Source organism: Astyanax mexicanus, chromosome 19 (genome assembly GCF_023375975.1).
Source record: "Astyanax mexicanus isolate ESR-SI-001 chromosome 19, AstMex3_surface, whole genome shotgun sequence".
In the NCBI taxonomy this organism is placed as follows: Eukaryota; Metazoa; Chordata; class Actinopteri; order Characiformes; family Acestrorhamphidae; genus Astyanax; species Astyanax mexicanus.
The window spans coordinates 20541550-20613638 of NC_064426.1; the positions used below are offsets into that span (position 1 = coordinate 20541550).

Genomic DNA, 72089 nt, shown 5'->3' on the forward strand with positions numbered 1-72089 from the left:
ATACAAGACATTTACATTTACATTTAGGGTATTTAGCTGGACTTCCTCATCCAGAGCGACTTACAAAAGTTCTTGGTTGTTCCCCAAGCTGGTATTAGCTTAGACCACTAATAGAACTTTTTAAAAAGATGAGTCTTCATTTTTCATCTTCATGTTTAGAGGCATTGGAAGTGTGACAATCGTGGGTAATATTTGAATGTTTTCAGGGCTAAAGTGCACAATATTCTTATAATTACCTATTATTTAATAAAAGATCAAATGTCCTTATGTTTAATTTTATTTTTTATGGGGTGTCCTATTATTTTATTATTTCTGTATATACTGACTAAAATGGACATTTCCAATTGCAGTGTTGTGCGTAAACGAGTTCAAAAGAACGCGTTCATTGAACACGCTCATTTTTTCGTGAAGGTTGAACTGAACGCAACACATTTTTTAATAAAGAACTTGAACGTGAATTAGTTCACATTATGTGTCATGAACGGCAGACATCCCTGTAAATGAACGTTGGCTAGAGAGCGCGGAGGGCGAGAGAGAGAGAGAGAGAGAGACACGGAGACAGACACCGATTCTCCTTATGAACATTTTCATCACATGGTAAGAAACCCACAATTGCCGTGTCATGAGCAAATGTCTACAATGAGCAGTTTCAAAGAACGTATAGTGATTTCTAGATTGTAGTGTGAAAAAAAGTATTTATTTGGATATCTCACGAAAAAAGTAAAATGAACTGAACTTTGAACTAGTTCAGAATTAAAATTGTGAACTTTGAACGTGAACTGTTCACTTTGAGCATGTATGAACTGAACTTGAACTAGTTCAGAAAAGCTGAGAACTGGCACAACACTGTCCAATTGTAACAAACAATTAGTTGCTTATTAACCTAAAAGAGGCTGATTACAATTGCAATTACTTAATTAATTCTCTAATAAACAGTATATTTTACAATTATTGATATAATAGTTACAATCCAATGCATGGATACACAGACATACACACACACATATAATAATAATAATAATAATAATAATAATAATAATAATAATAATAATAATAGTCTAATTGTCTAAACAGACTTAGGTTTATAAACTGAAAATATACTGTTAATAAACTGTTTTAAACTGTTTCGTGTGAATTGTTTCTATTTCAGCTTGTTCAGATGACTGAGTCGTAACGTGAGGACTTTTATTTTGAAGGCTGCTGTTTGCGTAGCTAAAAGTCCTGATGTGGAAGCCGGTGTGGTAACTTAGCAGGTGAAAGCTTCGAGCGCTAAAACAACACAAATAAAACAGGTTAATTGGATACATTAAATTATTTTTAAAATAGATTATTCGGTTAAACGCGTTAGGACTTTTCAAATCTCTACTGCAGTGTTAACATTAACTGTTGTACCGTTAGCTTAGCTAACCTAGCTTAGCTGGCCAGATAGCTGTTATATTCAGAAGGTAGTTAATTAGCTAGCGGTTAATTATATGTAACGTTATACGTTATGTAGCTAAAGTGTAATGATGCTGTAACGTGTTAATAGGTGTTTAGGTGATTTTTCTACAATTCTGTAACGCAGCTGGTTGTTTCACTAAGCTAAACTAGTGAGCTAAACTAACGTTAGCCTACCTCGCTCTGCTGCAGTGTGTAACCATGGACACGGACTCGTCCCTCCTGAACAGTGAGCTGGAACAGCAGCGGCATGAAGAGCTTTACCAGCAGCTCTTACTGCAGGTAAACACTTTAACAGCGGTCAATGTATTTAAAACCTCACCACACCTCCTGCAGGAGTGACCAAAATACACCCAACCTGGACTGGGTTACATCAGTTTTGCGTAATTACCTTCCTAAGTTTGTGTGTAAAGTCTCTGCTAAGTTCTTAGTTAACAACACTAGCTACTTAACGTTATTTCCAAACTGTCCTTTTACTAAACTTTCCTTTCACCGGTGTAATGTCGATTTCTGCTTCTTTGTTTAACCTTACTACCTCAGTGTATATTTAAATATCTCATTCTATCGTTTTTCATTCATTTTAAAATGTTCTGTTGTGGTCTCTAGTAAAAAAAAGTGCTCCGGTGTTTCTGTATGTGTGTTCCTGCTTTATTTTACTAGGTTAGTGGTCTTTAACCTTTTCCTGATCGACTCTTTTTTCTGAACTTTTTCTTTTACTAGCTACTGCAGATAATGGGGTTTGAAGAACAGTTTCATTTGCAGCATCATGCATATACAACTCGGAGAGACTAATTGTATTTCACAAAGAACAAGAAAAAGTGTATGTATGGGGAAGGAGACCTTTAACTGTAAAAAAGCATGTACCCAGTAGAAGTCCCAATAGATGTAATCGTTAGTAAGTTATATGTGAATAGCATAAATCACTGTATCATATTAAAGTTATGGCAATGAGAGGTCATCACAAACTGCTTTTGTATTTTGTTTAAATAATAATTATTGTGTTTGTTATTATTAATTTCCATTTAAATTTTGTGCAAAGACAGTGAGTTTTATATACATCCTCATATATTAAAAACAGAAAGAAATAATAAATAAAAAGTCTAGGTCAGCTCATGCGCAGTGCTTTTAGAAAAGCACGTATTGACGGGCAGCATAACTTAACACAACACCGACTGCACCACACATCAATATTGTGTTTTTATAATTTATGATAATAAATGTATGAACGACCTTCATTTGTGGCAGTGTGGTTAAAAGGTGCCTCTGTTAAATTGCGGGATGTTAAGGAGGCACTAAACCTTATTTTTTTATTAATAGCTGAAAATTTTCCCAGTCAGTGCTCTTTTATTGCACTTACAAAAAAAAATAAACAAACAAAAATGTATACTAAATAATCACTTTAGTTGGGAATGGGCTTAAACAAGTAGAATATAGCTACCACTTGTTTAGACTGCAGGGCACTCTATCCTAAGTCAGTAACAGGGTCTCTTAAGCTGTATTTCCTCAGCAAATTTAATGTAATTCCAACAGAACCCATTCTTCAGCCTCTCTCATCTCCAAGCAAACATTTATTAGTTAAAGTTAAATCTTATGTCATCAAAAGTCAAAAGTAACCTATATATCTCAACACCTGACAGTAAAAGTGATGTTTTTTATCCTGCTTAAAGGTCCAAAGACCCATATAATGTTTTTTATTAGTTTAGTTACAGCTTACAGCTGCTCAGGGTGTAAATATTCAGTAGCAAGTCTCCCAAAAAGCATGTTAGCTTTGAGAACATCTTAACACAGAGGGAGTGTTCAGTGTGAAGCTCAATCGACCATCTGAGAATCATCTTAGTGCCATGAACGTTACGGATAGTACATCTGTTTGTGTGTTATTTGTTTAGTTAGATTGTGTTTGTAATTGTAACTTGAGTATTAATTTGTCTCATTAATATAGAGAGCCACCACGGTTCGGCTCTCCCTCACGCACAAATTACAGAAATCATTCGCTCGAATTACAAAAATCGTGAGCACGAATTAAAGAAATTGTGAGCACAAATGAAAGAAATCATAAGCACGAATTGCAAATCGTTCACTCGAATTAAAGAAAATGTGAGCACGAACTGCTATATCGTTCACTCGATTTAATTTTTTTTTTTTATCCACGGCCCCTCCTGGGCTCTGTAGAAACTAGACGCCGAGGTATAACTTTAACTTTTATAGCTTGTTAAAGCGCCTTGCCTTATGTACTGCTGTGGGAAAAACTGACAAGGCAAATAGTTAACTAATAGTGTGTAAAAATACTGTCATATAAAATAGAATGACCAGTAAGTTGTATAATATCAACATGTTTTTAAAAAAATCCAGACATTTAGCTCTTAATTATTTGTAGAAGGACTGTGTGAACTTGTGTGCTTTTACTTTCGAATAAAAGACAGAAAAACTTGTGAACGTTCTGAGCTTCTAAAGTAACCCCTGACAAGAATTGGAAGTCCAGTGTGTTCCAGTTTTGAAAATAAATACATAAATGTTAAATATAACAATTATTGACCCAACAATATAAACCATTGCTAGGCATTGTTGTTGACTGCTTTAATATATGTAACACATTGGCTGTAGGTCAGTGTGTAAAGTTATCTTGTGCACTGGAAAAATGTTTACACATGGTGTGTAAGCGTGGGTGTGTGAACTGTCTTTACCTGTTCCCAGCACTGACGTGAGGAAGGCGTGATCACGTGTGTAGCTCAAGGAACTAATGAATGTCATCAATCAGCATCATTCATCTGTGTAACATCACTTGAGTTTTCAGGATACAGCAGGTTTTCTACGTTTTTTTGCACTTAAATGCACTTTTGTTTTCGTTGGCACAAGTAAACTAAAGACATGCAAATACAGATGTAAAACTAAAGCCATTTAATTTATGAACTCTGGAAAACAGATTGGCAATGCTGTTTTTAAAAAATCCCTTGTTGCTTCATTTGTGTGAATTGTCTGAGCCCTACATACCCTGTATATAATAAGCCTTCTCTTAACTTTCAACTACTGTAAGTTACAACAGTCTCATGAACCCCAAAAGAGAATCCTTTTGGACTTCAAGATATTAATGGCTGTTTTTTTTGCCATTCAGAGGTGAGTATTATCGGCCTGTAGGCTGCATGTTTATCGTGTGAAAACAAGCTGCTTGGGATGAACGGCTAACTAGCTAATATCGCCCCTGACTTGCTGGAACATTAGCTTGTTTTAACATGGTAAACGGGAAGACTACAGTCCGATATATTCACCTCTGAACAGCAAAAAAGCTAACTAGCACTTATCACGGTTAGCGGGTAATGCTAATGCTGCTCAGGGGTTAGCAGCTAGCTTCAGTCCGATATAGAGTGTGGGCAAAAGCGTAATTGTGTGTTGCATGCTGAGTAGCGTCCAACATGTTTGAGAACACACAGCCAAAACAAATGAACCGTGCGAAGCTAAACAAAGAAGTGTTACCTTGAGAAAATTGCAGGAATTAATGGGCTTGAACTTGGCCTTTTGCTTAGTGTGGTGTATTACAAGTTATAAGTAACTAACGTAGCTTTTATTTATACGTTATAAGTAACTAACCTAGCTTTAATTTATAAGTTACAAATAACTAGCCAACCTAGCTTTAATTTATAAGGTATAACTAGCCAACCTAGCTTTAATTTATAAGGTATAACTAGCCAACCTAGCTTTAATTTATAAGTTATGACTCGCTAACCTAGCTTTAATTTATAAGGTATAACTAGCCAACCTAGCTTTAATTTATAAGTTATGACTCGCTAACCTAGCTTTAATTTATAAGTTATGACTCACTAACCTAGCTTTAATTTATAAGTTATGACTTGCTAACCTAGCTTTAATTTTGTAAGTTATGACTCGCTAGATTATAAGTTATAACTAGCTAACCTAGCTTTAATTTTTGAGCTCTGACTAGGTAAATTTATAAATTATTACTAGCTAACCTAGCTTAAATTTATATGTTATAACTAGGTAACCTAGACAAAACACTACTGAAATGTTTCTGGTGATTAGTGCAAAACATTAAGGCTATTATTTCTGTGTTTTATTATTCTATTTCACTTAGACCACACTGGTTAATGTTGTTTAATGTTGTTGCCCTGTGATCCTCCTGTGTTGCTTCCAAGCTGGGAAGCTAAAAAACACTGTCTATTTGCAATACGTTTCCCCCTACAGTCATGAGAGCAATTGTGGCACTTGATAACACAGCAAGCATTCACTTTAAGTAAACAAAAACAAACCGTGCCACCAGCCTGTCTCTGCCGTAGTATCCCTGTTCTAAAATCCCACAATGCACTGTGTTGTTCATGTCTGCTGACTTCATGATCCTATTCTTTATACTTGCCTCTGAACGGCAAAAGAGCTAGCGCTTAGCGTGGTTAGCAGGTAATGCTAATACTGCTACAGTCTCTGTGCTGGAGAACTAAAATAGCAGTAGCAAGTCTATTTATGTTGCTTAATAAAAACAGTAGTACATCACCAGGCTCTGTAAAAAGAGTGAATGATAGAAAGAAGTGAGTTCCAAACCTATAAAATTATTAATTTGTGTTAATTACAGATTTATTCGTTAAATGTTTTCAGATAATTCACATGCATCCGTTGTGTTAAACTGTGTAAACTGATCTGGTTACTCTAGATTGGTTTATTATTAACAGCTGAAAAGTTGTACATTTTGCTCACAGAACTTGTTTGCAATATGCAATTATATTGTTTTCCTGTTTATATTCTTCTCATTATTATTATTATTATTATTATTAATAATTAGTATTATACAGTATTTTTGCTGGATTTTTGCTACGTGACTCAACACATTTCAGCTCGTTCAGTCTTATTTTGAGGGGTGTGCTTCAATATAGCTTTTTGATTGGCTGCTAGGTAACAATCAAATTGGCTTTATCCTCCATTCCTCCTGTTTACTCCTATAATTAGTCCTGCAGAAGGAGTAAAGTTTCATTTGTCCCACAGCCAAACTGATATTTATATGTTTATTGATTTCTCATCCCTTGTTCCTCACATTTCAGGAAATGCACTTTTCTGGTTTCATTTAAAGTTGTATACAAGGCAAACTAACCAATAACTTTATTTTAGTATTGTTGACTTCACACAGAACTTTATATTTACTGGTACTATATTTTTACTATAGAAGAAAGTTAAAAGAATCTTTATTTCCTCATGTAATTCATTGGTGAAAACATGTAGCTGGCATGACACTTTCTCACACCTACATTCTTTAAGACAAACAATGCAGTAGTGTGAGTCTGACAGTGTTTGCTTTTTTTGTCTGTCTCTCTTTTGGTTTGTAGACCATGGGAAAAATCCAGAATGAAGGTCCTCCCTCCAAAGTCATCCGCCCACAGCCAGGTTAGTGTTGAAATAGCACATCTGTGAAAGTTATCTAAACCCAGAAGCTTTTCAAACTTCTCACTTTTATTGTTTCAAATGAGGCTTTTTTAAAAACATGATTCTGTTTATATTAAAGAGATTCTGATCTGTTGCTTGATCTTCTTTGTTGGACGTTCTTTAGATAAATATTCCTGCAAGATGAGAAGTTAGTTCTGGAGTTGTTGGTCTCTGAGCTGACATTTTCCAGCATGTTTCTAAAGTAATCTCTGTCGTTATCTCCGTCATATATGCAGGCCGGAACTATGCATGTGGTCAAAGGTGTTAGAAGTATTCACATTCATTACTAAGGTTTAAAATACTTCTGTAGAAGCTGAAGTATTAGCTTTTTGCTCAAGTAAACGTGTGAAAATACTTGTTTCAAAACTGCTTAAAGTATAAACGTAATAGGTCACACTTTTTTATAGTTGACAGTGCCGATTACTCCGACTAAGCCCCAGTCTCTACCCAATTAGATTTGATTTGCTATTCGATTCCATTCAATATTAATTCATTTTGTAATATTTCAGTTACAATTTCAATGTCAGGAAATACCTTGAAAATATTGAATCTATTATTATTGAAAATGTTTGGATTGATGTCTTTGATTTACTTATGTATGTTATGTAATGTAATTGTAGCTGCATTTAAGGTGGAACAGAATGTTTGGGATTATGCTAAACGCAAGTAGGATTTAAATTGACGAAAAATGAGTTGTTTAATTACTCTAGCAGGCTATAATAACATAACAGAGTAAGAGAAGAAATAAAAATCGGTATTAACATTAACTTCTCTATACCTATAGTATAGAGATATACCTATACTATGTTTTGAAAATGCTAGACAAGTGCATTAATGTGGAATAATGTAAAAATTTCCAAGTTGAGAAATATTTCTGTTCTTATTTTTGGCTTATTTGTTTTGTTCGACCAGATGTGTTGGCTCTAATTTGAGTACAGCAATAATTTAAGTCAGTTTGTACAGAGTGACAGTGCATGTATCGCATGTTAATGAGTTTTCCCCTTTCACCTACTTTCAAGCAGAATGAAAGAGTGTGCAAGTTCCCTGTTTGAGAGTTTTTCACGGAGCTAGTGATGAATTAATAAAGGAAGTATTATGCAATCAGTCTGTTTAAACAGTAGAGAACAGGATTAAAGGGGTTTAGATTTATAGCAGCTCATCTGGATATTAGTTAAGGACAGAGCTGAGGCCTTTTCATGCTAAGTAATTTTTTAAAACATAAAAACAGATGCTATTTTTAACGTAGTGGAACCTTAACACACAATCTGATGCACTTTTTGCCTTGAGTGCAGGGCTAGAAATTCCAGAGTTCTCATAAATGTCTACTGTTTTTTTTTTCTGATCCCTGTCAGTAACATAGTCATAATTTTAAAACAATAAATAAAACATTGTTTTAAAATAGTATTCTGTCTTCAAGGGTGTTTTCACAACGGCACTGTTTGGTTAGTTCCCACCCTTGGTGCGGTTCGTTTCAGCAGGTGTGAAAACAGTAATCGCACTCGGGTGCCTACCAAAACCACTGCAAAATAACCAAAACCCACAAGAGGAAGCGGTCTTAGTCCGATTCCAAACTGACTCTGGAGTGATTAGTTTGTGGTAAGAAATCTTACCACGTTTCAAACCAACTATCAAATATCCTCCTTGTGTTTGAGCTTAACGGCTGTTCATTTGCAGTTTAACCTGATTTCTTACCCACATACTCCCTCACAGCTCTCGCCGTTCACGCCTTCGCAACTAAATTAAAACCTATTTTTTATAGCTCAGCTGTAATTTTACTACATTTGATATTAAAACAGCCTTACCCTGCACAAATATATGGCTTGTCCGGAACACAGGACCTTTCTGTGTTTACTTTCTAGCTCCGCCCCAGGCAGCACTGACCAATAAGCGTAGGTAGGAAACATGCTCATACTGTTTGTTGTGACGCATTTTGTTGCTCTTGCAATTTTCCTTTTGTGTAACCAAACCAAGGGGGAAAATAATGCTGAAATGATATGATATATTGTGCAGCCTTAACCTGAATACCATAGCAGCTGCCTAGCAACCACATAGCAACACCATAACATCCATCTGGGGTACCGTAGCATCCAATTACGAACACCAGCTGTACACAAAAACCCTTCTGTTTTTGTCCAGGCCATCTTTTTTATGATTCTGTTAAAGCACAATTTAAAAGCAATATCTTTCATTAATTGATATTTTAGTTTATTTTTTAGTTATTACTTTTGCAGGTTTTAAGTTATTTCAGTTACCATTTTGGATATCAACAATTTTGGCTTTGTGTATACCAGTTATACCTAGATCTTTAAAAAAAAATGAACAGAAAAGGCTCAGAGTGGTCCAGCGGGCTAAGCAATGCTGCAATGTTTAGGAGATCGCCGGTTCAAATCCTGTTTATGTAGCTTTCCATCAGCTACCGTAGCCCTGAGAGAGCAAAATTGGCCTTGTTCTCGCTGGGTGGGTAAATGGTGCTCTCTCCCCACATCACTACAAAGGGACAAGGCAGCTGTGAGCTGATGTACTGGAACCGAGTCGCTGCGCTTTCCTCCGAGTGCTCTGGGATGCTACTCAGTAATAATGCATTAGCAGCAGTTAAAAAAGAGGCACTGGCTGACTTTACATGTGTCGGAGGAGACATGTCCTAGTATTGACCCTCCTGGTGTTGGGGCATCATTAGTGACAGGCGCAGCCCTAATGAGTGGATTGGGTAATTGGCCGTGTAAATTGGGCAGAAAATGGGGAAAAAAGAGAGAATTTTAAAATAAAATTATAATAAAAAATTAACAGAAAAGTTCATAAAAGTTTACTAAAAGCTTTGAATAATAACCATTTATTAAATGTATTTTCTTCAGTATCAAGTTACCATAGGATGAAAAGCATATTTAAGAAGATTTTTTTTCTTTACACACTTTTGTAAATCAAGCTTCTGTTTGTTTTATGCTGTTTATCATTTCTTCCCTCTTTCCAGGCATGTGTTTGAAGACCTCCTCTCAGAAAGATCAGCAGAAAGTCTTCGTAAATATCTGTCAGTCTTGGGACGTCCCTCCCCCTCCCGAACTCTCCCAGGATGCATTGGTGGAGCTCTTAGAGTCGGATGACCCCACAGGATACAAAGTACCTATGAGCCTTGGTGAAGCCCACATTGAAATGGACAACAGTGAGCTTTCTTTCTATTTTTTGCATCATTAACAAGCTCAGAGTAGCTCCACACTTCATTGGTAGAATTCTGAGGGCTCTGATATGTAAAACGTTTACATTAAAATATTTTCTCTCATAAATTGTGATAAAACATTTGTTTACAGGGGGTAAAATGACCGAAATTACGTTTTTACACAGGAAAGTAAAATTGATTTTGCAGGGCTCCACAATCCAGCAGGAATTTGGGGAAACTTTTAGGGGATCATAGCATATCCGTGCAGGCAGAACGTCAAATGTGAGAGGGTTACGTTACCAGCTAAGGAAATCACAGGAATGGAGACTTGGAATGAAAAAGTTTAGCTAGATTTATGCTTCTTTAGGCCAGCACAGTGTTTTTACTGATCCGTCTTTTTTTTTTTTTTTTGACATTTTTGGGCATTTCTATATGTCATGTTTTTTTTTATCTCTTTTGACAGGTCTCAACAGCTGCACTGTCTATGATGTTGTGATTAATGAGGAATTCTTCCAGAAATGCCAGGTATGTTGTGTGTGGTAGTTAGATTTGAAACCAGCAGGTCTTTCCATGCACTATACAGCAATCAAGCATAACATTATAACCACTTCCTTGATGCTACACCCATTATCCTTGTTATATATACAGCTCTGGAAAAAAAATAAGAAACCACTTAAAATGTATGAGTTTCTTTAATTTTACCAAATTAAAACCTGAAGTACATCCAGTAATATGCTTTGGATAAATATTTGTTTTTTAATCAGTTAAAAAAGTGCTGTTATTTTTGTTCTTAATAAAGCACCACAACCAGGCTCACTGTTTATTTTTTCCAGCAAGATCCAAAAGATGGAGCCTCTCATGATGACAGTAGGAGAGAACTATGGTTTCAAGCATTTAATAAAAGAGCTCAAGACCCGTTACAACATCCCGTCTCAAAAAACAAATCATGGTTATAATGAAGATTCATTGTTATTATGAAGTTAATAAAGGTGAGGATATACAGAATACCCTGCCTCTTTATTTTTTTCCCCAACCGTACCGAAAACGTACCAAAAAGGTATCGAAAACGCACCGCACCGTGGGGTTTATACCGATGTGTGAAGCAAATTGTGAATTTTCTGTATCGTTTCACCCCAACTAATCAGAATGGTCTTGTGAGGTACAGACCACTGAAGAACAGGGTGAAAGAAGGGTAAAACCTGTGTTTATTGGAATGATTGTGTTCCATCTAATGCTTTTGGGGCAAGTTGGGGAATTGGGGGTGATCAAATCCTGACCTCACGATCTTGTTGCAGAAATCATATCAAATCCTCACAGCAGCGCTTCAAAATCTTGGACAGTCACTTTTTATTTTAAATCCTTTTGGTTTTGGAAGAAGACCACAAAAGAAGAGTGTGTTGAGACACTCCATACAGTGTATTGTCCATGATCTGATGCATTTTTTTTATTTCTACAGAAAGACACTTTGTTCCAGCAGTTTTTGGTTGCTGTGTCTCTAGAAGGTCTGGAGAACAAGTACAGCTTGGAGCTGAGCCGAGGTGAGCCAGTGTGTACTGAGGTTTGTGCTTGCAAGAGAACAACACCTTTGATATCCTCATAAATCAGCAGTAATTTATTATTCTGTGTTTCTGCCCTCTACTGTGTGTGTCTAATCTAGTGTGGGCTGCTCTAGCCGTTAAGGACCAGGACGGACACGGGAGTGCTGAACATAAACTTCCCCGCAGGGGTTTTTATTGGCTTCCAACAATAGCGCCGAGGCACGAAAAAATAGAAAAGAAAAAAACGGGCTGCATGCGCCGGCTTGGTGGGGCGGCGGTCCCGAGATAGAGCGTCTCTCTCTCTCTTTCTCTTTCTGCGGGCTTTTTTTCTCGCTCTCCCACCTCCTCCATACTCGGCAGTCCACGCGGCTGTCAGGGTCCTAAGAGAGCTCAGAGAGAAGCACAAAAGCGGGAGGAAACAGAGACAGGGATTAGCGTTTTGTCCTGACGGCAGGCAGCCACAAGTGTCTGCTGCCGGTATTTATGGAGCTCCCCTCGGCCCGTCATTGGCCGGTTTCAGCGTGGTCTTTAGGAGCCGCCAGCCGTGCCTGGTTAGGCGGCCCGCCCTCGCCCCACGTGTTTTTGTGGCGCTGTCTTCAGATTGGTGCTGATGGTTTTCAGTACCCTGGAGAGCGGCTGCGTGTGAGGGTGTCAGCGGCGTTGTAGTGCGTTGGCCGGGCCTCGCCCCGCCACAGTGCCCCCCCTCAGCTGGCACCAGAATGCGGAGTCCGCACCGGACGTCCTCACAGGTCTCCTGTAGAGGGCATCCGCATCGCCGTGCGCCGAGCCGGGCCGGTGCCGGACCTGAAACGAGAACTCTTGGAGGGCGAGAAACCAGCGAGTAACACGGGCATTAGTGTCTCTGTGTCTGGAAATCCATTGGAGTGGTGCGTGATCAGTAATCAAAGTGAATGTCCTACCCGTCAGAAAAAAACGTAGCTCCTCCACTGCCCATTTGATCGCCAGGGCTTCTCGTTCCAAGGCGGCATACCGTTTCTCGGCTGGTAGGAGTTTCCGGCTCAGGTAGAGGATGGGGTGTTCTTCGCCACCGAAGTCCTGTACCAGGATGGCCCCCAGTCCCGTCTCAGACGCGTCTGTGTGGAGGATGAACGGGCGGTCGAAGTCGCGCCTCAAGAATCGAACCGGGATACTGCGTTCAGCCGCCGAAAGTCGTTGCAGAACCGCCAGGACCCATCGGGTTTGGGGACTAACACTATGGGGCTGGACCAAGGGCTGGAGGACGGTTCTACGACCCCCAGGCGGAGCATTTTCTCGACCTCGTCTTCCACCGCTTTCCTCCGCGCCTCCGGGAGCCGATAGGGCTGCTGCCGGACCACCGTGCCTGGGTTGGTGGGAATGTGGTGGTGTATTATTTGGGTCCGCCCAGGGAGCTCAGAGAATACAGCTTGGTGTTTGTCCACGCTCTCTCGTAGCTCTTGTCGCTGCGCTGGGGTTAGCTCCTCCCCCAAGCGGACCTCCTGTCTGGCTCGGATCTCCGGCACCTGAGCAAAGGCAGAGAGAGGGGGTTTGGGTTCAACCCATTTTTTCAGCAGATTGACATGATATACCTGAGTGGTCTTCCTCCTTCCCGGCTGTGCGATCCGGTAATTCACCTCGTTTAGCCTTTCGGTGACAGTGTACGGGCCCTGCCAGCTGGCGAGGAATTTACAGGTTGTGGTGGGGATCAACACCATGACGCGGTCCCCCACTTGGAGTTCCCTCAGGAGGGCGGGGCGGTTGTATACGCGCTGTTGAGCGCGCTGGGCCTCCTCCATGTGCTCCTTAATTCGTGTTTGCATGGTTTGAACATATTCTATGACTGACCTGAACGGGGAAGGCTGCGTCTCCCAGGCTTCTTTTACCACGTCAAGGAGTCCGCGCGGCTTCCGCGCATAGAGGAGTTCAAAGGGGGTGAAACCCGTGGACGCTTGGGGTACCTCCCGCACGGCGAAGAGAGCATGGGGAAGAAGGAGGTCCCAGTCACGTACGATTCGCTTGAGCATCCTTTTCAGCGTTTGATTAAATCTCTCCACCAGCCCGTCTGTTTGGGGGTGCCACACAGAAGTGGTGAGGTGTTGTACTTGTAACATCCGGCAGAGGTCAGTCATTAGCTTCGAGACGAAAGGGGTTCCCTGATCCGTGAGGATTTCCCTAGGAATGCCCACGCGACTGATTAGGAGGACCAACTCACGCGCCACCGCCTTTGATGTGGCTTTGCGTAGGGGAACCGCGTCAGGGAACCTGGTAGCATAGTCCATGGTGACCAAGATGTATTCATGTCCCCGGGCGGACTTGGGGAGGGGTCCCACGATATCCATCCCCAGCCGTTGGTACGGGGTTTTAATGATCGGGAGAGGAATGAGGGGAGCAGGTGGGGGCTTGCGGGGGCTGGTGATTTGGCAGGTCGAGCACCTACTACAGTGGTTCTTCACTTCGGCTCGAATAGACGGCCAGTAGAACCGCTGTTGAATTCTGGCCAAGGTGTTTTCGGCGGCCAGGTGTCCTCCCAGTGGGTGCTGGTGGGCCAGCTGCATGACGGCGTCGATTCGGCTACGCGGCAGGAGTAGCTGTTCGACCCTTTCACCATTTATCTCGGTCACGCGGTACAGGAGGTGGTCTTTCACCATGAAGAAGGGAGTCTGGGCAGGCGCAGGACCCCGCGGCTCTCCGTTCACCTCTTGCACATTTTCCCAAGCGTGCCGGAGCCGATCATCCTCGTGTTGTTCCCGGGCGAATCCGCCCTCCTTCTGCACCTGTTGATAGAGAGAGAACACAGGATTAGAATTTTTTTCTCTCTCACCTTCGGAACTTTTTCCGCTGCTCGCCGAGCCTCCGCTGGCGACTAGAGCGGGCTGGGGCCGTGGTCGGCGGCGCCTCCGCGGCTTCTGGGGCGGCGCGCGCCGCGCCGACCCCCGGAGCTCTTCCTCGAACTCGGGGTAGTCACGTCCCAATAGGAGGGGCACCGGCAAGTCGGCCACGAGGCCGATCGTGAGTGGCCAGTCTTTGTACTGGTTCCCGACCCGCACCCGGGCCGTGGGGACGTTGCGCACGTCGCCGTGGACACAGGACACCTCCACCGTCTCATCTCGGGGAAGAACCCAGGGTATCGCGGAGGGTCGGCCGAGCGTAATGGTACTCCCGGAGTCCAGCACGGCGGTGATGTCGCGCCCATTTAGAAGTAGCCTCCGCGAGTGGGCCGGTCCGTGGGTTTGACCGTGGACGCTACACCCCGCGAGCCACACTTTAGGTCCTCTCCAGGAAGGGAGCGGAGAAAGTGGTCCATCGCAATTCTCTCGGTTATGGCTTCTGAGCCGAGCTGTTCGGGTTGGAGCCAGCGCTTGGCGACCCTGAGGAGCTGCGTCATCTGTGGGCGGGGAGGCTGCGATGAGCGATACGACCAGCGATGGAACTCGGCCGTGGCCGCGGCTGGTCCGAGCCCCACGCGAGCGAGAATCTCCGCTTTCAGCGTCTCATAGTCCATGGTCTGGTCTGGAGGAAGGGAATAATAAGCTAACTGAGCCTCCCCTGTGAGGAAGGGAGCGATTATTGTGGCCCACTCCTCCCTTTCCCATACTTCTCTTTCCGCCACGCATTCGAACGTGTACAGGAATGCCTCTACGTCGTGCCCCTGGGACAGCTTCGTGAGGAGGTGATGGGCGCTGCGTCGCGGATCCGGTAGCGCGGCGGCCTGTGCGGTTTGGCGAGACGCCACCAGGTCGTTGGTCAGCTCACGCAACCCCCTGGCGAGCTCCTGCGTTACGTCCTGCTGCCTGAGGCTCGTCTCCAGGAGGTGTTGCAGGACTTGATCCATGGCACCGGAGAGAGAGAGAGATAGAAAGAAAAAAAAAATTGTTATAAAAATTAATACATTTTTTTTTTGCTGTCCAGTTCTGGTCACTCCGGTCCAGTATCCCGCATTCTCCACCAGTGTGGGCTGCTCTAGCCGTTAAGGACCAGGACGGACACGGGAGTGCTGAACATAAACTTCCCCGCAGGGGTTTTTATTGGCTTCCAACAATAGCGCCAAGGCACGAAAAAATAGAAAAGAAAAAACCGGGCTGCATGCGCCGGCTTGGTGGGGCGGCGGTCCCGAGATAGAGCGTCTCTCTCTCTTTCTCTTTCTGCGGGCTTTTTTTTCTCGCTCTCCCACCTCCTCCACACTCGGCAGTCCACGCGGCTGTCAGGGTCCTAAGAGAGCTCAGAGAGAAGCACAAAAGCGGGAGGAAACAGAGACAGGGATTAGCGTTTTGTCCTGACGGCAGGCAGCCACAAGTGTCTGCTGCCGGTATTTATGGAGCTCCCCTCGGCCCGTCATTGGCCGGTTTCAGCGTGGTCTTTAGGAGCCGCCAGCCGTGCCTGGTTAGGCGGCCCACCCTCGCCCCACGTGTTTTTGTGGCGCTGTCTTCAGATCGGTGCTGATGGTTTTCAGTACCCTGGAGAGCGGCTGCGTGTGAGGGTGTCAGCGGCGTTGTAGTGCGTTGGCCGGGCCTCGCCCCGCCACACTAGACTTTTGATAGATTTGTACGGTCACATAATAATAGTTTTGCTTCCACCTTGTATTAGTTTATTAGTGAGAAAACAAATCTTGTTTTGCTCTGTTAGGTAATGTACCACAACAGGAGTAGGATAATAAATTTAAACTACAACCCCTAATTTGGGGTAAAAAGAAAATTAGTTTCCTCACTAATACACTAATACATAATGGAAGCAAAAGTATTATTATTTGAAGGTACAAATCCATCAAAAGTCTACATCAGAGACTGTAAATAAGATGGATGCTGTGTGGCCTTTCCCATTCATTCAAAGAAAATGAAGCCAAAATCTTTCGCCATGTTGGCGATCCTGAAACCCGAGTCTGCGCAGTAGAGACCAGAGGAGGAAGAAAGACTGTGGAGAGACAGCCTACTCATTTAAATAACCCCGCCCCTGAGGGCTTCCTCCACAGAGCTCACACAGTCTATGGTCCCACCCATACAGTCATTGGTCCCGCCCCGGCTAGGTGTAACCGAGCCCTTTTACAATAATCACACCTTTTTGAATAGAGCTGAATAACATTTAAAAAAAAGAATTCTGTGGGGGTAAAAAAAAATTAACAATGTAAGCAGAGGTTACACTAGCTGTTGCTTTTAAATAATGGCGGTAGAATTACAGTATATTGGAAAAAAACGTGATTAAAAGTTGTCAGGTTTGCCATTGAAACCTATGGGGATGGGTGAGGTTACACAGCTTTCTGCAACCGAACAGCAGGGGGCGCCCGACCTGTGATGGCTTAAACAATGCAGGACCCGTGACATCACCAGCCCTGCCCCCATCCGCATGCTGTCTCACGACAGAGATCCAGACAGACTGAGTCAGCACTTTAGAGTCAGCCAAGCACGAAGAAACAGCTAAACAACTATAATCAAGCATTTAAATGGCCTTTTAAATACCTCATTATCCTCACAAACTCAGTCATATTCTTAGTTTTTCGGGAGTTAAGGTAAGGTTTTGGCTCCCTTAAATTATTCTAAGGGCAGAGCGTCAAGTAGCTTTATGAATCACATAATTAAACATATTAGGGTTTTCCTTAAGATAACAATCAAGGCAAAAATTGTTAAGGGCGATCTTAAGGGAGACAATTTCCTTTAAGGTGTTTTATGTAGGGCTGGACCCGAATATTCGGGTATTCGGATATTCGTTCGTTGAGTAGGTATTCGGTTTTTAATTTTGGTATTCGGATATTCGTTTTTTTTTCTACTTTCCAGAGCTCCACCTCACTCTAACCACTTCTGTTCTCGCGGGTCCCGTCAGAATATCTTGCGTGCGGGACAGAACTGAACTGTTATTGGCTGGAGCGGGAGTTTAATCCAGACGACAGTGTTGGGAGTAATGGCGTTAAAATAAACGGCGTTACTAACGCCGTTACTTTTTTCAGTAAGGAGTAATCTAACTAATTACTCTGACTGTAACTATAACGCCGTTACCATTTTCGACACTCCGTTACTGCACGTTACTTTAGCAGCTGAATGAACTTTTTTTAAACTTTGCGCATACAGACAAAGAGCCCTATCATACACCCCACGCAAGGCGTGTAGCGTGGCGCTTTGCCACCCGTCAACAGTCTATTTTTAGGCCTTGCACGCGTCCTTAAAATAGCGTTGGACTTTGGAATATATTAACACCGATGGGCGTGGTGGTCTGGAAATGATGTGTGTTGAGGTAAATTTCTGGCGTGTTTCTATCTTGGCGGCGGAAAAAAGCTTAGCGCGATTGCTCACCCTGCGCTCCAAAATACTCCATACCATCACATCTTTACCACATAAAAATAAACCACACCCAGAGCCTTCAGCAATCAACTATGAAAAAATATATATACTTAAAAATCTGCACTGTAACTATAAATTATTATTAGTTATATTTATTTCTGTCAGTTATAAGGATTTATATTTATGTTTAGTACACAGACTAAATAACTGTAACTAGGCATTCTGCTGTTTAAAAATTTCAACAGATGCTTATTCTCACTCAAATGCTGGAGTTTTGAAATGGAAAATTAAAAGAGAAAATAACTTTGACTGAACATAAATTTATTTTAGTTAACTTTGCTATTATTTAACTGAATTTCACTTTTATATCTGAAAAATAAAGCACATTGTCAATCTGGCGCGTGGTGCTGCCCGTCAATTACATAAAACTTAAAACATTTGAAATACACAGAAATATAAAGCTATATGTTAGCATTCGTTTCTTATCACCAGGGCAAATTTATTAAAATATTAAATATATTAATTCATGAATTAAAATCTCGTCCAGCACTCTGAAATGTCAGGCACGCAAAGTGGTGCTTGGCGCAGCGGCGCGGCATTGCGCGCAGAATAACCTCTGTCTTCTAAAAAAAGTTTTTATAAATAAGATCTGACAAGTATACTAAAATTAATGTTATTAAACTTACTAAAGCCAACAAATGTACTGTTAATTAAAATCAGGCAAAATGCGCTGCGCCTCTCTCTCTCTCTCTCTTTCGCAGCGGGAGATGAATTCAGCGCGAGGCTATAAATAATTTACAACTCAGTTCAGTTAAATAAAAATAAGTAAGGACCTGTAAGTTAATCAAATATTGTCAAATATAAAGGATAGGTTGAGGTTTTGGTGAGCTGTTTTCATGATTTGAAACTGAAACTAACCGAAACTTTTATTATTCTGCGCAAAAAGCCTGTGATTGTTTTAAATGAGTTTTTTAATGGATTTAAATGAGTTTTTTTAACGGATTGTTGTTTTTGTCCATTCTTTTGTTTTGTTTATATATACATTTATTTCTTTGAGTGTGGTTTGGTTTGTTTAATTTTTATCCCCAGACGCGTATTTGTTTTTTCCGTTTTTTTTTCAGTATTACATGTCTTAGTAATTTTCTTTGGTCCTGTGGAGTTTTTCGTTTCTTATTTTTTTTATTCGTTAGACTATATTTTTGTCAACATTTTGGGTTTATTTTTGTTTGTTATTTTTCTAATAATAATAGTAATTACATCATTTATTTTCTTTATTTATTCTTACGCAGCAGATAAGACGCGGTGTGCGGCAGCAGAAATTCCGGGATGAAAACACAAAGAAATCTGGGCTAAAAACACAGAAAAAATATGGGGTGAAAAACAAAAATCCGGGATAAAAACACCAAAAATCCGGGGTGAATATGTCTTAAGGGGGCCGTGATTTTCTTTTTTTTTTTTTACCTCTTTTTTTACCTCTTTTTTTAAAAACGAATATTCGAATATTCGCTTCGAATCAGTGCCGAATATCCGGAGCTCAAAAAACGCTATTCGGGCCAGCCCTAGTTTTATGCAACACAGACCTCCAACACAATACAAAAAAAATGTTGGTACTGTAAAGCGGTACGGTATTCATTCTCACAACACGTAAAAATGATCTGTAATCCTCAGCTATAATCTGAGGATTGCCTATTTAATACCCAGTAATGCTGATTGTCATCAGCAGCAGGAGTCAGAGAGAGCACAATTGGCCTTGCTCTCCCTGGGTGGGTGTTAGTGCTACATGACCCTTCAAACTGAGATTTTTTAGAGGCACACTACAAACTAGGACTGTGCGATATGGATCAAAAACTATATCTTGATATTTTTTTCTGAATTGCGATATACAAAATATATCTCTATATTGTTTTTATCCCATAAGGTAATATCAAAAAGACACTTTTGAGACAAGCCTACATGTTCCAAATTTTATATTGGTACTTTTATAATTCAGTGCCGTATCCTGTAAATTAGAGTAGCCTCAACAACTGAAAGTCATGTCAAATTATACTAATTATAAACATATAATATATATATATATATATATATATATATATATATATATATATATATATATATATATATATATATACATATATTAAACAATTCCTCAAATTAAATCTTTTTTCCACTTAAAGTAGCCTAAAAACAAGGGATATATAAAAAAAATTACATTGTGCTTTTGGAAAAAGGGCATCTAAAGTGCTAAAGAAAAAGTCAATAAAAAGTGCAGTTTGAGTTTTCTGTAATTCTGGGCTAAAACAGTGTCAGGTCTATTCTCATACACATGTGAATGAGCTGATTGGTCAGTTCAGGTTAGAGTGGGTTTGTCTGCTCTAAAGATCAGTGTTTAGTTCAGTGGTGATGCTTCAGAACATGAGACATGCTGCTGTTTGGCTGAAAAGTCGGGTTCTGCCTTCACTGTGTGTTTTTATAGAGAAAGCGTCTGAATGAGCTTCGTATCTCTCCTCTGTGTGCGCCACACTTTATTTAGAACGCAGGCGACTGGTCTTTCAGTTTCCTGCACTGCGAGACCTCCGTCAACGGCTAGTAAAGTTCAAAATAAACCCTGTCGAAATGAACTAGTTATCAATAGTGGTCCAGGTCTGCCTATTACTGACCCCAGCTCTACAAAATACCTTATTCTGCTGCTCATCTGACTCGCTGAATCCAAACCATCTTAAAATGAGCTGTAACGTTAGGTTTCTCTGCTGCCTGCTCTCTCTCTCTCTCTCTCTCTCTCTCTCTCTCTCTCTCTCCATGCTCTCTCTCTCTCTCTCTCTCTCTCCATGCTCTCGCTGCCTGACTGCGGTGGGGGAGGGGTAGTGTGTTTAGTGAGGGCTAAGAATAGCTGGCAAAGCGGCACACACAACCAAAAACAACTCTATTTTTCTTGGTCAAATTACAATAACCTCTAGCTGCATTATTACATTGTAGTTTATTGTGTAGTTTCAATGCTACAAAAATGCATTAAAAAAGCTAGTAGTTTGTCTCGCTAGCTAGCAGGCGAGGCACCTTTCCTGTTCCACCTTAAACAGTGCAGGAGATGGCAGAGGCTGCAGAATTTAAAGTGGAACACAAATATAAAATAATATGAATCTAATTTCAGCTCCCCATCACAGAGAAATTAAAATTAGACAATAATTATTCATTGCTGCCCCCCATCTGAAGACATACAATAAACTAAAATTAACTTAACTAAGTTAAATACATAGAACACAATGTGCTCAGTCTGGATATGGTTACAGAACCATTACTGATGCTCTCAGACTTTTTAATATGGCATATGTGGCAAGTCTGACAGACCCTGATGCAGCAAATTGTGCTGTTAATGCCTCCTCCAGAAAGTCCTGCAGGACAGTGTTTGGATACATGGTTTGCACAACGAAGCGCTTGCACAAGCACACAAGCAAGTCCTCCTACTGTGAATGGCACAAAAGCCAAAATCTATTTTCCAGAATAAAAATAGATGTGGCCTAGTCAAAGTCCTCTGAGATGCATCTGCAGGATTTATTTACCTCTGGTGGATCTCCAGTAATAGAAGGAATTCTGTTGCAGTTGTTGATGGTAATAGCACCACTGCAAGTTAAGTTATGGGACAATTGCTTCACATGAGTGATTTAAAAAAAAAAGGTTGTGCTATTTTGTGTTCTTCTGGTCTTATTCACAATTTGACAAAAGAAAATAACATAGCTGGATACAAGATGAGATACATTCCATAAATTCTTGATTAGAAAAAAAATGTTTTTGTTATATACATACATACAGTGCCTTTCAAAAATATTGGCAAAAAATGGGGCGAAAGGTTGGAGGGGCTGAATATTTTTGCAAGGCACTGTATGTATGTATGTATGTAAATATATATATATATATATATATTATTTTAAAACATAGTTTAAAATATCCAATAAATTTCATTCCACTTCTCAATTGTGTCCCACTTGTTTTTGATTCTTCACAAAAAAAATACAATTTAATATCTTTATGTTCTAGCCTGAAATGTGGCAAGTTTGAAAAAGTTGAAAAGGGGGTCAAATGCTTTTGCAAGACACTGTATATATAGGCTATAGGCATTCTAGCTGTCAACTTTTTGAGGTAATCTGATGTGATTTCACACCATGCTTCCTGAAGCACAACATGGATTGGCTTGACGCAGTCTTCCTCTATAAAATGCAGTCAAGCTGCTCCCACAACAGCTCAATAGGGTCACTCCAATAGCCACTCACTTACAATCAGAATTCCGGCTCCTTAGTTCTTAAATATTGCTGACACAAATTGGAGGTGTGTTTGGGGTCTTTATCCTGTTGTAGGATGAAACTGGCCCCAATCAGGCGCTGTCCACAGGGTGTGGCATGGCTTTGCAACATCTTGTGGTAGCCGTCTTTTTTTTTAAGATCCCTTTTCCACTCTGTATAAATCTCCTATTCTCCACTCATGTATAAACCCCCAAAGCCTCCCCAGACCATCACGCTACCACCACCATGCTTGACAGATGGCATTAAGCGGTGGTCATGCATCTTTTCATTGGTCCTGCACCTCACATCTTCTTGCACAGTTGTGCATCGGGGCCTCCCAATCCTTTTTCTGTCCTTGTTAAAGCCAGTTTGTGTCACTTTTCGAAGGGAGTAGTTAACGGCGTGGTAGGAGATTTTTTTCAATTTCTTGACAGTATCTTGCATTGAGTAGCCTTCCTTCCTTAACACAACAATGGACCGAGTGGTCTCTAAAACAATTATATATATATATATATATATATATATATATATATATATATATATATATATATATATATATATATATATAATATATATATAATATATATATCAGTTTTATGTTGTGCCCCCTCTTAAAGTCTGTTAACCTGGAAAAATGTCTTTGCAAAACATGGTTAACTACCAGCAACTCAGACATCTGTGGGAGAATCTGACATACCACAAAACACGTCTGACATCTGTTTCTAATCAGGAGGGACATTTCACAATTTTTTTTTTTGTGTAGCAGTGAAAGCACCCTATCAGTTCCCCATTACAGAGGAAATAAGGACAGTAATACAAATTAATTGCTGCACTACATGCCCTGAAGTTAACTAGTTAATCAGCAGCTAGGTTGCAGAACTTTTATAAAGGGAATTAGGAGAAGTATTTGTATGCTTTTGTGGCAGAACCTAGTGTTTTGTCTGAGATACAGGGGTTGGACAATGAAACTGAAACACCTGTCATTTTAGTGTGGGAGGTTGCATGGCTAGATTGGACCAGCCTGTTGGTGGCAGGCGTAAACACGAGGTAACCGCATGGACTCAACATAGTTGGACATGTGCTTTTAAGCAGCGGCAGACAGCCTGTCCAAAGCTGTGCACTTCAGTTCCACACAGTTTTGCGCAGATATTTCCAGTTGCAGCCGGAATCATGCTTTTAATCCCAGGAAAAACGCTTGTATTTGCCTTTTAAAATGACTTTTAAATGCTTGATTATTGTTGTTTTGCTGTTTTGAGTGCTTGGCTAAAGCACTGACTCAGCTCTCAGTCTGTCTGGATCTCTATTGTGAGACAGCTCGCGGGAGGGGGAAGGGGCTGGTTCTGACCCGGGTCCTGCATAGTGTAATATCGTGCTATATATCACTGAAAATGAAAGCAAAAACAATGCCATGTCAAATGTATCCAATCCTGATCATGTCCACACTTTGATTTGGTTCCTGTACTATATTTACCATGTCGATAGAGATGTAAATTTAAATGTTCAAATATTCTACAATGCCCATCTCGCACAGATCCTGGGATATTCCTCTCCCATGGGTCTTAGGTCCCCATGGGACCAAATCTTACCACGGGTCTTGGGTCAAGAGGTCACAGGTGGTACTGATAGGGTAATTACAGGATGTGCAACCACACTTTGTTCCCTGATTGCCATCTGTTCTGAAGGGGGGTTGAAACTTGTATTTAAACTAAGTCCTGGGTCTCGACGCGATTGCACCAAATAAAGAAGCTTCCCCTAAACTCTGCTCTCCTGAATCGTCTCTTCTCTGCACAAGAAAGAAACTGTACAACAATAGAAGGGTTTGACCAATGACTGTAGAGTACATGGACAGTGGAACGTTTCTTAAAAATTATGCATCTACAGGTCTAGCACCTATGTTATATTCAAAAAACAGCTAACAGCTTTTTTTTTTTTTTTGTACCTTGTTTTAAACTTAAGAAGGTGAAGTTACACTTAAGAATCAAGAATGAAGTGATTGAAAGTCCTGATTTCTAGGACTTTCCGTTACACCCTTTCTGATTATAACATGGAGTAGCTGAGTTGTAGTGCAGCATACATGAACTGTGCCTTTACTGTTGAAACTTTATACTTTCTGGGCAAAGTGGGCAAAATCCACTTGGTTTCTGTTCTGTACGCTCAGTGAAGGCAGGTTGAGATGTTTGTATTTGGAGAAGGGGGAGGTGCTACCAAAAGAACAAGCGAGCCTGGCTCCGCCTCTGCTTTTTGATATACAGTATCTGCCAATTTAACCGCAAAATGGTGGACATTTTAGACAGAAAGGAATGGAACCATGGTATCCATGTTTTCTACAGACATTGGGGAACATTTGACAAATAGATAAAGCAATGGTACAGGTTTAATGTGGAAAAGGGGGTTATTTAGAGTTGTTAATTATTGTTTTATTGAAGATGTCTGGTTTACAATAACAAATTAATTCTTGTCTTTCTTTCTTTTAGACGTAAAAATATTGAAAAACAGAAAGTTCATGGGTTCTTTGACGGAGCAGAACGTTCGCACCAAGAGCAAACCAATCATTCAGGAGATCTCAAAGTACGTCTCTCACGCACACACACAAACATGCACACATACACCAATATACTCGGTATATACATATATACCGTAGCTTGCAAACGTATTTATATCCATTGAAACTTTTTACATTTTGTCACCTTACAACCACAAACCTAAATGTGTTTTATTGAGATTTTAAGTGATAGGCCAACACAAAGTAGAACATAATAGTGAAGTGTATTGAAAATTATGCATGTTGCAATATGCAATAAAAACCTGAAAAGTGTGACATGCAAAGGTATTCCTAAATACAGTCCAGTGCATTCAATTGCCCCCAAAAGTTAACTAATTAGTTAATAGAGTGCAGCTGCATGTAATTTAGTCTCAGTATAAATACAGTTGTTCTACCAAGGAACTCCCCAGACAGGTCAGATATAAAGTTTAAGGCAAGGTTAGTTTCTAAAAACATATCCCAAGTTTTGAGCATCCCGATGAGCACTGTCCAATTCATTATTTAAAAACAGAAAAATGATTCTACAGCTGCAAACCTTTTAATTCATGGCCATTCACCCAAACTGACAGATCAAACAAGGAGAGCACTTGTCAGAGAAGTAGCCAAGAGGCCAATGGTCACTCTGGAGGAGCCGCAGAAATCTAAAGCTCAGGTGGGAGAATTTATCGAAAAGACAACTAGAAGTAGAGCACTTCACTAATCTGGCCTTTATGGAAGAGTAGCTGGAAATTAAGCATTGTTGAAAGAAAGACATAAGAAATATCTGTGTCAAGATATGAAAATTGCTGTTCACAGACGCTCAAAGGCTTGCAGCTCTAATTGCAGCGAAAGGTAGCTCTACTACGTATTGATATATGGAATACTTTTGCACCTCACACTTTTCAGATTTTTATTTGATTAAACTTTTTTAAACATGTTTTATTTTTGTTGTTTCCCTTATTTGAAAGTGTGTGGGATGATATGGTTGGAGCTGTCAGCACTCCACCTCACACTCCACATTAGGAACCTCTACAACTAACAATCATAATTTTATGATTAACATGTTTTTGGAGGTTGCTGTATTATATTGAATCCATTGGGGCAGATCAGGGCTTGGTGCTACTTTGTGTTGGTCTTTCACTAAAAATTTGTTGTAAAGTGATAAAATGTGAAAAAGTTTCATTCTAAGTTCAATGCTATTAGAATAGAAGCTAAAAAAAACTACCAGGAACAATAAATCGTAAAAAAAATTAGCCTTGAAAGTTTGTGGGATAATAAAACCTCCACTGCAAAATCTGCAGGACACCATTAGGAACCTCTACAAATTGGCATGTTAAATTGCAAATGCATTACACACTACTTCTGTATGTGTAGCTCAATAAATATTGCTCATATCATTGTACTGTATTTTTCGGACTATACGGCACACCTAAAATCCTTTAATTTTCCCAAAAATAGTCAGTGTACCTTATAATCTGGTGCACCTTATGTGTAAATTCTACTGATCAGGTTGTAGTAAAGCTACTCCAATGAATTACAGAGTATAAGGGAGTACACGCTGCTAACTGTGACTGAGTAGTGCTGCTTACCGGGGCTGGCTATGCTCCTAACTGGGGCTGGTTAGCACAGCTTACCGGTGCTGGCTAGCACTGCTAACCGCAGCTGGCTATGCTGCTAACCGGGGCTGGCTAGCACTGCTAACCGCAGCTGGCTATGCCGCTAACCGGGGCTAGCACTCACCATTGGACAAAATACTGGAATTCTGGAAAAAAGTCTGTGTAGTCCATCACTCGTTTGACTCGCACGAAAGAAATTGTTTTACAGTTTTGTTACAGGAAACATGGCGACACTCTTGCTCACTTCGATGTAGGCATGTTTTGTTCATTGCGCCTTATATTCCAGTGCATCTTATGTACGAAGATAGACCCGAAAATAGACATTTATTAATAGTGCGCCTTATAATCCGATGTGTTTTATAATCCGATACATTTTTTTTTATCATTTATTGTTCCTGGTAAAGCTTCCAATCCACTTTCTCCTAGGTGCAAATGTTTTTTTTTTGTTGTTGTTTTTTATGATTAGCTGTCATGTCTTATTCAATTACAGCTGCCACTCCATTCTGTTTTCTCTAGATAAAGTTTAATACACTATAATGATACATCCATTAGAAGTGTGTAGTTACCTAATTGCTGTGCGTGTTGGATCAAGGAAGATCCTCAGACTTCTCAGTGCTGTGGATCTTGATGGCAGGCAGCCCACTTCCCAGTCTACAGCATGTTTTTGGAGGTTGCTGTATTTAATCGAATCCAATTGGGCAGGTCAGGGCTTGGTTTAGCTTTTTCAGGTACTTTCAGGTAAATGCACCTGGCTAAAGGAACATGTCACTTTTCCATGGAATAATGAAAAACATAGTTGTCTGTCAAAATGTCAAAGAGAAAAAGAAATGTAACTCTTACTTTTTCCTTCACTGTAAGCAAGTTAATGCTGAGTGACAGCTCTAATGCCAATTTCAGTAAAGGTCATGAATGAATGGATAAAGTTACACTTATTCAGGACCTTTCTGGACACGGTGGTTTTACACAACCATTTACAGTCAGGACTCTTCCACACACACAAACACACGCTAACTTACTACATGCCATTAATCTTGGCACTGAATACGAAACCTCCACATACAGATTCGTTAGTTTTCTCCACCAAGACAAAAGCATAAAAATCCCTCCATAAAAGTCTGGCCCAACACTTTTACAGTCTTTGGCGACATTGACGTTGTATTGAGGTTAGAAGTCATGATGCTCTGCGTGCATTTAATCCTACCTAGTGCAGCCGTCTGCCAATGGTGGTGGCACTAACATGATGACTTATGGAGAGCAATAATCGTCAGACTGTTCATTGGTTCTCCCTCTCGGTGCATTGTGTAGTTCTCACATTTCCCTCAGATCTTTTATGTCTCTGGTGTGTGCCTTTTTCTGTCCACTGCTGCCAACAGCGTGCTATGAAAGTATCTGCATGTTGAATTCATCATCTCACTTCCCAAAATTATACATCAAACATCCAGCTTGGATTTTTATTTTCAAACTCTTCTCTAAGGTGTACTTCGCTTGCAAAGGATGCTACCAATACAACAACTTCAGAGTCTGAATGGGAAGCAAGCACAACAGAATTGATACTCATATATAATTTTTTAGGAAGAGTAATAAGACCCATCCTTGCTTACATTACATGCACAGTCTAAAATAAACCTTGCATGTCTCATAATTTCAAACCTAACCTGTTGGCTGATTCTTTCTGGGTGCAATCATTTTTTTGTTGTGGATGTTGAGTATATATTAATATTTTTTTGTTTGGAGTTTAAAAGTTTGTGATTGTATTTATGCTTGTGATTTTTCTGTCTGTACTTGCTTTTTGCTTGCTTTCTGCAGCCAACGCATGGTCAAATAAGCAAATTAATTAATCCACTTGTACTACATGAATGGTGTCATAGCGTCAAAGCATTTAGAGTAACAACTAAAAAATAAACTGAAATGACTGTATTTATATAATTCTGTTACATGTTACAGCAGGAATTCTGGAACGTTGAGATTGCTGTTGAAAATGTTGTAATAAATGACATCAGATATATTTGTATGAGGCTTCATCTATTGGCCCTGCACTCCTTGTTTTCGTTTGGCACCAGAACAGCCTTATCAAATTTCTAGGTTCTTCTTTACTTTGTCAGTCATCCTGATAATATTTGATATTATTTCCTTCTACCAGCCTGTCTGGGCAATTTCCCAGTGAGAGATTAAGCATAGTCTTGAACTAAAGGGCATTTTGAAAGGAAATTTTCTATTTAAAGGAAAATATAGTCTATGATTAGGCTTAATCCCTGTCTGGGAAAACTGACTTTATGTCTTCATCTTTATAATCAGTTTACAAGTGTCTGAATCGTTCAGTTACTCTCTCCTGCCGTTTCAGGCAGTGCGCTAATCACTGTGAATGTTTGCTTTCTTAACAGACAGTCCCAGTCACAGCCGTCTGAAGCCAAAAGGTGAGTTTACTTTACAACGCTTGTGATCTGTGTCGTTTGCAGATGTAAGTGAACCTGAAAACGTTTATGGCACACACACATTGTTTATGGCTCTGATTCATCTGAAAGGAAGTCATGATGACAGCTGCTGGCAAACTTTCCTCTTTTACTTGTACTTTAACTAGAGTTGAGCAATCGAAATGCACTCAGTTAAACTAATGTGTTAGTCAATAGGATGACAAACAGTTGTGAGTGGACCTTTGTTTTTTTTTAAAGAACAGGGATTTATCAAAGTCTGCTCTTCACAACACATGTTTGTGGAAGTGTATCGTGGCACAAACAAATGAGATTTCAGAGGACCACTGGAAAAGAGTTGTTTATGCTTATTAGGCTGAGAAATACAAAGTATACAAGTACAAAACTCTCTAAAGAGTTTAAACTCCATCAATCTACAGTCAGACAGATTGTGTACAAATGGAAGAAATGTTCCAAGACCATGGTTCCCCTTCCCAGAAGTGCGCGACCAAAAAGATCACTCCTAGAGCAAGGTGTGTAACAGTCAGCAAGGTCTCAAAGAACCTTGGTGTAACTTCTAAGCAACTGAAGGCCTCTCTCACATTGGCTAATGTTAATGTTCCTGAGTCCACCATCAGAAGAACACCGAACAATTGTTTGCATGGCAAGGTTGCAAGGAGAAAGCTACTGAAAAGAACATTGCTATTGGAAGAATGTTTGTGGACTAATGAGTCCAAAATAGAACTTTTTGATTTAAATGAAAAGTGTGTTTATTTATTTATTTTTTCCTTTATTCTTGGGTTTACCTGCTTTGAGATCAACTGTTCTGCAATTGGGTTCAACAACCCTCTGGGCTGAAGAGCTACTAGTCTGTAGACTGCACTCAGATAGACTGAGTTTTTTTTAATGAACGTGAGATATATATATATATATATATATATATATATATATATATATATATATATATATATATATATATATATATATATATATATATATTTTAATGACACAGTTTACTCAACCTACTAGTCTGTAGCACCCCATCCCATTACACTTTTTTATTATTTTTTTTTTTTTACACATTTTCCAAAACAGATGTTTTTTTGTGAACCGCCACGTAATGGCTTGGAAAATATCTGGCCCACGGCCGAAATTAATTGCTTGCGAACCCTGGTGTATGGTATCCTATACCCTGCATGCATGTTATGTAGCTGCTTATTTTTAGGCTGAATTTAATTTTAAATATTACTACCCCGAATCAAAAAATCTGAAAAAGCCTTTTTTTTTTTTAACGTTTCCTTGGACTTTGATTGCAGACAGAAAGAACCCAATACATTTCATGTTTCATCTGGTCAACTTTATTTAATTTGTTAATATACAGTACCAGTCAAAAAATTGGACACACCTCTTTTATTTTATTTTCAAGTGTTTTCTTTCTTTTTATGATTTTCTTACTTTGTAGATAAAATATTGAAGACTGTATTAAAGCTGTACAGGAACACATGCAGAATTATTTTGTAAAGTGTTAAACAAACCAAAAATATGTTTTATACTTTAGATTCTGCTTAGTTGCCATATTTAGCTTAGAGGACAGATCTGCACACTTACTGGAATAGTTTTCTTAGCGTCTTGAATTCCTAGAGGTGCTGAACAATAGTTGCTGTTTTTTCCATCATGCATCCCAAATCACTATCTCAGATGATCAGGTTTAGATCAGGGGATTTTGGAGACCAAACACTTTTTTGCTTAGTACGTAATTTCATATGTGTACCTTAATTGTTTTTATGTATTTAATATTAATGTATAATGTAGAAAATAAAAAAAAAGAAATTAAGAAAAACATTGACTAAGGGGATGATAAGAGAGGAGGGAGAAGTGTGGGGCTGCCACTGCTTTAAAAAGATTTAGAGGACGTTTTAGAGGAAACACTGCAACATGACTTAAAATTAGTAATTGTTTAGTATAAATCAATTTTTTTCCCACTTTTTTGGCAGAACAGTAAATTTATCTGCAATCTTTCTGCTGCAACATATTTTCGGTTGACAAATGTTTTCGATTGTCAAATATTGACAAATAATGTCTTTTTTTCTTTTAAATAATCATTCTTTAGTTATAAAATAACTGTGGGAAACGTTAGTTCATTCAATTGTGATATTGATTTAAAGCCACATCTCCAGCACTGCTACAAACCACTACTCTATGATTTAAGGTTTTCATTCTTCTTAGGATTAATCAGGTTCCTTTCTTTCTTTCCAGACCAGAGTTCTGCCTATGGGTAGAGCCCCCAATTGGACCTCCAGAGTTTCTGATAGCTGAGATCCAGCTGCCTGGAGTTGTAAGTGAAAGCAGATGTGTCTGAAAACCTGTTCATAGCATGTGACATAGACTTAATATTAAAAAAATTGCGGATACCCCTTTAAATGAATGCATTCAGCTACTTGAAGTTGCTCGTATTGTTGACACACATCTGCAAATGCACAAAAGCAGTCTGTCTAAGACTTGTTGATTGAAAATACTAAAATAGAATAGGACTCTCTGGAGCGCCTCAACACCCGAACTATAAAACTATTGGCACAATGCTTAAAGCCCACCAGCACTGAGATGTGAAGCAATTAAAGGAAGTGTATTCTTTGGAATGATTGTGTTCTGTCCAATACTTTTGGAAGGAATTAGAGGAGGATGTGGGGATGTGGTCTACATGTCTCTCTCTCTCTCAATCTCTCTCTTTTTTTCCCTCTGCTTGTCTCTTTATTTATCCTTTTCTCTCTGCTTGGCTCTCTCTTTTCTTCTCTCTTTTATCTCTCTCCAGTTCTCTCTCTCTCTCTACTCATCTCTTTCTCTCTACTTTTCCTGCTTTCTCTTTACTTCTTTCTCTCTATTTCTCTGTCTACTTATCTTTCTCTCTATTTCTGTCTCTCTACTTGTCACTCTCTTTTTGTTTCTATTTCTCTTTATATACGTCTCTCTTTTTCTATCTACTTGTCCCGCTTTTTCTCTACTTGTATTTCTCTCTACTCCTCATTCTATTTCTCTCTTTCTCTATACATGTTTCTATGTCTCGCTTTCTTTTTTTCTCTCTGCTTGTCTCTACTTATTTTCTCTTTCTCTCTCTCTCTCTCTCTCTCTCTCTCTCTCCCTCTCTCTCTGTGTACCACCACCACTTCTCTCTTTCTTTCTCTCTACACGTCCCAATTTCTCTTTACTTCTCTTTGGTTCTTTACTTTACTCTTTATTTCTGTCTACTTGAAATAGAGAGTATATGTCTCTCTATATCTCTCTCTCTTTTATTCTCTCTTTAGTTGTCTCTCTCTTTCTCTATTTTTCTCTCTGCTTGTCTCTTTATTTTTCTTTTTTCCTCTGCTCGTCTCTCTCTTTTTTTTCTCTCCTTATTTCTTTTCTCTCTACTTGTCTCTCTCTATTTCTCTCCCCTTCTCTCTTTTTTTTTTACTTGTCTCTCTTTCTCTTTACTTCTTTCTCTCTGTTTCTCTGTCTACATATCTTTCTCTCTACGTCTTTCTGCTTCTGTCTCTCTACTTGTCACTATCTCTCTTTCTATTTCTCTCTCTATACTTCTTTTTTCTGGCTCCTTGTCCCTCTATTTCTCTACATTTCTGTCTATTTTTTATTTCTCTTTTTCTCTGTACCAGTCTGTCTCCCCTTTATCAATCTCTACTTTCTCTCTCTCTCTCTCTTTCTCTCTCTCTCCAGAACTTTAACTACTATTTCCAAATTTAAGAACTATTACTATTAACGAATTTAAGATAACAGTGAAATAAGAAATGAATAGCACTGGATTAGGTTTTAGACTTCCTTTTTACAGTTTTCCAGCTGTTTATAAACTTTTTTTCAATGTTATTAGCAAGCTTTTACAAGAAAGAATGACTAAGTAGATGTATTTTGTCCATATAGTGTACCTGTTGTGTTTTTGAGGGTGTTACTGAAGTCTGAGTCTCTCTCTCTCTCTCTCTCTCTCTCAGTCTTCTGCTCGCTCTCTCCTGCTGGATCTGGGAGAGGACAGACTGGTGTTGAACGCACGGCCGTCTCTCTTTCAGCTGGATATTTTCTTTCCTTTCCTTGTTAACCAAGAGAGCAGTGCTGCCCAGTACAACACCAACAGCCAGGTATTGATCAGAACACATTCTCCTCATAATCCATCATCTGCTGAAATGGAGCAGTTATGTCCTGCAATCACAGATTTCCTCTGTATGTTTGTCATTCTGACACACAAACAGCTGTAGAAGTGTGGGTGCTGAGTTGGCTTCAGCACTTCCAGACTTGATTTACGGTACCAGTCAAACGTTTGGACAGACATAAATTCAGTGTTTTTTCATTAGTTTACAATGTTCTGATTTGTAGATTATTACTTAAGTCACTCAAACTATGAAAAACACATATTAATTATTTTATGAACAAAAAATGTTAAACAAATCAGAATATTTTTTTATATTTTACATTCTTCAAATTAGGCACCTCTTGCTTAAATAGAGACAGTTTTGCACATCTTGGCTTGTTTCAGCTTTATGAGGTAGAGTCTAGGGTGGGTATCATCACTAATTTGCCAGTTCAAGTCGATTCCGATTCACAAGGTCCCGATTCGATTCAAAATAGATTAATTTAGGTAAATTTCAGTTACAATAAAAATTGTAGTTTAAATATGAAATGTAATTATACAAGGAACACTCAAACTTTCATTATTAAAATGTTGCTTAATCAATTGCGACAGTCTGCTTTACATCTCTATAAAGGTTTGAAATGGTCACTTTACTTAAATGTTTACATTTGGGTAAAACATAATCCAGAACATTAATGAGGCTTTGGAAGCCATCATTTTCAGTAACGCTGTATAAACATATATACTGACATTTTAGTTACATAAAACCAAAACATAACATGCTTTATAAATGTCTTATTTATTTGTGAATCAAGAAAGTGCGAGGATGGTCTTGCGAGATAAAACATGAGACGTTAAAACCTTATGAAAAATGTTGTTTCTAAAGATCGATTTGGGTTTATATGAACCGATATTGGATCATTCAAATGAAGATCGATTTGAATTGAAGAATTTATTTTTTAAATACACCCCTAGTAGAGTCACCTGGAATAGCTTTCAGTTAACAGCTGTTCTGAACTTGTCAAGAATTAATTACTAGAATTTCTTGCCTCTTAATGTGTTTGAGAGCATCATTTGTAAAGTTGTGAAGAGGTAGAGTTACAGGTATACAGTGAATAGCTCTATTTGAGTAATGTTCTAATCCGTATAATAACAAGAACTACTCAACTAAAAAAAAATTTACTTTAAGAAATGAAGGTCAGTCAATCTGAAACATTTCAAGAATTAAAGAATTGAAAATATTCTTAAATGCAGTTGTTGCAAGGGCCATCAAAAGCGTTAAGATGAAACTGCCCCCCCCCCCCTCGATAAGAGCCATCTAAATGCTACAGAGTATTTTGGTTTGTTTAACACGTTTAAGTTACTACAGGATTTTATGTTCCTTCATTGTCTGGATGAAGTTAGTATTGATTTACATAAAAAAATAAAGGCATTGAATGAGAAGGTATGTCCAAAAGGTTCACTGGTAGTGTATAAACTTTTTTTATTCTTATGTTTAAGCATTTAACATCATATATGCTTTTGAAAAAGCACTGTGCAAAGGTTTAGTGCACCTACACACATTTTTTGAAATATATTCTCTCAGCAGTAGGAGAGTTTAAACTGTAAAACAGATACAGAAAAACATAAATACAGTAAAAAAAATTGGTGAGATCTTATAAGCTAGTTTAAAGCACAAACTAGCTTTGTTCCATGTTCCTCCAGGATGTTCCCAGCCAGTGCCCAAGTCGGTGTGTTCAATTTCATTTCCAGCTCACCCAATTTAGTGTTGTTTTAGCATAGTTAAACACTGATTATGATATGTTGAAGACTGTAAATAAAAAATATATTTGTAAAGGAGAGCTTTGGGGATGTTTTTATGAAGACACTGATGAAAAACAACTGGCAAATTTGCAAAAAGTAATTTTGCGTGACCATGACAAGATGCTACCTTAAAGTGGCAGTGCGTATTATTTTGTTTCTAAACTAAAAGCAGAAGCATTTCTGAGTGGAGAAGGGATGAAATATTGTGTTAAATGGTACCAGTGTGCTGGAAAACCATCCCTGATGCCTAATATATTCATTCTAAAATCTGGGGTGTCGGGTCGCTTTTAACGGAAGTTCTTCTGGCCACGTCATGCGTCTTTACGTACTTACATCACATCTACAGCCTCTAAAAGAGAATCTGGCTCAGCTTTACTGAAAGTGAGTGGCTGGTGGAGCAATGGAGACTTCTGAAGGGGAGCTTAGACCTCAGTAGCTCATTTACTCATAGTAAAACCAAAATTTGTAGTTGTAGTGACGTTTCTGGCTGAGCGCTCTCTCTCTCTCTCTTTCTCTCTCTCTCTCTGACTGAACATAACCTGAAATCAGATTCATCTGCTCTGAAAAGAGAGTGCATCACGCCCGCCGGTTTAAAATAATTCTTCAGCATGCTCAGTGCAATCACCCATTCTCACCAGAGAGGGCCCTAGAACCCTGTGCTCAGGAGATGCTCTTTTTTCTTTTTTGTTTCATACAATTTAACTATCAACCAAACTCCCTAAAACACATGATGGATCATTTGGCTGTGAGATATTGCCCCTAGAGGTCAATGTGTGACTGAATTCCCTAGCAGGCTCCAGACACACCATGATCCTGAGAAAAAAAGGAAGATCAATAGATGAATGAATGAATCACTAGTTACTATTGCTGATGATATTGCTACATCCCTGTTTATAGTCTAATTTACATGTGGGCTCTTCCAAGGAAGTTTAAATGAGGAATAAACACTTACACTGTCTCTTCCTTCTGCTTCTTACAGGTCCTTACCGTAACCATGCCTGTGGTGTCTTCATAAACCTACTGAAAAGATATTTATTACCAATAAAACCTTCATATTTTGTACCATGACCACTCTGTGTGCACTTTTTCCCCCCAAATAGATTAGAAGTGCTTCAAAGAAAGCCACACAGGATGAACAATAGCAGGACCGTTCCTGAGAATGGCCCTTTGTTTATTTTGCGCAGTCACAGAGAACACATTTCACGTTTCCTGGCATCAAGTCTGGTGGTTTCTGGTCCACTGTTTATAATTAACTATGTAAACTCACAAATACATCCTGCATGACATTCTTTACAGAACCTAATGAGTTACTCATTCAATCAGTTAAACATTAGCATGCACATGTTGGATTTTTTTGAGGGTTGAGCTCTAACAGCTATAGAGTTAATCTGCAGGACCAACACAAAAAAAAAAAACGTTTTTAATGATGTCTTTGGAATAGAGTCCAGCAAACACCCACATCTCCAAACATTCTCCAGCAAACCCAGACATTTTTCAGGAAACCCAGACACTGTCCAACACCAAGAAACTCAAACATTCTCCAGGAAATCCAGACACTGTCCAACATCAAGAAACTCAAACATTCTCCAACAAGCCCAAACATTCTTCAAAAAACCCAAACATTCTCCAACAAGCCCAAACATTCTTCAAAAAACCCAGGCATTTTTCAGGAAACCCGGACACTGTCCAACACCAACAAACCCAAACATTATCCAACAAACCCAAACATTTTCCAGGAAATCCAGACACTGTCCTTCACCATTAAACCCAAACATTATCCAACAAACCTGACACTGACCAACACCAACAAACCCAAACATCCTTTAAAAAAACTCTAACATTCTCCAGGAAATCCAGACACTGTCCAACACCAAGAAAACCAAACATTCTCCAACAAACCCAAACATTCTCCAACAAACCCAAACATTCTCCAAGAAATCCAGACACTTTCTTACACAATCAAACCCAAACATTCTTCACCACACCCAAACATCCTCCAAGAAACCCAGACACTGACCAACACCAACAAACCCAAACATTCTCCAAGAAATCCGGACACTGTCCAACACCAAGAAACTCAAACATTCTCCAACAAACCCAAACATTCTCCAACAAACCCAAACATTCTCCAACAAACCCAAACATTCTCCAACAAACCCAGACACTGTCCAACATCAACAAACCCAAACATCCTTTAACAAACCCAAACGTCCTCCAAGAAACCCAGACACTGTCCAACATCAACAAACCCAAACATCCTTTAACAAACCCAAACATTCTCCAACAAACCCAAACATCCTCCAAGAAACCCAGACACTGTCCAACATCAACAAACCCAAACATCCTTTAACAAACCCAAACATTCTCAAACAAACCCAAACATTCTCCAAGAAATCCAGACACTGTCCAACACCAAGAAACTCAAACATTCTTCACCACACCCAAACATCCTCCAAGAAACCCAGACACTGACCAACACCAACAAACCCAAACATCCTTTAACAAACCCAAACATTCTCCAACAAACCCAAACATTCTCCAAGAAACCCAGACACTTTCTAACACCATCAAACCCAAACCTTCTTCACCACACCCAAACATCCTCCAAAAACTCTGCCCAACACAAAGATACTCAAATATTCTCCAACAAACCCAAACCTCAACAATTTCTAATAAAACCAGAAGTTTTCCAGTTTCGTTGTCAATGCTGCATATGTACAGGGCATTCAGAGAATTAAAATTATGTTTCTCTCCTTCCCAAAAATTACAGCAAGTACAGAAAATAAGATTATAAATATAAAAGAATGGAAGATACTATATGTACAATACAACAAGGACACAGATAGACATACATGAGACAGAACACAATAGTGCAATAGTGCAATAGTTATGGGGGGGGTTTACAAGTATAAACAGTAGTGCAAATATAGTGGTATAATAGCTTAAGGCTGGTAAAGTGAATGACAAACCCAAACATTCTCCAAGAAATCCGGACACTGTCCAACACCAAGAAACTCAAACATTCTCCAACAAACCCAAACATTCTCCAACAAACCCAAACATTCTCCAAGAAACCCAGACACTGTCCAACATCAACAAACCCAAACATCCTTTAACAAACCCAAACATTCTCCAACAAACCCAAACATCCTCCAAGAAACCCAGACACTGTCCAACATCAACAAACCCAAACATCCTTTAACAAACCCAAACATTCTCGAACAAACCCAAACATTCTCCAAGAAATCCAGACACTGTCCAACACCAAGAAACTCAAACATTCTTCACCACACCCAAACATCCTCCAAGAAACCCAGACACTGACCAACACCAACAAACCCAAACATCCTTTAACAAACCCAAACATTCTCCAACAAACCCAAACATTCTCCAAGAAACCCAGACACTTTCTAACACCATCAAACCCAAACCTTCTTCACCACACCCAAACATCCTCCAAAAAACTCAGACACTGCCCAACACAAAGATACTCAAATATTCTCCAACAATACATGAGACAGAACACAATAGTGCAATAGTTATGGGGGGGGGGGGTTTACAAGTATAAACAGTAGTGCAAATATAGTGGTATAATAGCTTAAGGCTGGTAAAGTGAATGAGTGTGTAAAGTTTATAACTTTAATAAAGGTTCAGAATTTCATATGAACACTGTGTAACAATACATTTTTTACACAAAATACATTTGCTGTTCACCCTGTTGTGGTAAAAAAAAAAAGGTAATTTAAATAATTTTAGAAAATCAAAATAAATCTTTGAAAAAAGAAACATTTCATCATGAACAAAATTCATGCATTTAAAATTGAGAATTTAAAAACTCAAAAAAGGTCAACCAATTTCTCATTAAATGGTAATGTTCTTGGCAATGTCCACCCTGTTGTGAAGCTTATTATCACAAGAGGGACACTTTACACATATTTTACAAAAATAAAAAGAGATTAAGTTGGGAAAATCGGATTTCGGTGTATTCTGAAGTCAAAATATAAAGAAGAAAGGTTTTGAGGGCCAAAATGCTCAGTATTTTAAAAATGACTCTAGAGCATTATTCTATAGGGTTTTCCTTTATTGCACTTCTGGAATTTAGCAGAATTCAGATCATGTCGAATGTTCGTGAGGTCAGGTGTTTCCTTTTTCTTCACAGAGAGAATTGAAAGTATGGGTTCTGGGAAGAGTTCTCGGTTAAATCCCCACGTCTATTTATATCCTCATCTCTTCCCTTTGTTGTTTCCCTCTCTTTTTTTATCCCTCCGTTTGTTGAGTGAGGTCAGCGCTCCTGTCTCCCTTAATCCCCAGTGGTGGTCGTCTTTCTGTCCCAGGCTTCGTTGCTAATCCGCCCGTGGCCGTGTGCCGTAACTGCTGTCAGGGGCTCCGTATAAAAAGCGCCCTATTGTTCCCCATCGCCACAATCTCTGGGACCCCTACTTCCACCTGAGTGTGTGACACACTCTCGACCAAACTCGTCTTCTGTTGACCAAGGTAAAAAAACGATACTTTGAAAAAAGCTACAGAGACCTTCCTGTCTAGTCTGGATGCTTCCTCTAGAGTTATCGCTCACTGCTGACCTCTGCTCTTCTGCTGTCTAACCCATTGTTTAGATTACTCACAAATGAAAGAATGGTATTCTAGATAACAGTAACCTTACAGACTTGAGGAAGTCCTTAATATAATAATCTTGCATGAGTGTGTGTAGGTTATCTTGCTTCCGAACACAAATATATGTGTGTGCCTTTTTTGCGTAATCTTTATGTGGAAACTTGTTAAAATTGTAATTTTAAGGTTTTATAGACCTTTCAAAATGAATGATAACCTTTTTTAGTACACATTTAAGGGTCTTTTATGTATCATTAATAATAGTTGTGTTAAGTTTGCAAAAATACCCAGTAAACATTATGTTGCCACTCTACTATGCTAAATATTTAGTGCAATTAAGTAGGGGTGTGCTGATTAAATACTGAGGATCAGTACTGGTCCAATACTGACCAAATTCATTGGGTTGAATATCATAAGAAAAAAACCCTGATATAATTTATTAGCGTAAATGCTTACATAATCACGTAAATGATTAACCCTATGTTGTATGTGGAAAACAATTTTATTGTAAGGAACTTAAACTATGGGTTTATAGACATTTCTTAAAAATTTTATGTAAAAAAAAAATCATTAACAACTTTGTAGTTGTTATTATAATGGAAATAATTACCAGTAATCACTTTGTTACCACCCTCTTATATAGTATTATTAAGAAGGGGTGTGCCAATCCTAAGAAAGGGGAAAATGCTGGTATTGGTATCATATTATTATCGGTATCAGAAGATTAGAGTCAAGCTTTCAGTATTAGTGTTATATTGAACACGAAATACTGGTATTTTAGCCACCTATATTGTTAACGCTTTGATATATTTGTAATATATCTGTTTGATATTGGTCCTGGCAGATACTCAATGTTCAGTATTTTTTTTTATCAATATCACTATATTGATATTGAATGGTATCATGCCACAACATTAAGGATTAAAAAATGAAACCTGTAGCACCTACACTGTCCATTACACAACATTCAAACTGGGCAGATCTTATATTGACATAACAAAAGAGATTCATACCACAGTGTCAACAGCAAAAAAGGATCATACACTGGAAATGCACAATCTATATATACAATCACAGACAGGTGTGGGCAATCAGAAGCTTGGAGAGCGTGAACTCCGTAGCATCACATGATCTCCAGAATCCAGAAGGTCCGGTGTTAGTGCATGCTGGGAGTTGGAGTTTTTAATGTGCGTATCAGAGTCCTGACAACATCAGGACTGACATCATTGGAGAGAATATCAGAAAACCAAAAATATATAATCTAATGTAATCATTAATCAGTGTCTGTTGCTTCTAGTTCTCAGTAATACATGTTTGAAAAGCACTTTAATAACAGATTTAAAGACAAATAGACAATATTAATTAAATTTTAAAGCAAAACATTGATACATTTTAAAGAAAACGCAAATGCAGAAGATTAAAGGTCAGAGCAGACATTTGTAAATATTGATTTACTATGCATTTATATTTATTCTTTATTTGTGACTTTTTTTAGTGAATAATTGGACACTTTTTTTACCACCATTTTTTACCACCCTGCTATATAGTATTATTAAGTAGGGATGCGCTGATACTAAGAAAGGGGAAAAGCCAGTATTGGTGTCGTATTGATATTGGTATCAGAAGATAGTCATGGTTACAGTATTAGTATAAGTATTTGCTACCTGTAAGAGGACCATAGTGGGAAATGCAAATGTACAAGATTAAAATAGCTTTAAATGCTACTAATTAATGTATTTTTTACACTATAAAGTGCACTGGATTATAAGGAGCACTTTCAATAAACATCTATTTTCTGGTCTATTTTCATTCATATACACTTATATATTATAAGGTGCATTATTCAACACTAGTAAGGAACAGGTGTGTTGTCATGTTTTCCTTCTAATTCAGCAGGTCTCAGCTCTCGCTGGGTGGGGGTTAAGTTAAGCTAAGCTAAGCTAAGTAAACAACTGAAATTCTTAAAAAAAAAAAAACATTTTCTTTTAAAGTCAAACGAGTGCTGGATGTTAATCTACACAGATTTCTCTCCTAAAACTGTTTCTTTTAGGTGAGTAAAGCACTTCCATTTATTTACAGTAAGCTTAGATTTAGAGATTTCCACTTATGCTAGCCACAGTTAGCGGCCAATGCCTCCTGACAGCGCTAGACTGAGGAACCCTGAGTGTTCTCGTAAACCAGGATGAAATTAGCTAGCGGTTCATTCCACATAGCTTGTTTTAACACAATAAACGTGCAGACTGCAGTCTGATATACTCGCCTCTGAACAGCAAAAGAGCTAGCGCATAGCGCTGTGGCTAGCGGCTAATGCTAACACTGCTCTAGTCTCACTGCTTGAGAACTTCACTGAAACTCCTGTATAAAGCTGCACTTCAGCAGAGTGGCTTTACTGCTTTTTACAACCTGAATGGTAAAATTCATACATGAGGTGCACTGAATTATACGATGAAAAATACTCACATTTATATACTTATATGTAAACATCAAAACATTTCTAAAGATTGATTTACTATGCATTAAGGTTTACTTATTATTCATAATCTTTTTTTTTGCACAAAATTGGAGTAAAACCACTAACAACATTCTAACTAGTTGTAATAATACTCAGTTAAAACTTTGTTAACACCCTGTTTTACAGTATTTTTAAGTAACTTTAGAGGAAAAAGAAAGGGATAAGGGGAAAAAAGATAGTCAAAGTTACATTATTAGTGTTGAATCAGGTGTGAAATATTGATATTTTGCCACTTGTACGAGGACTTTAGAGGAAAATGTAAATGCAGAAGATTAACAGAGCATTAAACGCTAATGATTAATCTTTATATGCTTAAACCTCAAATGAACAAAGGTCAGAGCAGTTTGCGCTCACTTGTGTGTGTGTGTGTTTGGTCGTGTGTGTGTGCATTAGCATTGTTTCTGCCATCACCTCAAACACAATGGTTTGGTATTCTCTCTCTCTCTGTTGTGTCTCCTAAGTCTGAACTATTAATAAAATCCACTCTCCCAGAGATAATAACTCGCCGTGACACGCGTAATCTCCCTGTGTGCCCTTGACTAAAATTAACCCCTTCAGAAATCCTGCAGCTAATGCGGTCCCCCGGTCACCCCCACCGTAACTGTACACCCTCCCTTCCACCACTTACCCCATCAGATCATCTCCAAAGATGAAGCAGCTTTTTCCCGACCCGTCACCACTGCCTGACCCCTCACACTCCCCGCTTAAGACCAGGGTGTATTTCCAGTGCATTACCATCTGCAGTGGATTCTACCATTTATGGTGAAAACATGTGTTCAATATTAGGCTTAATTCAGATGATCATTACGGCCAACATTCCATCTGATCCATTCCATCTCTCTGAAACTTCCTTAGCTGGTAATTCAAGCTGAATCCACTCTTACTGTTCGACTGTCTGATCTGTTGGGATAATATTTGAGGAAATTGACTTAAGTGAGGTCAGCTGGAAGCTTTAAAAGGTTTCAACTTTAAAGTATAAATTTAAAGGAGAAATCCGGTGTAAAATGGACTTGGAGTGCAGTAAAACATGATAACTAATACAGACTTTTAGACAAACAGCCCACTTCCCCAGCCCCAGCATTCCAAAATACAGAGCTCTAAAATGATGCTCCTTACAGGCTTACAATGATAGAGATAGGGGCATAGAGTTCACCATGCAAAGAAATCATTATTTTTTATTTTATTTTTACATCATTAACAAGCTCAAAGGAGCTCCACACTTCATTGGAGAATTTTAAAAGTGAACAGATAGATAGTTTATTAAAAACCCTGTTTATTAGGGCTGCAGCGATTAGTCGATATAATCGACAATGCCGATTATTGAAATTTGTCGACTACAAATTTCATTGTCGACTAATCGTTCATTTGTAACAGTACCGCATTACTGTGCTGAAGACAGAAGCACAATGGGAGATGGGTAAACAGCTCACTCACACAGTTTACACTCAACTTAGTTTGTGTCTCCAAAAGTATTTAATCACTAAATATCAGTACTTTTCACGTTTAAACAACATTCAGATATTTAAATACCATTTAAATCTCATTTTCTGCCGTTTCTATTGTTTTTAGAGACGAAGGACATGGCAGAAATATCCATTAACTAGTCGACTAATGGAAATAGTAATTGCCAGATTAGTCGACTACCAAAATAATCATTAATTGCAGCCCTACTGTTTCTACATACAGTACCCTGAGGTAGTTCTCCGGCCGCCGCCATCTTGAATATAAGTTACGAAAACTTGACTGACAAACACAAACAAATAGGTTGCAACAGACTGCAAAATTAATTCTGTGTAACTGCATAAATTTCAGCAGTTGCTGAAAATATCTCTATAATATTTAGGTTTCTTCAAAATTAGTTTTGCAATTTTCTATTTTCTTCTATCCTACCTATTCATTTGTGCTATTCCGTCCACTTACCGTGACTTAATTTTAAGATGGCTGCATCTTAAAAAAAAAAGAACTACCTCAAGGTACTGTGTTTATAAACTGTATTTTCTATTAAACTATCTATTACTATTTGTATCTCATATCATATCTGGATGTGTTTTCCTGATGTTTTGATGTGGAAAACGTTTTTTGTAATGGGTTTTTATCAACTGGAATTGCTAATAATGCTAACCCAAGACGAAGCTAACAGTGATAACCAGGGACATGAAAAAAAAAAGCAGGAAATACAGTACCAGTCAAATTTTCTTTCAATGTTTGTATTTTATTTTAGACTTTTTTTTCCACATTGTAAATGAACACTGAAGTCATCCAGATTATGAAGGAACTCATGAAGAAATCATGTATTAACTTAAAAGTGTTAAACCAACCAAATACTCTGAAGCAGCCTTTAAATAAGCTCAAATCTGGGATGCTCGTGGTCTTCCTTTACTGGGGTGCACCTGATGAGAGCCAGTTTAATCATATTCCTTTTTTTCATGGTCTTTGTGACTGTACTTGAGGATACTTTCAAAGTTCCTGAATTTTTTTAAAAAGACCTTCTTTTTTTTAAAAGTATTTTTTGTCCTTTACTTAGTTGAGTAGTTATTGTCATAGTATGGATTAGAACATTACTCAAATAGAGCTATTCACAAAAGACTGCTCCAGAGCTTCACTTGTTTCCCATTTCAGCAGCATGATGTGATCCCTCCTGATGTACTTCTGAAGCTCTTATCTTGTCTTTTAAGTCTCTAAACCAAATTATAGTGTTTAACCGAAGAAAAGTTCCCAGTTTCCTCCTGAAAGTAACTCATGTACAATTCCACTGCCTTTAAATATAGCTGTGAAAACCATTAGTGACAGTAATTGAGAGCTAAACAATGGAGGGCACCATGGAAACCAGCTGGCTGGAAAACAGAGTGGTGGCCTGGAGCTGGGCGAGGTGATGAAAGCTGCATTCTTCATGAACCCTGTGTGGCAGCAGCAGGAGAACTATAAATTGTGGGTGATGAAGCCACTGGCACTGCGAGCGTAAAAGTAACTTTGATTTACTATTTAGGGAATTTCAGGAGAAACAATTCCTGGTATCTCTCCACTGATTCGAAACACTATATGGGCCAAAGTGTTTAGAACCAAGTCAGTGCCTTTTTACCCATATTTATAAGACCTTAGATTACACAGAAATCATACAGCTCTGGAAAAAAAATAGGAGACCAGCTAAATATGAAGATATTCTTTGATTTTACCAAAATTAAAACCAAGCTGAACTGCCTGAATTTGTGCCCCAGGAGTGGCATAAAGTTATCCAAAAGCAGTGTGTAAGACTGGTCAGGAGAACATGCCAAGATGGATGAAAGCTGTGAAACCAGTGTTATTCCACCAAATATTGATTTCTGAACTTTATAAATATAAACTCGTTTTCTTTGCATTATTTGAGGTCTGAAAGCTCTGCGTCTTTTTTTGTTATGTCAGCCATTTCTCATTTTCTGCAAATAAATGCTCTAAATGAAAAAACGTAGTCGTCCGTAGTTTATAGAATAAAACAACAATGTTCATTTTACTTAAACATAGACCTATAAATAGCAAAATCAGAAAAACTGATTCAGAAACTAAAATGATCTCTTATTTTTTTCCAGAGCTGTATTTTCCCCACCTAAATTACATTTTATTTTCACATTTTAATCCTATCATTCATGGCAAGCTGCACAACAGGGTGGGCAATCCTGGTTAATTTAAAGTAAAGAAACCAGGCTATGTTTTAGATAGAGATATATAGATAGATACTTTATTGATCCCCGAGGGGAAATTTTAGGGTTTTTTTTTTTTTTTTTTTTTTTTTGATAGATAATTTTATTAGATTCATCAAAGTAGCACCTTCTCCTTAGATAACAGCTTTGCATATATTGGTTGGATTTTCTCAGGAAGCTTTATGAGGTTCAGTTAACAGTTGTGCTGAACTTGTCAAAGGTTAATTGTTTGAATTTCTTGCCTCTTAATGTGTTTTAAAGCATTTTTAAGTAAAGGAACTGGGAAATTGTCGACTCACATGGCTGCTCTCCAGAAACACGCCAGAAGTAAACGCAAAACTAGCCATGCCAGAGGATCTCTAGCGATAAGAATACCCACTTGAAGAGTACAAAATGTATGGGTTCATATGAAGTATATTGAGTAAAATCACACGTAAAATGTTTTAGCACTGTAAACCTTTTAAACTCAACAGGGGAACAACAGGGGTAACTTTTACTGTTCTTTTTCTGGGTTGGTCCTGATGAGTGCCAGTTTCATTATGTTTTAGATTGTTTTTCCAACTGCACCTTTTTTCAAAGTTCTTTTTTTTGATGAACACAGTGATATTTGAGAAGTGAAATGAAGTTTGTAGGATTCAAAAAAAGTGTGCAATAATTCTTTAAACAAAATTAGGCAGGTGCGTGAATTTGGGCACCACAACAGAAAAATGACATCAGTATTTAGTAGACCCTCCTTGTGCAGAAATGCTAAATGCTTCCTATAGCTTCCAATGAGAGTGTGGCATATGGTTGAAGATATTTTGGACCATTCTTCTTTACAGATCATCTCCAGTTCAGTCAGGTTTGGTGGTTTCTGAGCATGGACAGCCAGCTATAAATCACACCACAGAATTTCAATAATATTCATCCTAAACCCATACATCACCCAGTGCCCCTCCCAAACTACTCCTGACATTTTTTTTATTTTTTTTGCTTTTAGCATTTTTTTTTTACTTTGAGCTGAGGGTGGGTTTTTAGATAACCTTTAATATCCTTTTCTATTTCGACAACCTATGGATATCAAACCAGTTTTTTCCCCCCATTTTCTCCCCAATTTTCTCACTGATTAGGACTCAACACCAGGAGGGTAAAGACTAACATGACTAAAATGCCTCTTCCGATACATGTGAAGTCAGCCACCTATTTTCTAACTGCTGCTGATGCAGTATGGCCGAGTAGCATCACAGTGCGCTCGGAGGAATGCGTAGCGACTCAGTTCAGATATATCAGCTTACAGACGCTTTGTGCTGATTGACATCACCCTTTGGAGTGATAAGGGGAAAGAGAGCCATCTACCCACCCAGGGAGAGAGCAGGACCAATGGCAACAAACCAAAAGCAAAAGTTTTAAGGATTTCTAATTCCCTTTCAATTAATTACAGATATTGTGGATATAAAGTAAAAAAACGTTTTGGACCAATCACAGATCCCTGGGGTATGCCACAGGTGACCTTTCTGAACTGTGACGGAGTCTTTTTTTGTACACAGAGTCTAATGTGTACACATTGCTATCTGTTTTCCAAGTAATTCCAAGATACAGAAATTTGAACAGTTTGTCCAAACACCCATCAGACTGGGTGATACGGGGCATAATTTGCCCCAATAAATTGCTTTTTCCACCGTTATCCAGGCTCAAAGTAGCTCCACACCTCTTTTCTAGAATCCGTTCTATATGGACTCTGCATAGCGTAGCAGCCGGCACCAGGAGTAATGGCGGCACCCGGAGCTGAAGCTTGCGTTATGGGATGTAAACAGAAGATTCTTGTGCACTTTTTAAGTTATTATTGCCATGTTTTAAATGTCAGGGCTCTCTGAATTCTAGCAATGAGATGTGGAGCTACTTTCAGCCTGAATAACAGTGGAAAAATTATATATCTGTGCAAGTTATGCCCCGTGTCACCCAGTCTGAAGGGTGTTTGAACAAACTGTTAAAATTTCTGGATCTTGGAGCGCTGTGGCAGAACCAAAACCTAAACCAAAAGTATATTTTACACCCGAGTTCTCCTTTGTGCAACTTACAGTATCTAAATCAGGGGTGTCCAAACTACGGCCCACGGGCCATTTGCGGCCTGTTTCCTTTTTGGAGCGGCCCGCGAGGTGTTTTAGAAATAGAATGAAAGTTGGCCTGCTGTTAAGCAGGTTTTTATAATGTGAGATTCATAGTTTGAACGCTAGGTGTCAGAAACAGGCCAAAGAGTCTAAAAACGGCGAGAGTGAAGTTGTAGTGCAAAAAAACGGGCCAAAGGGTCTAAAAGCGGAGAGGGTGCGCAGTTCTAGCGCAGAAAAACAGCCCAAAGAGTTTAAAAGCGGAGAGAGTGCACAGTTCTAGCGCTGAAAAAGAGGCCAAAGAGTCTAAAGCCGGAGAGAGTGCGCAGTTCTAGCGCAGAAAAACGGGCCAAAGAGTCTAAAAGTAGCGAGAGTGTTCTGTTGTAGAGCAGAAAAAGGGCAAAAGAGTCTAAAAGTTGCCGTAATTAAGGAGTTTAATATTAAGAGACATCATGAAATGAAACATCAATTTGGAAAATAATTTACACAACACTGTAAAATGGTGTGTACATAAAAAAATCAAGAACATGTATTAATTAAAGTGGTATATTTCATTATTTGTTTTATTACAGAGTCTGTGGCCCGTGACTTCAAACATATTTCTCCTTCTGGCCTCCAACAAAAAATTTGGACACCCCTGCTCTAAATGCATTCATAGTAAGAACATTTGGACATATAGTAGTGTACTGTTAATATAATGTTCAGAGGTGGGGACCATTAACTACCCAATATAGGCCTCCTAGTAACAGAAGCACCAATCAAGGCAGCATGAGCTCCAGAGAACAAAAGGAGGCGAGGATGTCCCTGGTGCAAAAATAAAGTAAAAGGACAAGGAAACAAATGGAAGACGAGAACTAAAGAAAGTGACAGTCATTGTATCTCACTCCGCTCTCGCTGCCTGTACATTCCCACCTGTTCTCACCCCATCAGTCACGCTGTGAAGCAGCCGCAATGATATCAGCACTTGGGCACAATGAAGCTCTTTACAGCTGCCTATGTCTGGCCATCTCTACCAACTGTTCTGACATTTCTCCACCTCCTCACTGCCGTCATGCAACCACAGGGTTGCCAACACCATCGGATCATCATCACCTGACCACCTGACAGCATCTGACTGGCCTTTTACTGCCAGTATAGATGGAGCTGTTAATCTGGTTCTTGCAGTGTGGACTTCAGAAGCTCCGCCCACAGACATAGTACACCATGCGAGCCCCCTAATATATACAGTATACTGTATGCTGTAATGGCATCGGTGGGGTCGGGCCCTGTAAACTCATGAAGGTTTTAATTTAATGAACCAAAATCCACTATTTAGTTACTGAGTTTGAGAAAGTATACAGCTGCAAGAAAAAGTTTGTAAACCCTTTGGAATTTCTTCATAAATTAGTCATTAAATGTGTCCTGAACTTCATCTAAGTCACAACAATAGAAAAACGCAGTCTGTTTAAACTAGTACCACACAAAAGGATTATATGTTTTCATGGTTTTATTGAACATTTATTGAATGTTAAAATTCACAGTGCAAGGTGGAAAAGTATGTGAACCCCTAGACTAATGGCTTTTCTAAGAGCTAGGAGCCAGGAGTCAGCTAACCTGGAGTCTAATCAATGGGATAAGATTGGATGTGTTGGTTAAAGCTGTCCTGCCCTATAGAAAACACACACATCAGTTTTGAGTTAGCTGTTCTTAAGAAGCATTGCTTGATGTGAATCATGCCTCGCACAAAAGAGCTCTCAGGAGACCTACGTTCAAGAATTGTTGACTTGCATGAAGCTGGAAAGGGTTTCAAAAGAATCTCTAAAAGCCTTGATGTTCATGTGTCCACGGTAAGACAGACAGTCCATAAATGGAGAAAGTTCAGCACTGTTGCTACTCTCCCTAGATGTGATCGTCCTGTAAAGATGACTGCAAGAGCACAGCACAGAATGATCAATGAGGTGAGGAAGAATCCTAGAGTGTCAGCTAAAGACTTACAGAGATCTCTGGCAGATGCTAACATTTTTGTTGACAAATCTACAAAAAGGAAACCATTAAACAAGAATGAGTTCATGGGAGGACAGTATGGAGGAAGCCACTGCTGTCCTAAAAGACATTGCTGCACGTTTGAAGTTTGCAAAAGAACACCTGGATGTTCCACAGCAGTACTGGCTAAATATACTGGGCATAAATGAAACCACATTTTAGTTGTATGGAAGAAACACACAACGCTATGTGTGGAGAAAAAACATCTTCAACACACCATCATCAAAACCTCATCTCAACTGTGAAACATGGTGGAGGGGGCATCATGGTTTAGGGTTGCTTTGCTGCCTCAAGGCTTGGAAGGATTGCCCTCATCAACGGAAAAATTAATTCCCAAGTTTTCCAAGACATTTTGCAGAAAAACGTAAGATGTATCTGTCCACCAACTGAAGCTTAACAGAGGATGAATAATGCAACAGGACAGCAACCCAAAACATAGAAGTAAATCAACAACCAAATGGCTCCAGCAGAAGAAAATACACCTTCTGACCTCTACCCAATTGAGATGCTGTGGCATGAACTCAAGAGAGCGATTCACTCCCGATATCCCAAGAATATTGCTGAACTGATACAGTTTTGTAAAGAGGAATGGTCCAAAATTCTTCCTGACCATTGTTCAGGTCTGATCTGCAACTACAGGAAACGTTTGGTTAAGGTTTTTGCTGCTAAAGGAGGGTCAACCAGCTATTTAATCAAAGGTTCACATACTACTGTTTTCAAAAAAACATGCAAACATATCATTTTTTGTGTGGTATTAGTTTAAGCAGACTGTGATTGTATATTATTGTGACTTAGATGAAGATCAGAACACATTTAATGACCAATTTATGCAGAAATCCAGGTAATCCCAAAGGGTTTACATACTTTTTCTTGCAACTGTATTTGCTGGACCACCTAGTGGGCCGGCCTAGAAGATTCATTTTCGATAACTGACTGGCTGAAAAACTGACCGACGAATTTTATTAAAACATACATTTGCAAGGCCTGGATTTTTCCATCGTTAACATTGTCATTAGTTTTGATAATGTCATTTGGTTTCATGTGTGTTTGTACCTTTGCTTGAAATATATTGTAAGTGAAGCAGCATGGAGATATACAGTGCTGTGAAAAAGTGAAAGAAAAAACATATATTCAAACCAACCTGGTCCTATGTGAAAAATGATTTGCCTCTAAAACTAAACTTGATATCTGGCTTTGAGACTTTTACATCTCTGAGGAGGAATTTTGAGCTTGCCACAGCATCTCAATCAGACTTTGACAAGGCCGCTTCGAAAACCTTAATTTCGAGGTGGACTTGCTGGCGTGCTCTGGATCATTGTCCTGCTGCAGAACCTTAGTATGCCTGAACTTAAGGTCACAAACCGAAATTCTGGTTTCATCTAGTACAGCAGGTTGGTTAGGTCCTAAAGCAGCAAAGCAGCTCAGTATGATGTTCTTTTTTGAAATGCTGTGTTAGTTTTACTTCAGATATAACAGGACACACACCTTCCAAAAAGTTCCACTATTGTCTTGTCAGTCAGTAATTACATCTCCCTCATCTGCTGACTTGCCAAGGACAGTAGGTACAGATCCCTCCCTCAGACAAAGTCTCCTTGCTAATCTTGCTTTGTACTGTCTAAGGTTCTCAACCAGCAGACTAAAATCGAGCTTCTTTAACTGATGGGTGGGGGTTGACAAGTGAGGGGGGGTTTCAAGGTTTTGCTATTTAGGTTTTCTTATTGTGACATCACTATAAACAAGCCATCCAAACGGCTCATAGAAGCATATGATGGATGATTGATGATTGATGATACTGGATGTTCATGAGGCTGCTCGGTCATGGAAACATGTTTAATTAAGTTTTCTATGCGCTGTTTTTGAGCTAACCTGAAGGCCACTTAGTTTGGAGGTCTGTAGTGATTGAGTCAGAAAGTTGGTGACGCTCTGTCATTTTTATGTTTTATGGGGCCCAGTGGAGATATGTCACGACCCCCTTTTTGGATTCTAATAATGTTTTTATTGTTTGTTCTGTCCCTTTCTAAGATCTCCAGAGGCTGATTTTACCATGTCTGACCTAGAAGAGGAATATGAGTGAGTAATGTTTAGATGTTCTGTTTTTTCCACTTGATCAAACTGTTAAATGATCTTTTTTTTATTTATTTTATCTCCCCTCTTTTTTTCCTTGTCTCATTTAGGGAGCAGGCAGAGGGTAAGTACAGGACATCTTCTAAACTAGAATCATTGCTTACATGTATTTGTTTTGGCTTCTACTGACAGTTTTGATGTCAAAATGTGACCTTTATTTTGTTCCCATTAAATATTTTGTTCGTGTAATGCTCTTCTCTTGGGTTTATGATGCTGTCCAGAGGGATTTACTGTGTTCAAGCTTTTAGTTCCTGCATTAGGCTAAAACAAGTGTACAGATTAGGCCTGAACCAAAACCCTCCCACAAACAGAGGTCAGAGCACAACAGCAGATTCACGGTTATGGGGCAGGGGTGGCAGTTGCCCCCCTAGGTCCCCCCTTCACAGCTAACAGAGAATGTTATGACAATGTTTAGCAATTTATTGAAAAGGTTTCATGAAAGTTATTCTATAATGTTTCAAAAATAGTGTTCCAGGACCATTCTGAAAATGTGTGACATACAAAAGTATTGCTTACAAAAGTATTCATACCCCTTGAAGAGTGGTAAAAAGAGAAAAACATTGCTGAAAGAAAGACAAAAGAAGTGCCGTTTGCAGTTTGCCATAATAAGAAATTTAAGTTAGTTTATAGTGTGGCAGAAAAGTAACACTGTTCATATTCCTGAACATATCACTCCTACAGTGAAACATGGTGGTGGGAGCGTCATGCTGTAGGGATGCTTTTCTTCAGAAGGACAGGGAAGCTGGTCAGAGGTGATGGGAAGATAGATTGAGACAAATAAAGGGCAATCCTGGAAGAAAACCTGGTGGAGGCTGCAAAAGACTTGAGAGTGGGAAGGATATTTACCTTCCGTCAAGACAATGACCCTAAACATACAGCCCACAGTGAGCTACAGTGTTAGAATGGCCCAGTCAAAGATCTCCATCCAACCTGGCTGAGCTTGAGCTATTTTGCAAAGAAGAATGAACAAAAATCTCAGTCTCTAGATGTACAAAGCTGTCATGGACATACACCAAAAGACTTGCAGCTGTAATTGCAAAGAAAGGTGGCTTTACTAAATGTTGCACAAATATAGGAAATACATTTTTCTTCCCTTCTGTCATGTGTTTATCAGAGGCAGAGGAGGAGCAGGAAGAGGCAGCAGAGCAGGAGGATGGTGGTGAGTTTCTTCCAGCTCTATCTAATCACTACTGCAGATAGGCCAGATAGGCCCTGGCTTTTCTGCTGTATGAAGTCTTCCACTCTCACTCAGTGTCTAATCTCTTATCACTGCACTTTCTAATTCTGAGGTTGAGGCATCCTGTTTACTTACTTCCATATTCCATAATTTGGTTGTTCTGGACAGTTTTCAGTCTGTCCTTCAGTAACATCCTTTTCCTTTTCCTTTCATCTATCTATGGTTCCTGGTACCACCCAACTTTACAGAGCAGCAAGACTACACCGAGTACCAAGGTACTGCCCATGTGCTTATTTTTATTCATTACGTGTGTCAAATTGTGAATTGCAAGAAAAAAAAAAAAAAAATATATATATATATATATATATATATATATATATATATATATATATATATATATATATATAACCCCTTTAGAATGTACTGATTAGGCTTGATTTGATACTAGATACTGAGACTCACCACATAGTATTATAATTTACACTGATTAGCCATTCATTAAGACCTACGCTGCATTTTACTCTGCTCTGTTGCTTCAACACACTGTGATGTATCCTATTCATTTTTAATGAGAAGCGTTGGTTCCATCAGACAAGACAATTTGAGCTGAGGAGAACTTTATACAAATGAATCTTTCCAATGCGATGCATCTATCCAATCAGAAGGGAGCAAGTGTTTGCCTGATACGTGTCCTCAGCACAGTGTATGAAACATTCATTCCACATTCAAGGAGGGGGAGTGTGTTTATGTGAGGGGGCAGTGTAAATGCAAAGTAAGGCACTATCGCTATTGTCGGTCTGAATCCCAAATCAATTCTGCAGGCCATCAGCAGCCGAAGTCAGAGAAAGCACTGTTTGTTCTTGTTCCTTCAGGAAGGGATGATGAGTTATTAGCAGTTCATGTCACTTTTCTACAGCTTTTGCTAGTTTCCTCAGTAACTTCACTGCTTAATAAAAAAAAGCTACTACGTACATGGAGATATCTGCATTTCTGCATCACTAAACCAAAGAAATATAAAATTACAGACTCTCTACAAAAAGTCTGTGAGTCAGCCAATCAGTTTTTAGTGTGGGCGTGCAGTGTTTTTGTCCCTCTCATGGACAGGATGCATTTAATGAGAGAAGGTAGAGTTGTGGTGGAGGCAGGAAAAGCGAAGAAAGGGCCTTACAAAAAGAGAAAAACTAATTTCACCTCTGCCTGCGCTAAAGTATATCCATGTCTGGTAAAAGTAAAAAAACTAAAACATTGTCTTGTCAGATGTACAGTTTGTAATAGCAATGCCTATGGGGGAATGAATGATTTACTCACCTCAAGGTATGTTGAGGAGAGTAAATGTGACATATTTGAAATTAATTTTTGCAACTTGGGATGTCTGGACTAAGAACTAAAGAGAGCTGGCACTGAATTATAGAGAATATCCGTGTAACCACACATTCTCACCAGAGAAGTCTCTATATTCCCAAATTTTATTTGGACAGTTGCTTTAATAAAACTATTTCCTTGTTTCTAGATTAACTTTAAATATCATTTCATACTTAATTACAGCTCTGATTTCCCTGCAGCATGCATTTCAAAGACCAGCAAACAGGCCGGAAACAGCCAGCTAAATAGTAGACCACAATTAGGGATAAACAATACCTTGAAAATATCGTATCACTGTATATAAAGACTTTTTAAGATGACACAATAGTTATCCCATAATTTTGACTTGCATTGATTTCTCTCCCATATTTAGAACTATGGTTCGTATTTTGTTTTCCAAATTTAGTGCACTTCTTAGTTTAACAGAACCCAATACACTGTTTAACACTTTAACATATCACCTGGCTGTGTATTTGCTGCCTGATATATCAACTCCTTGACAGCTGCCACTGAAACCATAAAATAAATGTAATTAACTTCGCCTTTCAGTGGTTTTAATGTTATGGCTAATCAGTATAGGTTACTTTTGGAGTTTAAATAATAATAATTTTGCGCAACTCATCAAAACATCAGTTTTTTTATTTCAGAGTTTGTGTCGTTTTAAATTTTTAATCAGGTTAGTTTCACTTATTTATTTATTTATTCTTTCATTTCTGTCTTCCATCTTTTCTCTCACACAATTTCCGGTCTTGGTCTTTTATCAGAGGAGACCCAGGAAGAAGGTAAGAGAGTCTGATGAGTTTTTCCACTTTCTAACATCTCTTCACATCCTTTTACATTTGGCCTAAGAGCAGATAGCCCAATCCTGATACTTAAAGCTTGACCATACACTCTAAAAAACAGAGGTACGATATGAGTACTCTTCATAATTGTACCCTCAAAGGTACAATATTGGTCTTTACAGGATCAGATTTGTTCCGTCTGAAGTACAAAGTAGTTTCTAACAGCAATAAGTACAAATTTGTACCATTTAACCAGCCAAAGGGTACATTCACTATTCTGTATCACTGTACTAATAAACAATATATATTTTAATTGCACATTTTTCATTTGAAAGCCAAACAGTTTTCGATCATCAAGTTTTTGAGCCATATATAGTTGATGATAATGTTTATGATTTTTATAATCTTTACTGGCACAAAAACCATGGGTACAAAAAAGGACTTTCACTGAAAGGTACTTTTTTGTACCTCAATATAGGGTACAGCCCCAGCGACAAGCTTTGTACCCTTTTAAGTACAAATCTGTACTTACTTTTCTTAGTGTGTAGGGGCGTCGAGTGGTCCAGTGGTCTAAAGCGCTGCCACTATGAGCGGGAGGTCGCAGGTTCGAACCCCCGCTCATGCAGCTTTGCCATCAGCTGCCGGTGCTTAGAGGGAGCAAAAATCTACCCACTCCCTCTGGGGTGGGTAGATGGCGCTCTCTCCCCATCACACTTGGTGGCGCTGGGCGGCACGAGCCGTCTGTGAGCGGATGAATTGGAACCTGGCCGCTGTGCTTTTCTCCGAGCGCGCTAGCTGCTCAGGCAATGATTCATCCGCAGCACACGTGTCGGACTTGACTTGACTTCACACGTGTCGGAGGAGGCATGTGCTCGTCTGCATCCTCCAAGGGTCACTGGTGATTGGGGACGCACAAAGGGGTGGGACAATTGGATATCCAAAATTGGGAGAAAATCAGAAATAAAAAAAAAATAAAAAGCTTGACCATGACCTACTAACTCAGCGGGTTTAAAGGAAAAGTACAGCCTGGAGCTTTTTAATAGTGTTACTGGAGTAATAGAGAGTGTAACAAAATGGAGGGGTGCAGCCTAAAGCTGCTGCCCGAGTTTACCCTCTTTCCCCTCTTTCCCCTCTTTCCCTCTCCTGTGACTCACTGTCACAGGAGAGACACCCATATACATACACACATACAGCTCTGGGAAAAAAGAAGAGAGATCACTTTACCAAATTAAAAACCTCTGGAATAAAATCAAGAGGAAGGTGGATGATCACAAACCAACAGACCAAAATGAACTATTTGATTTGGAGGAGAACATGAAAAGATGAATGAAAAACTGTGATTGAAAATCAGGGTTCTTCCATCAAATATTGATTTCTGAACTCTTAAAAGTTTATAAATACGAACTTGTTTTCTTTGCATTATTTGAGCTCTAAAAGCTCTGCATCTTTTTTGTAATTTCAGCCATTTCCCATTTTCTGCAAATAAATGCTCTAAATTACAATATTTTTATTTGGAATTTGGGAGAAATAAAGAAGAATACATAAATAAAATAAAACAACAATGTTCATTATACTTAAACATATACCTCTAAATAGCAAGATCAGATAAACCGATTCAGAAACTGAAGTGTTCTCTCAATTTTTCCAGAGCTGCATGCATTGTTCAAAAATACCTTCATTTTCAATGGGCATATATGCAGCTGAAACAGGGAGCCTAGTGCATCCCACATGTTTCAACATTAACAATTTAATAGAACATTATAGTCATTATGGCTTTAAGAGAAATGTTTTTTTTTTCATTAATAGTATTCTTTCACTCTTACATTACTTATACTTTATCCGTTAAGTATAGAAACTGATTCCGAAAATATTGTGGTCTTTTACTTTTTTCCAGAGCTGTATATATATATATATATATATATATATATATATATATATATATATATATATATATATATATATAAAAGACCACAATATTTTCGGAATCAGTTTCTCTACTTAAAAGTATAAAAGTAATGTAATGTGGTAACTCTTTTATTTTTATATATATACATATTTTATTTATATAACTTGAGTTTTACATAAGCTCTGGACTTTGTATTGTTTTTCTCTGTTAACATTGTTTTACTTTTTCTGTCCCTTTTGCTCCACCATGTCTGTTTATCTCAGAGGAGGAACGGCCACGTCCCAAGTATGTCCTCAGATATCTTCTTCCGTTCCCTTATCTTGGAACATTTTTCTTTCCTGACAGCTTTCATGCTCTTCACTGTTAATGTTTCGTTTGACTTTTTAAGCTTTGATAGAAAATGATTTATTTTAGGTATCATATAAACAGAAATAGGGACACAGAAGTACCATTAACATTGCTAAAAAAATAATCAAAAGAGTCAAACGTTTGGACACACCTTTTCATTAAAAGCTTTTCTTTATTTCTTTATTTAATTCATTTTATACATCATTGTAGATTAATATTAAATACATGAAAACTGTAACAAGGAGGAGGAGGCCGGATGCAAATGCAAGTCATATTTATTTTTAGACATAACAAAAAAGCAAACCAAAAACTGAGACAAAGAAAACACTTAAAGTAAACACTTAAAGACTATAAAACAAAAGATAAACTAGGTCTTGAGAAGCAAGGAACGAAACACTATAAAGATAACAAACCAGAACTGTAGACCAAAATAACAAACACACAGGACAAGGTCAAACAAAAAGCGTGACAGAGAACAATGGATCACATGAGGTATTTATACACAGGCACACACTAGGGACACCTGTGGAAGTAATGAGGGGGCGGAGTTACAAATGAGACACAAGGTGACAACACTAATGGCTTGGGCAGGGCTAGGGCGGAGACAGAACAATAACAAAACAATGCCATGTGCTCAAAAAAGCACATGGCTGGAAACACAAGACAGGAAAACAGGGCAGGAGCACAGAAAACCAAAAGAGGGAAAAACACAGGACAGACACAGGCTAATATGTGACAAAAACAATTAAGGAACACAAATTGAATTACATAGCAAACAAAATAAAAAAGTGTTTAGCCTCCACAATCCCCTGACCTAAACCTGATCAACTGAGATAATGATTTAAGGTGGTTTGGGATGAGCTGGATCTTCACAGCGTAAAGGAAAAGCAGCAACTATTGTTCAGCACCTCCAGAATCTCCTTCAAGGTGCTGAGAGAACTATTCCAGGTGACTCTCCCTCATGAAGACACTGAGATTAAAATACCAAGAGTGTGCAGATCTGTTCTCAAAGATAAATTTGGTACTTGGAAGAATATTCATATATAATATCATATTCAAGAACATACAGCTCTGGAAAACATTAAGAGACCACTTCAGTTTCTGAATCAGTTTTTCTAAATGTACATGTTTTATTCTATAAACTACAGACAACATTTCTCCCAAATTTCAATTAAAAATATAGTTATTTAGAGCATTTAGTTGCAGAAAATAAGAAATGGCCTGAGTAACAAAAAATGCAGAGCTTTCAGACCTAAAATAATGCAAAGAAAACAAGTTCATATTGTACAGTTTTAAGAGTTCAGAAATCAATATTTGTTGGAATAACCCTGGTTTCTATCACAGTTTTCATGCATCTTGGCATGTTCTCCTCCACCAGTCTTACACACTGATTTTCAAAAATAACGTTATGCCACTCCTGGTGCAAAATATCAAGCAGTTCAGTTTGGTTTAATGAATTGTGATCATTCATTTTCCTCTTGATTATATTCCAGAGTTTTCCAATTTGGTTAAATCAAAGAAACTCATCATTTTTAAGTGATCTCTTATGTTTTTACAGAGCTGTATGTGTTCCTGTATAGCTTTATTATAGGCGTTGATATTAAATAAACAATGTAAAAAATCTTAAAAAAAGAGAAAGAAAACACATTTAATGAGAAGAAGTGTGTCTAAACCTTTGATGGGTACTGTAAATAAGCACAAAACAAAACCATAAGGACATGAAAGAGAATAATTTTAGTACTAAAAAATATCCTAATGAATGGGTTGCCCTTGAACAACACCCTTAACCCTCACTTCTCCCCGGGTGCCACAGCAATGGCTGCCCACTGCGCCTGGCACGCATGATCACAAAATCAGTGTGCACATCTTCTGAGTGTACTCAATAGTGTGTATGTGTGTATTTTAACTTCACATATGGGTTAAAGGCCAAATTCCATCTGTTCCCAGCATAAGCACGTACCGAGTGTATGGTTGGCTTGTCTTGTCTTGTCTTTAAACACACACCCATCCTTCCTACACAGTGACCTCTGTCCAAAAAACATTGAAAATAGTCTGCATTCCATGAACACAATGCAGCTTCACTGATTGCTGTGAATTTACTTCAGTTATAATTATAATAATTATGTAACTACCTTATTCAGTGCAACGGTCGAGCGTGTTTTTGCGAGAACAACAGAGGGTTCAGTTCAGTTCACGGTTCAGTTCCACACAAAACTAGCTGTAAATCAACTTTCACTGATGGTACTTACTTTTGATGTAGAGCCAAGTGGAGGTAAAATGCAAGAGCATGTTAATTGCTAGGTTCGTCTGTTCAGGATACTCTGCCTTTCTGATATTCTAACAGTCTAAATCTATTATTATTATTATTATTATTATTATTATTATTGTCCATAATTCCAGCTGTGAGATGAATACAGCATCTCAGCATCAAGTCTGTGCCATAGTCTGCATAAGTGGCCTTCATTTTTGGAATTTATCATTTTAAGTTGGTGTGTTACACAAAGGTGTCAAAAGTATTCGCATTGTGATGCTCGTAGCTATCTTTCACCCCATCAACAGTCTATTTTCACGTCTTGCACATGCATCATTAAAATAGCCTTGGACTTATATTCTGGAATATATTAATGCTGATGGGCGTAGTGGTCCGAAAGTGACGTGTGTTTAGGTAAATTTCATGGCGGTGGGAAGCATAGATGCACTACTGACTGATTAAAACCACCTCAACAGTCAATAGTCAGCCACGCAACCATGACTGGATCACCGATCACCATGCGCACTTCACAACACAAGCAAAATACCCCATACCATCACTTTTTTACCACAGCAAAAAAAAATAAATCTCACCCAGAGCCTTCAGTAGTCAACTATAAAATATAATATAGTTAAAAAAGTGCACAGTAACTACAAGTTATTATTAGTTATATGTTATTAGTTATATTTTACTGGCTTACTGAAGCACAAAATTAGTTTGGTAACCTCATTGAGCTTTGAACTTCATAGCCAGGTGTATCCAATCATGAGAAAAGCTATTTAAGGAGGCCAATCGCAAGTTGTTCTCCTATTTGGATCTCCTCTGAAGAGTGGCATCATGGGCTCATCAAAACAACTCTTAAATGATCTAAAAACAAATATTGTTTGTTTCAAATAGGCTTTGTGTTTGACACTCTAACCCAACACCAGTAGGGTGAACAACCCTCCACTAGTGGAAGTGACACAACTGCAGATATAACATAAACCCATCAAATAACACAAAAAAAACCCAACAAAGGAATAAAGTGGTTGATAAACATGCTGAAAGTCAATAAAAGCTCTTAAAGGTCTCATTCCGCTAAAAAAATCAATTTTTTCATGTTCTTTCTAAAATGCTATAGGTCTCTCTCTGTACATGCTGCATAGTAAACTATCTCTCAGCCTTCCTTGCTAGTAAAGGAAAAGCTTCAGAAATGTGAGTTGATCAGAGAGACGTTAGGGTGGCTACATCAACCAGTGACTTCATGGCCTCGCCCACCTTGGCTCAGGACCGCCCACAGGCAGTGCTAAACTCGGGCTACAGCATTAGGAGCTTTAGCTAAGATGGAGCGTACAGCTCTGTTTACTCTGTCCACAGCTTCTGTTTACAGAGCTAGTTGGCGTTATCTACTTTGTGTAATTGACTGTAGGTTTAAAATGGATCTCCGGTTGATTCTGCGTTTTACAGAGACCTTAAATAAACACTAGGGAAGCACGGTTTGACAAGACAGCTCAACTCGACAGTAAATTTGACTGTGGGAGGATGGCAGCTAGGCGTTCTCTGCTGCCATGCTGTTGTCCAATCAGACGATATATTTGCATATATGAATATATGACCTCTAATTCAGTGAACTAAAGCAGGGCTAAATAAAAAACCTGAGCACTTCTTCACAAAAACAGCTCACTTGGCATTCATGTATACTAGTGACCACAACTAGACATTTTAAAATGAATTTAAAACCAATGGAATGAGACCTTTAAACTCCTCTACAATATATAACAACACTGAGGACTAATGCAGACAATATACTCATTCAGTCTGATTGATCACAATGTACAGTGATGGCTCAGTGGTTATTGATCAGCTCTGGGTTATTGATTGCAAGGTTGTGGGTTCAATACCCAAGTCCACTTATCTGCCCCTGTTGGGCCCCTGCATACGGGTTTTGATTAAATCCAATATTTCCAGTTAAAAAAAAAAACATCTAGCATTAACATCAGTAGATTGAAGTCCAGTGAGAGTAGGGTGGACTAAGTTCAGAAACTGGGTCAACATCCTAATTCATGCTAGTCATCTTGGTCTTAATCCAGAATCAATAGTGCCAAAGATGACACAATCGAATCCCTCGCTCAACACAAACACATGAGAAATGAACAAGATGATGAAAACAGAGCTTTTCAGAGATAAACTGAAAGCTCTCTGTCTGAATCCTTATTCCACATGTTTTTTGTTGGAATCATGTCAACACCACTATGACCTGAATAGTTTTTTTGTGGGTACAAAAAAAAATGCTCAGATGTGCTTTTCAAAGCCCATTTACACGCCTGTTGTGTTTATTGACTGGTTAACAGCACCTCACAGTGGGCCTCACAGGAGGACCCTAATATTATTGTACAGTATTTTATTGTAAATCATTTATCCAATTATTCCTGACCCTGATAGCAACAACCACTGATAGCAAAAACCTCTTTTCCTGGCCCAAATGTTTAGCTCACGTCTGGGCAGAATGCTGCATGTGCCAACACCCCAAATTTAATGGTGTCAATTGATAACAGTTTGATTTACTGGTTTTATAGGACTCCTAAATCTGGTTTATGCAGAAATGGACATTTTTCCTAGGCTTGGCGATCTATTACTCCAATATGCTACAGTATGGAATGCATTCTTTGTGGATTTTATGGTGTCAACTAATAACTTAATAATATTGGACTTCAAACTCAATTTTTTCCCCGAGTAATTAAAATTTAGAATTACTTTTTGTATGTTAGAAGTAGCTTTACTACTTCTAACATACATAATAAATACTATTAGCAATGTTCTTTAATACTTCTGTGGTGCCTTTTGATGTATTTTTTTTTTTGTTGTTTTCTTATTTTATAGGAGTCTAAATTCTGATTTATATACAACATTTTCTCAATTTGCCAACTCATGACTCCAAATTCCTACAGTAGTATAATTTGAAACTTGCATGTTTAATACTATGGGAATTTTCTTCGAGACATTAGTGGTTTCCTTTGATAGCACTTTGATGTTCCTCTTTAATAATACTATAAACTGTTGTCTAAAAAATAACAATATTTAAAACATAGTGCATTTAACCTGAAAAAAGTACTGTGAGAAAAAGGTCTGCATTTCTGAAATGTTACACTGTTCTACAGATAGGTAGTTGTCTTTTTTTGTTTGTATATTTGTTAATAAGACCTGATAAAATTATATTTATTGAGCTGTAAACTCATTTCTGTTACATTATCAGTCTCTGCATAAGAAGTGTGAGCATTTCCTCCCCAGCACTGCTGTGCATGAGGCTACCGTAAAACACGGTAAAACACGCAATCCAACTTTTCCACTAGAGACTTATCTTTCTCTCAAGCAAATGTGTTACTTTTGTATTGCTTGTATCTATTAACATTACCGTATTATGATTATAAGGCGCACTGAAAATCATTTAATTATCCACAAAATCATCTTTAAATCAGCCTTATAATCCGGTGTGTCTTATGTATGAATTTTACCAGTCAGGTTTTAAGGAGCAGTAAAGCCACTTTGCTGAAGTACAGCTTTATACAGGAGTTTCAGGAAAGTTTCTCCAGCATAGAGACTGGAGCAGTATTAGCATTAGCCGCTAACCGCAGCGCTAGCTCTTTCGCCCCAAGTGTAGTCTGCATGTTTACCCTGTTAAAACAAGTTACGTGGGATGAACCGCTAGCTGATAGCGCCCTGGCTTACTAGAAAACTCAGGGTTTCTCAGTGTAGCGCTGTCGGGTGGCATTTACTAGCGCTAAGTGCTGCTAACCGCAACTAGCGCTGCTGCTAACCGCTCTGTTGAAAATATCAGAAATTTAAGCTTACTGTAATTACACAGAAGAGTTTTCAGAAGAGAAATCTGTGTAGATTTTTGTGCTTCACCTTTATTCCTTACTATTGTTTCTTAACATGCGCCTTATTATACAGTGCACTTTATAGACCCGTAAAAAATACTATAGTTATTACAATGGTTTTTCACAAGCCTGAATTTTTAGTGTCCCCTGAGCACTTGGTGATCTACGTGCAGTGCGTGATCCCCGTGAGCGAAGCACATGCACTGCCCATTTGCCAAGTATTACACAACAATCAGCCCGAACCATTTGTGCCAACTTTTTTAGTTGCCAATATAAACTATATTTGGTCCAATTTCCACAGATATCTGGGAAGCATTTAGTCTAAAGTTCTGAGATAGCAGAGTTCTGATATTCCTTTTAACCACAAAACACTTTAATCTTATATTTGTTCTCCTGTGTTCTCAGACCAATGGTTCCTCAACTGGCACCTCCAAAGATCCCAGAAGGGGAGAGGGTTGATTTTGATGTGAGTGACTGAACACTTATTGACCTTAGATCTTTGCAGCATAATCTAGCTCTGGTGTACAGTGTCTTACAAAAAAATATTATCAAAAAACAATATAATCAAATACACTATACACTCATCAAGCTCTTAATGAGGAACATCTGTAAAAACATTAGTTCATGCAGTTATTGGATTAGCCAATCATGAGACTGGAGCTTAGATGGGGGCCAGCATCTATCTATCTATCTATCTATCTATCTATCTATCTATCTATCTATCTATCTATCTATCTATCTATCTATCTATCTATCTATCTATCTATCTATCTATCTATCTATCTATCTATCTATCTATCTATCTATCTGTGCAAACACATAGTACATTTAATACTTGAAATAGTAAATAAAATAACTCATTTATTCCAACAAGAGTAAATTGTCCTTACAGTATCCCACAAAAGTGAGTAGACCCCTCACATTTTTGTACATTTTTTATTATATATTTTCATGGGAGGGACAGTACTGAGGATATGACACTTTGATACAATGTAGTCAGGGTACAGCTACAGTATAATTGTGTAAATTTGCTGTGCTCTCAAAATAACTCAACACACAGCCATTAATCTCTAAACCGCTGGCAAAAAAAAGTGAGTTCACCCCTAAGCAAAAATGACCAAATTGTGCCTATTTTTTTAGCACTGTATCATGTGACTCATTAGTGTTACAAGGTCCAATAGCAGTTTTCCAACATATACCGATCACAAAAACACCTTCAAGATGACACCTGCCTTGCAGAGGAACCATATTTTATAGCCATATTATTTCTATAGCCATATTATTAATCAGTATAATTAAAAAGTGCTAAAAGGAACAACTTTTTTGTACTTATTGTACTGTAACTGTATAAAAAAATGTCTTACTTAAATTGTGCTAAGTGTTCTTAACTGTCCTAAAATGGAACTATTTTAAAAATACTTAAGTAACATTTAAACATATTACTTCATGTATGTAAGCCCTTATTTTAAATATGCTTACAGTAAAATTATAATAAGTTTAATGAGTATTACAACTGTATCACTTTATACACAGAGTATATTAGGAATGTACCAAGAATTGATGTTAAATATATTTACATTAGAGTCAGGGGCGTAGCAGCAAATTCGGGGCCCTGTACACTCTCCGTGACAGTGGGCCCCTATCCATGCCAGTACACAAGGAACGTGAGCAAAAATTTTCATGGGCCCCTTTCTCTACTTGGGCCCTGGGTGGTCAGGTCCACTTTTCCCCCCACTACCACGCCCATGATTAGAGTACAAATATGCTTCTTGTTCCTGTCTACTGTAAGTAGCACACTTCTAGTATACTTCGTTGAGTATTAAATGTATTTTATATTTTAATTTAAAAAAAAAAATTACATTTCAAAGTTATTTAACACTGTATCCTATAATTTACCTAAATTGATATTTTTGTAATTATAATCACAAAGCATTAAAATACATTTTAACTGTTATATTAATGTAATACCTAAATATATTTTTAAAACATTTTACCAATGTAGTAATTTAATTTTCTTTTAAAAAGTTACATGACGCATTGTACTTTAAGTGAACTCCTGTAACAGTTGTTTTTAACAAACTTTGCTAAAAATGTACACGTATATTTGTATGTACTTGTAGAAGTATATTGAATTACATCAAACTAAAAGTGTACTTCATAGTAGTCTGTTTTAAAAAAATACACTATATTGTACTTTTTAAAAAGAATGATCAAAGTTTACTTTCAAACATTTGATGAAATCATAATATTAATGTACTTTTAATATATTGTAAGTAAGTACATAAATCTGTTAGTATATTTACAGCATACTTAGATACTTCTCAATGTGTTTTAGGTACAATTATAATTATAAAGTATAATTTTTTTCACCAGGGCATTTACCCTTGATTTTCACCAGTAGCTAAGCTAATTCAATGAGATATTGATTAGTCGAGCCAGGTGTAGAACTTGTTCAAGTCATCTTTTCCCCTCTTTCTTTAACTCTACCCATCAGGACATCCATAGAAAGCGAATGGAGAAGGACCTGACGGAGTTGCAGACCCTGATTGAAGCCCACTTTGAGCAGAGGAAGAAGGAGGAAGAGGAGCTGATTGGGCTGAAGGATCGAATTGTTAGTCTTGAGAAACATAACTTAATTTTATTTAGTCTCTATGCAACACTGTCTGACATTTCTCTTTTTGATCATTTTTGATCTTCTTTTTACATTCTTCACTTTTTTTTTTTTTTATATATTTTTCACCCATTCTTTTTGTTCCCATGTACAGGAAAGACGGCGCTCGGAGAGAGCCGAACAACAGCGAGTGAGAGCAGAGAAAGAGCGTGACCGGCAGACCAGGATTGTCGTAAGCCTGTTAACAATTCTAATCTCTTACTCCAGAGAGGCAACTTTTGGGGCCTGTCTTACACCCTGCACAAGGTGCATCACAATGCTCATTGCTATCTTACACTCCACAAACAATTTTTCCCTGTAGTAAGCCAGAACAGTAATTCTTCATGCTCAGAAGCTCCTTTTCTGCAGTGAAAAGGTGATTATAATGGGATTAAAGTCATGCAATTGATTTAAATAAACCACCAAACCATCTTCGAACTGAACACAAATATAATACAGTGTTTATCTGTTTTGAAATACTTCCTTCACAGCCGAGCAGAAAACAGCAAATAGCAAAACCTACACCTGGTTTATATCTTCACTCTGTGAACTTTCAGTTCACAGTGTTCATTTCTGTCTGGTTCTCTTCTTGTCTGTCAGGAGGAGCGCCAGAGGAAGGAAGACGAGGAGGCTAAGAAGAGAGCGGACGATGAAGCCAAGAAAAAGAAGGTTTTGTCCAACATGGGGGCCAATTTTGGTGGCTTCCTAGCAAAGGTAAGTAAATTGGAAGTGTTTATGCAATGATGAAGGTATATGATAAGTACAAGATATGTCCAAATGTTGTGTTTAATGAATTCATTGAGCCGCTTTAGGTTGCACCCATTGCTGACAAAGATGTGCAAATGCACATACACAGTACGTTTAGTCAGGAAATATCGATATATTGAAGTTTTGCAATATTTAGTTTTGCAATGCTGCAGTGTGAGGTAAGGGCCTGTAAGGTTGTTTAAACTATAATGAACAAATAAATAAATAAATAAATAAAAGCTTTTACTTAAATTCCTCCCCTGTCTCTCTGTCGCGCTCGGCGTGACTTTAGTTTCCACCTGTTCTCGTTTTTCCGCCCGTTCTTTGGCTCCCTATCCCCTTATAAGGGCGTTTGTCCTGGCCGTGTCCCAATTCACTAGCCAGGGCAGCGGCAGTGTATTAGACTGTTACCCTGATGATTCAATCCCGTGTGAGGAGTGGTGTGTTTATTTATTTATTCCTTTCTTCTTGGGTTTACCTGCTTTGAGATCAACTTTTCTGCAATTGGGTTCAACAACCCTCTGGGCTGGAGAGCTACACTTCATTTTCCAAAACAGATTTTTCTTTTTGTGACCTGCCATGTAATAGCTTGGAAAATATCTGGCCTGCGGCCAAACTTAATTGCCGACCCCTGCTCTACTGTATTGATTCATTAATCCACAGTATTCATTTGACATTAATATTTTATATGTACATAATAGTGGCGGACAGTGGTTCTTTGTGATTTGTGCTTTGTGTCGTGTTTAAACCTCAAACACTAGGGTTAGGGTTAGGGTTAGGGTTAGGGTTAGGGTTTCTAATTGCTTTTAAAAGTGAACTTTTTATTTGCTGGGATTTTGAGAAAACTAACATAGAAAAAATAAAATAAAAAAATACTAATAGCAATAGTGAATCATAATAATGTGTTTTCCTTGCTTTAAGTATCTTGAATCATACCTCCTGTATCATGTTACGTATCGTCAGGGGCGTCGCCTGACCTGGGCTTCCAGGGCTTTAGCCCTGAAAAATTATCCCTGCAAAAAAACTAAAACTAATTAAACACTAATCACGGAGCCTGTTCAAGTATACATTTTTGAGGGTTTTTGAGTTTTTGCAGTGGGTCGCAGCGCTGATGTTAAAACATATCTGGATATACGGCGATTTTTCTAAAAGAAAGGTAACTGAGCTAACCATGTAAACTCTGATGAGATTGTTTCTGATATCTGGTTATAAAAAAGACTCGTCTCTGAATCAAAACACATGGATGAAACCCATTGTGTGATTAATAAATTACAGCCTGTGACAGTCAGTTAGCTCAAATTTAGAATTAGCTAGCTTAGATAGAAAGTCAAGGTTTAAGAAAAAAAATATGTGTGTTTAACTTGCCCTGATGAACCTGATCAGCCAATAACTATCTCATTTTCAAATTGTGTTTATTAATTTAGGATTGCAGGATTACTGTAAGCTGTAATTAGCGAAAATGTATTTAGCTAACCAGTTTGCTAGAAGCTGGATGTTGTGTAGAGCCAGAATTTAGTACTATACTTAGTTTAAATGATAAATGATGAAGTTTTATGTTTTCCACCGGCTCCGACTGATTAGCTAATAAACTGTCCTTAGTTCATATATATATATATATATATATATATATATATATATATATATATATATATATATATATATATAAATAACTGGGCTGGGTCCCGGATCTTTACATACCCAGGCAGGTATTGTATTTCCCATTTTTTACACATACAATACACAAATCACAGCCACTTATCTAGTTCCAACAGTAGAGCACTGCCAATAGAATATGAATTTTCTGGAGCAGATAAACTGCAGTGTGTGTGCACATGTGTGTGTGTGTTTGGCAGGCGGAGCAGAGGCGAGGGAAGCGTATGACTGGGCGAGAAATCAAAAGGAAGACTCTGGCTGATAGACGCGCCCCTCTTGGCATTGAAAACATGAGAGAGGACGGTCTAAGGTAAACACTCAAACACATACTGCCAAAAAATGAACTGCAAGTCACCTCTAGTTGCTCTCACCACCTTTTATCAAAATGGAAAGCATCACTTAAAAAAAAAAATGAGGGCCATTCCACCGAATGTGAATCATTTGCTTGTTACAACTATTTATTTTTATAACTCTTTTTTCAACTCTGAATCTAATAACACATATATTTAACTATTCACAACATGTACTGGTCAAACTCAGGCAGCTGTACTTAATTTTGAACAAGGTTTTTAAGCCAAAGATGGTTATAAAACTCATGCAGCACTTAAAAGCATGTTTAAAAGTTCACTAATTCCTTTTATTTTCTCTCAAAGAATTCTTAATTTAAAGAAATGGTTGACTGCATGTTCAAATAATTGATATTTATGACAAACAAATCCCTCCTGTTCATGGCACTCATTGCTGTAACTGGAACTCACTCCTGTTACTGGCACTTATTCCTGTTACTGGCACAAGAATGAGTTTTTAGCATAGAATTAGTAAAAAAAAAAAGAAAAATAACTAAATGCTGTGCTATGCTAATAGCATGAGGACACTGAGCACATTCTAGTGTTTTTCCCAAAATGTGTATTTAAGAATTAATCAAATAAGATCTAGGAATTAATTAAGGTAACAAAACTGAGTGAAACCCAGAGACACAACTGTGTATGTTTAAATGTATATTTTAACTTAAATATTAAGGACTTATTATAAAAAAAATATTTTTAAATGCATAGATAGGATTTGGAGTCCCATCTATGTCCCAAAAAGAATAAATTACCTATTTTACTTTTGCAGTTAGGTCAATGTACAAGACACCATTCTTAAAAATAAAATGTATTTTAAAGTTATTTTGTGTACACAGTTATATATGTATTTTTCTGGGGACAGAAATGGCACCCATTCCGTGGAATGGCCCATTATTTTTTAACATGATGTAAAAAGGGCAGTTTTTCAGTAACACTTTACTTGGATGGTCCATTTTATGGCCTCATTGATGCTCAACTGCCACTCAACTAACATTCAACTGAATGTCTATTAAATGCAAATTAACCATATGTTGAATGTAAATGATTTAAAATTAAACCTAAACCTACACCTACACCAAACCTTAAAGGAAAACTCCGATGTAAAATGGACTTTTGGTGTAGTAAAACATGATAAAAAGTACTTGCCTTTTAATAAATAGCACACCTCAGTTCACCCACAGCATTCTGAGATCCAGAAATTTTAACAGTTTGTCCAAACACCCTTCAGACTGGGAGACATGGGGCATAATTTGCGTCGATAAATCGCTTTTTACATCGTTATCCAGCTCAAAGTAGATCCACACATCCCTGCTAGAATCCAGAGAGCCCTGCCATTTAAAACGAGGCATTAATAACTTAAAAAAAACACAGTTCACATCCTATAACGTGAGCTTCAGCTGGAGCCTAAACAGCTACTTATGCCCCATGTCACCCAGTCTAAAGGGTGTTTAGACAAACTGTTAAAATTTCTGGATCTCAGAACACTGTGGGAAAACAGAGGTGTGCTATTCATCAAAGGTTAGTACTTTTTATCATGTTTTACTACAACAAAAGTTTTAAAAACATTTTACACCGGAGTTCTCCTTTAACCTTAACCATTAATCAACCCTAAAATCTAACCCTAACTCTAACCTCAACTATCAAAACCATCAAATGGACCGTCCAAGTTAATTGTTACTCACTTTTCTTTACATAGTTTTAGAAATCACTTGGAATACTAAATTTACATATAAAGAAGCTTAAAAAATATTAAATACTCTGTGAAGTATTTAGGTGATTCTTATCTTGGGTGCTGTTAACTTGCAGTTTTTTAGGCTTGGATCTCTAATAAACTTATCCTTTCTAACAGAGGGAACTCTTGGTCTTCCTTTCTTGGGGTGTTCCTGATGAGAGCCAGTTTTATCATTATGTTTTTGAAGGTCTTTGCGACTGCATTTGAGGATACTTTCAAAGTTCTTGATATTTTTTCGATTGACTGGCCTTTTTCATTTCTTACTGACCAAGTCATTTCTTTCTTTAATTTTGAGTTGAGTAGTTCTTAACATAATATGGATTAGAGTATTACTTAAATAGGGCTATTCACTGTATACCTGTAACTCTACCTCTTCACAACTTTACTACTGATGCTCTCAAACACATTAGGAGGCAAGAACATCATCATAGAACATCATAGCAAAGTAATACATCGCATCGGGATCATAAAAAAATGCTCCTCTGTGCTTCTTCCAGGCTGCTCTGTTCATTAATATAATTCTGAACAGATTTTGTTCATTTACACAACTCAAAACAAAAAGGTCAGTTTTAACGCGCCACTTGCTAAAAAAAAACAAAAAAAAAGGTATATTTAGAAAAATTGGGCTCATAGGCTCATATGTGGGCTCATATGGCAGTTTATGTGGCGGGTCGGGTCAGGTCAGGTCAGGCTTGGACAGAATGGCACAGGCTCATTCTCTAAGCTCTATTCACTGCTTTAAAACATCAACAAATAGAAATGTCACATGCAAAATCATTTTGAACACAGTGTGGACATAAAACATATACTGATACCCTCTTTGCATACAGTGTGAAGCTACTGTTTACTGAGTTGTTTTCAATCTGTCCTTCTGTTCCCACAGTGAAGGAGCTGAGAGTACAAGTTTTAGAGTTTGAAAGAATGTGCAGATACTCTGAATGAGCAAAAAAAAAAAAAGAGGAACAATAGGGCAACTTGTGATGTTTCCATTTTTGTCCATTCACAGCTTGAGCATGTGATGTGCTTTCATTTACTCTCTGCAGAGCTTAGAAGGGGAAATTGTCTGTATATGTTTATGATGCGTAACTCTGCATTCTAAGCTTTTTTGGTGTGAGATCAGTCAGAAAAACTGCAGAGGAACAGAAGAAATGCCCAACTTTACATGACACACATACGTACAGTACACACGCACACAGAGCACATGGTACAATTCCCAGCACAGATTTGGCAATATCTACAGATAACCAAAGCTGTAATCAAAGTGGGGAAGGGCCTCAGGAAGATTGTCCTGTGAAGACGTCTACTCAGCAGCCTATTGGTCACATATTTGTAACAATCTAGCAAGGCAGCATGGTGACATTGGGATGAAAAACTTGTGTGCCTTATAGACATAAATTATACTTATGACAAAATAACATTTTAAAACATGGTCTATTACAGAGGATTTGTTTTGTGACATTTTTGCCCATTTATGTATGCAGAGGATTGTGGGTAACCAAAGGCAATGCACGATACATAAGTTGCATCCTTAAAATCCCTTTGAACATCCGTTGCATTCTACAGTTTTATTCTAAGGGTCCTTCAGTTTGGAACTGCTTTTTATGTCATTGACAATGTCAGTGTGTTTATAGAGCACATTTAAAATAATGTACGTAGACCAAAGTGCTGCACAGAAGGCTAAAAACAACTCAAAGAAACGAAAAGAAAAAAGCCAACAAATATGAGCAAGGACTA

General features: G+C 38.3%; 2 protein-coding genes and 1 long non-coding RNA gene across 6 annotated transcripts in view; all 3 read left to right on the forward strand.

The window, feature by feature from the left end:
* Positions 1-574: 574 nt before the first annotated feature.
* pih1d1 (PIH1 domain containing 1) lies at positions 575-35587 on the forward strand. 3 transcript variants are annotated; one of them, XM_049468245.1, is made up of 11 exons: positions 575-597; positions 1630-1719; positions 6759-6816; positions 9824-10012; positions 10470-10531; positions 11463-11544; positions 24535-24628; positions 28579-28611; positions 30862-30940; positions 32583-32726; positions 35499-35587. In XM_049468245.1, exons 1-11 carry the CDS (start codon positions 595-597, stop codon positions 35532-35534), a joined length of 870 nt encoding a protein of 289 aa, XP_049324202.1. In that variant the 5' UTR covers positions 575-594; the 3' UTR covers positions 35535-35587. The 3 variants fall into 3 exon arrangements, with proteins under 3 accessions (XP_049324202.1, XP_007251144.2, XP_015461787.2); XM_007251082.4 differs by lacking the exon at positions 575-597 and adding an exon at positions 1144-1253; XM_015606301.3 differs by lacking the exon at positions 575-597 and adding an exon at positions 1180-1292.
* A 3317-nt stretch (positions 35588-38904) lies between these two features.
* Positions 38905-72089, forward strand: part of tnnt1 (troponin T type 1 (skeletal, slow)) — a 37467-nt gene continuing 4282 nt past the window's right edge. The window contains exons 1-12 of one of the 2 annotated variants that reach the window (XM_049468247.1): positions 38905-39013; positions 51442-51489; positions 51594-51607; positions 52658-52702; positions 52969-52995; positions 54847-54864; positions 57034-57055; positions 63632-63692; positions 65721-65837; positions 65992-66069; positions 66477-66590; positions 68477-68586. In XM_049468247.1, coding sequence (XP_049324204.1) covers positions 51464-51489; positions 51594-51607; positions 52658-52702; positions 52969-52995; positions 54847-54864; positions 57034-57055; positions 63632-63692; positions 65721-65837; positions 65992-66069; positions 66477-66590; positions 68477-68586 — 632 coding nt within the window. In that variant the 5' untranslated portion in view covers positions 38905-39013; positions 51442-51463. Of the gene's footprint in view, positions 39014-41091; positions 41178-51441; positions 51490-51593; positions 51608-52657; positions 52703-52968; positions 52996-54846; positions 54865-57033; positions 57056-63631; positions 63693-65720; positions 65838-65991; positions 66070-66476; positions 66591-68476; positions 68587-72089 lie in introns of those variants that run through there. The other variant, XM_049468246.1, reaches the window with a different exon arrangement.
* Positions 70973-72089, forward strand: part of LOC125784486 (uncharacterized) — a 2703-nt gene continuing 1586 nt past the window's right edge. The window contains exon 1 of the long non-coding RNA XR_007427298.1: positions 70973-72089. This exon is cut by the window's right edge and continues 606 nt beyond it. This is a non-coding gene — a long non-coding RNA (uncharacterized LOC125784486).

Coding starts and splice junctions, on each gene's coding strand:
- pih1d1 (XM_049468245.1), top strand. Junction 1,720..6,758: donor ACCAGCAGCTCTTACTGCAG/GTAAACACTTTA, acceptor TTTGGTTTGTAG/ACCATGGGAAAAATCCAGAA. Junction 11,545..24,534: donor CAGCTTGGAGCTGAGCCGAG/GTGAGCCAGTGT, acceptor TCTTTCTTTTAG/ACGTAAAAATATTGAAAAAC.